We start from the raw sequence: 55,000 nt of genomic DNA, 5'->3' as shown, positions 1-55,000 counted from the left end.
TTGTGGCGGTGGCCTCCCATGTTTCTAATCTTTTCTTTTTACAGGATGCAGGAACGGGCGTGCGATTTTTGGTAGACACGGGTGCTTGTCGTTCTCTTTTGCCAAGGAAACTCTTCAAGGCACAACGTAGTCTGTCTACATCTGCCGACGTCCGATTGGTAGCTGCCAACGGATCTGCGATACCCACCTACGGTTACGAGAACCTCACATTATCGTTCGGAAACGGTAAATTCAATTGGAAGTTTCTCGTTTCTGACGTCACAATGCCAATCCTCGGTGCGGATTTCCTGTCTCATTTCCACCTTCTGGTCGATGTCGCCCACCGACAATTGGTCAACGCAGACTCGTACTTGTCGACACCTCTTCAACCCGCCCCCTCTAACCTCGCTCTCCACATCAGCGCACCCACGGATGCCTACGCCCACCTCCTCACGTCGTACCCGGAAGTTTTCCGTCCAGAACTTCGCCAAACGCCCATGGTTCCTGCCAAGCACGGTATTTATCACCATATCAAGATGACGGGACCCCCAGTCTTCGCAAAATTCAGACGTCTGGCACCGGAACGATTAGCAGCCGCCAAACAGATGTTCGCCGAAATGGAGAAAATGGGCCTTTGCCAAAAGGCCTCCAGCCCATGGTCGTCACCCTTACACATCGTTCTGAAGAAAGACGGCTCCCTCCGTCCGTGCGGGGATTACAGGCGCCTGAACATGCAAACAGAACCGGATCACTACCCCCTCCCAAACATTGCCGATGTAACCTCCTACCTTCACAAAGCAAAGGTTTTCTCTACGCTCGACCTCCTGAAGGGGTATTATCGGGTGCCTATGAACCCAGAAGACATCCCCAAGACCGCCATCACCACTCCGTTTGGCACATACACCTTCAATTACTCCTGTTTTGGCCTTCGTAATGCTGGGGCAACGTTTCAACGTCTCATGGATGGCATCTTAGGGGACCTCCCTTTCTGTGTATGTTATGTGGACGACATACTTGTGTTCTCCTCCTCAAAAGAGGAACACCTTCGTCACCTGCGCATCGTGCTCGATCGCCTGCAACAAAACAGCCTTGTAGTCCGGTACGACAAGTGTACCTTTGGCGCCAACGAAGTGTCGTTCTTAGGGCACCGTATCACTCCTGAAGGAGTCCATCCCCTCCCTGAGAAGGTAGCAGCCGTTCAGAATTTCCCCACGCCCTCGACCGTCAAAGCTCTGGAGGAATTCTTGGGCATGATCAACTATTATCACCGCTTTCTGCCAGCCATTGCCGCCACTCTTGCTCCCCTCTACGCCTCCCTCAAGGGCAAGCCAAAGGACTTGAAGTGGGGTCCCCTTCAAGAAGCGGCCTTCTTCAATGCAAAGAAGGCCCTATCAACTGCTGCGGCTCTCACTTTTCCTATCCCACACGCCCCTCTCCTTCTCTCCACCGATGCCAGCGACGTCGCTATTGGTGCAGTACTCGAGCAGGTGGTCAAAGGCTCGCCCCGCCCATTGGCCTTCTTCAGCAGAAAACTGTCCAAGGCAGAATCGGCTTATTCTACCTTTGATCGAGAATTGCTGGCGGTGCACTTGGCTGTCCGTCACTTTCGCCATTTCTTAGAAGGTACGCCCTTTGTCATTCGCACAGACCACATGCCTCTGGTGCACGCCTTCACTCGACAGTCTGACGCCTGGTCCACCCGTCAACGCCGACATCTCTCCGCCGTGGCTGAATACAATTGCACCCTCCAATACGTCCCTGGGAAAATGAATCCCGTTGCCGATGCCCTGTCAAGAAACACGTTGGCTGCCGTTCAACTGGGATTGGATTACAACGCCCTGGCTGAAGCCCAACGACAGGATCCAGAGTATCAAGCTTGTAGGACATCCTGCACGTCCCTCCGTTGGGAGGATTTTCCCCTCGAAAACTCCAACACCACCCTCCTCTGTGACGTCAGTACTGGTAGACCGCGACCTTAGATTCCTGCTCCCATGCGCCGACAGGTGTTTGATTTTATCCACGGCCTTTCACATCCCTCGTGCCGTTCTACTGCACAGCTGCTGAAGGCAAAGTTCATTTGGCACGGCATTTCTAAGGATGCTAAGGATTGGGTCCGTGCCTGTACTTCTTGCCAAACTTCCAAAGTACATCGACACACGGATTCAGGAGGGGGCACCTTTCCTCAACCTCAGCGTCGTTTCGCACACATTCACGTCGACGTTGTAGGCCCCCTACTCACATCACAAGGACATCGTTACCTGTTTACCGTCATCGACCGCTCCACTCGTTGGCCTGAAGCCATTCCCATGGAAACTGCAACATCTGCCTCATGTACATCTGCCTTACTCTCTGGATGGATTTCAAGATTCGGTATCCCTGAGCATATTACTTCTGACAGGGGAACCACTTTCACCTCTCAATTATGGACGTCATTAGCGAATCTCCTGGGCATCACCCTACATCAGACAACGGCCTACAACCCCGCTGCCAATGGAATGGTTGAACGTTTTCATTGCACCCTCAAAGCAGCTTTGATGTCCCGCTGCAAGGATTGCAACTGGTTTACTCAGCTTCCCTGGGTCCTCCTGGGACTAAGGACCACTCCTAAAGACGCCCTCGACGTCTCGGCAGCCGAAATGGTGTATGGCGACCCGTTGGTCGTCCCTGCCGAGTTTTTTCCTCCTACAACCTCCTCCGACGATCTCCAGCGCATACGTCACGTCGTGGGAAAATTTACTCCGTGCCGCCAGACTTACAAGCCCCCAGCGAAGCATCACATACCAACGGACTTGCACTCTGCAACGCACGTCTTCCTGCGCAACGACACCAGCAAGCCACCGTTAACGCCCCCTTACACGGGACCTTTCCTTGTGATCCGACGCAGTCCGAAAGCATTCCTCCTAAACATTCGGGGCAAAGAAGACTGGGTCTCCATTGATCGTCTAAAACCTGCTTATCTTCTGCCAGATGACCCGCCTACAGTTCGCCTCTCTAGATCAGGGCGCCCTATTTAACATGTACAGTATGTCATTTTTAGGGGGGGAACCATGTACCAACCGTGTTTCACACAATTGTACATAATTCCTTTTGTATATATTATGCTTGTATCCTCGCTCCTCCCTCGCACTAAAACGAACATGAAAATTCCTGTCTGGTTTTTCCTCGGTGATATTGTCTGTCTTGTGAACTTGTCATGTCCTGTTGCCTTGAGGTTTTGTATATAAGGAGAGTGTTCCACAACAATATAACTCAGTCGTTTCCAATCTGCCTTTGATTTCACAACTCCTCTCTCGGCCCGTCACACCCAGCTAGATTCTCGGAACTACTGCCCCCTGGAGAATTGTTTAGTCTGGTATGACAATGAAACAATCTCCAATAGATTTAGTAGCTTTGAGAATAAAGCCCTCAGAAGGATATTGGGAGTTGAATGGCAGGACAGGATTAGAAATTAAATTATAAGAGAGATTACTTGAGTACCATATGTGGATGAGATCATGATGAGGGGTAGATGGAGATGGTTTGGGCATGCTCTTAGCACTTCCCAAGAGAGAGTAGTTCACCAAACGGTTAACTGGGCTCCACAAGGCACTAGAAGAATTGGAAGACCCAGACTTATATGGCTTATGACTATAAAATGCGAAGTAGGAGATGATTGGTGAAGTATGGAATTAAAAGCTCATGACAGAGACGCCTGGCGAAATCTAACTGAGGCCCTTTGCGTCAATAGGCGTGGGAGGAGATGATGATGATGATGTTGAGATATATATATATATATATATATATATATATATATATATATATATATATATATATATATATATATATATATATATTCAAATAAGCCATATATATGGCTTATTTGAATATGAAAAACAGGTCTAAATGTGCAAAACTTTATCATTAATCGAATGCCAAGTAATAAACTACCAGTTAACTACGATGGTGAAGATGGGTTGATTTCAATTCTTAGTACAAAACACCTGAATTCGACAGGTATAATACAGAAGAATTGTCATTGACTTTTATCTTTCTTCGTGGCCAGGTGGTAGTCACTGTCTATACAAGCTTGCCAGACCAGGGTTCGATTCCCGACCGGTCACAAGCTCTTGTCTTTGTGTGATTTTGCCTGGGGCTCTGATCCCAAGGTCGTTAAGAGAATCCAGACATTAATGTATCAAAAATATATGGCTTATTTGAATATGAAAAACACGTCTAAATATGCAAAACTTTATCTTATATATATATATATATATATATATATATATATATATATATATATATATATATATATATATATATATATATATATATATATATATATATATATATATATATATGTGTGTGTGTGTGTGTGTGTGTGTGTGTGTGTGTAGATTATTATTATTATTATTTTTATTATTATTATTGTTGTTGTTGTTATTATTATTGTTAGTATTATTATTATTTCTATCATTATTATTATTATTATAATTATTATCTTTATATTAATACGATAGCGTGTGTGTTATTTGTTTTGTGTCATGCTTTAAAGAAAACGGAAATAATTTCAAGGTATACTCGTGTGTCACGCTTTTAAGAAAACGGAAATATTTTCATGGTATACTCTTACAAATTCACATTAGACCTTGATTATTGAACCAAAGTACATTTTATATAGTTTTCCCAATTTTGTCTTCAGCACCTGGCTTTTTTTTTTTTTTTTCAATACTAGACAAAATATTGAGTTCTATCAATTTCCATAACCTAGATTATAAAATTAATTTTGGGCCTTTTCGTTTAACGACTAACTCGTTCTTATTGTAAAGGATTTCTCATAATTCGGATCACCCTTTTCTTCAAATCATTCTAGGCATGACTCAATTCCCCGTCCGCCTATCATATTCAATGACCATCAATAAAGACTTTTGATAAGGTTGGGATCTACCTACCACAACCTTGCTTTACTCATGGACAACTTTATGTAGCCTTTTCAAGAGCAAGGTCTATGAACAGTGTAAGAGTGAAAATGTGTCCTCAGAATAATTCTACTCATGGCCAGAGTAGAAGTATTGTATATAAAGAAGTTTTGTAGTGTTTCATGTATTGCTCATTTTTTTAAAGTAAATATACAAGTCAAATCTTATCACATTTTTTTCAAACATGTATAGGTTAGGAACAAGATAATTAGTATTGAAAATATCATTTCGTGTAATTTACACGAGTTCCGCTAGTTATTATTATTATTATTATTATTATTATTATTATTATTATCATTATCATTATTATTATTATTATTATTAAGAAATTGAAGAAGTCTAAGGCGCCAGCCTGCCCAATTTTATAGAAGTATTTCAATTTTGATTAGGGTCTTCTGTCCCCATTTGGCCCTTTCTATTGACCTGAACTAAATGGATATGGCGTCATTTGCCTCACAGGAAAAGTTATTTAAGATCCATATGTTTGTTTTTATCGAAATTTCTACAGCTTTTATTTCTATAGTAACAGAGGGGCAGACACAGACAAAGTTTGACTTTTATATTATATATATATATATATATATATATATATATATATATATATATATATATATATATATATGTATATATATATATATATATATATATATATATATATATATATATATATATATATATATATATATATATATATATATATATCATATTCATTATGAGGAGTGCGAAGTATTTAGGAGTAAAGATATTTTCTTTTTCTTTCAGATGTGTTTACTTACCTGCACATTTGAAATCCAGAAGCCGAAGCTAATAAACAGCATATTTTCTGGTGGTCAACCAAAAGAAGGTGGACGTTGAATAAATGTTGATGGCACAATATAACTAATCATAACTATATCAGAGGAAGGTGCAAGATTACACTGACATCAATTTCAAGATAAGATATATTACTATTTTCTAATTTTTTTTCTCATAAATATACACCTTAGTCAGGTTATGGAGTGCGTAATGAATAAATATGTAAGGTAGCTGATTAACCGTGTACAATATAGTACTGAACATATACTCTATGAAAAAAAGGGAAGTACTTCAGATATTCCATTAATAGTGATATTGTTCTCAGATATTTTTTGTCAATACTTTTCACAATTAGTTTTATGCTTGTCTATTATCGAGTCATTCTAGATATACTTCTTTCTGTCTTCTTTCTTTGTCTGCATCTTTTCCCACTTTTATGTGGGGTCGATGTTTCTAGCCAGTGTTCTCCATCTACCTCTGTCCCGCACTTCATCACCGGTTAATCTTACAATCTCCACTGGCCATATTGGTTTGGCTAGTTTTTCATGGCCGGATGCCTGTCCTGCAGCTAACACTCCCCATTTACCCTGGCTTGGGACCGGCACCAAGTTGAGGCTGGCTTGCACCCCTTAGTGGCTGGGTTGGGTCATTCTAGATATACAAATATTTCTTAAAACGAAATTTCTGAGAAAATAAAAATCATACGAGAGACAGTCGCTAATGTAAGATTACAGTAAATAATATACTTCATAGGTCATGGGTTTTAAACACTGCCTAGGGACCACAGAATGCCATATTTCTTTAACCTGCAGTATGGTTGTTGCTGAATAATAATTTTTAAGCCTTGTATATATTTCAATTCACCAATGCCAAAACCTAAATTTGTACAAAAACCTATTTGACCTTAGGTCCATTCTTTCATGTGTGGAGTGAACACAACTTTTTATTTGATACTACTATTTTCTTTCCAGCACTGTAGTAGAATTACTTCGGTCCAAAACCTTACTTCAGGTTCAGTAGAAAATAGCAAAAGCCAATCAATTTATCATATTAGTTTTATAGCCTTTTTTTTTTTTACCTAAACGTTATTATCTTACTCAACACTGAATGTTAGCATTAGGTTTGAAAAGAATTAATTTGATTCCCTATTAATGTGTAAAACATATAGGCCTACAGTATAAGGGATATTTGCCATCTCCATGGCTCTGTTTACATTGATTTTATTATTGGCGAAGAAAAATCATTTATATTTTCAGTATAGATTGGAGTTCTACTTAACGTGGTATTCATACAACTAATACCTTATGAACGATTGACATTGAAGAGACCATACAAAATATTAGAAATATTGTTATAGGATAACTTCTGGCAGAAATATGCCTTACAAAAAATATATATAAAAAAAAATCTTTCAACTTAGTCATTTTATTACATTCAATTATCGAAACTGGAAAATTGAGTAAGTGATGTTTATAGGCCTACAAAAGCATTGTCTTCATAATACTGTGGAAGAGGGATTTATGAAATGAAAAAATGGTAATTGACTTAGGCTGCTATATTTTCTCAAATAGTGTCAAAGTTCGGAGTTTAAAATAAGTACAGTACTTTATAAGACTGGTCCCTGTAGCTTATATTGAGGGGATGATTGTAAAATGAGTCTCATTGCTACAACTTTTTATTTGGTTTGTATGGGGAGTTTTCATGTATGTTGCATTAAATTGTGAAAGTAAACATAAATGAACAGCTGATAAAATTTTCCACAGGTTCTTCATATCAAGTCACTTAATAACATTTTATATATATATATAACACTAATGATCAGAAAATTAATTTCCTGGGCTCCATAACAGATAGTTAATCATAACACCTATTTTTAAGTATAAATTAGAGTTCAAGTGTACTAATAACAACCTACCAGGCTTATAATTATCTAGGTAATTAAAACATATCCTCCAGTAAGAGATTGAACTCAAAAGTGTTTTAGGATAGAATCGTTCTCATTAATCAAAATTCTATGCTTTTATAGAATCTGTGTTTTATAGGCATGTTTTGGATTTCCTTGCATAATGGTTTGAAGGTTCGTTCAATAGCTTAACTAGAATATCTGAGAAGATCTCCTTAAATGACGAGTTGTAAACTGTGTTTTGAGAAATAGTTAAAAATCTGCAGTGAAAGTCACTAGAGCAATTTTTTGAGAAACTGTGAAACACCTTATATATATATATATATATATATATATATATATATATATATATATATATATATATATATATATATATATATGTATATATATATATATATATATATATATATATATATATATATATATATATATATATATATATATATATACGTATATATATATATATATATATATATATATATATATATATATATATATATATATGTACATATATATATATATATATATATATATATATATATATATATATATATATATATATATATATGTACATATATATATATATATATATATATATATATACATATATATATATATGTACATATATCATATATATATATATATATATATATATATATATATATATATATATATATATATATATATATATATATATATATATATTATATATATATACTTATATATATATATATATATATATATATATATATTATATATATATATATATATATATATATATATATATATATATATATATATATATATATATATATATATATTATATATATATACTTATATATATATATATATATATATATATATATATATTATATATATATATATACTTATATATATATATATATATATATATATATATATATATATATATATATATATGTGTGTGTGTGTGTGTGTGTGTGTGTGTGTGTGTGTGTGTGTGTGTGTTTGTTTTAGTAGCCCACGTATGTAGGTTATCATATTTCGAGTTTTAGTGAATCATCTATCAATTATTGTAAAATGCAAAATAAGAAAAATGTATGTAGGTTATAGACAGAGTTTCTTTTTTAATTTTGGGGGGTAGAAAAAAGTAACAACCATTTTTAATAAGACTGCTTCTTTACTTGAAAATTGAAAAGGACGTGGATGAAATCTGTCAAGAGGAAAATTATTAAAGTGATTATGAATTTTGAAGTTTTATCGTTCTTAGAATATACATAAAGGTTACATAAACAAATCAATTGAATATTAAAATTAAATATTTATATAACATGGATCCTCAGAAAATGGAAAATTTAACTAATTCACTGTAGTTAGTTTAAAACGAATAGTAATAGCGGATATTCTAATCCTTTAATTGATATTAATGAATTACTACTTCCACATTGAGAAGTATTTTTTTAACATTCTAAAGGTTATTTTTCCAATTACTTAAAAAGTTCCTTATATGTTCTAGACAATTTTGGGCCTACCATTAGATACCATAATTTGAATTTATTAAAGCTAGTTTCCTATCAAAAACGCTGTTCTTAGCCAACTCTAGTATTATAACTGCTTTGTTTATATGAAATCTAAATCAGTTATTTGAAACACAAAGAATTTATGTAAACTTAATCTGTTGAGTGGGTGTGCGCTTATTTACATTGATATTCATGAATAAAGTAGCAATGAAAATCAAATAAATTTCTTGCTATTATCTCATTACAGTTTACCTTTGAAATTGAGTTAAATGCTTAAGTTCGCTTATCGAACCATTTTATTTTTCTCATATAATGAATATGTAATTCATAAAATATGATTTTTTTCAGGAGAATGTCGCCTGCTTGGAATTATCAATGGACTGACAGCAGAAATTGTGGTGATATCCATTTATCACACGAAAACTTATGTTCTACTGCTTAAGTATAACTAGGAATCTGCGACTTCAAGAAAAAAAAAATTGTATACGTGATGTGGTTTTAAGTTTAGGGAATATTAACAATTCTGAAAATTTCGCATAGATTTGTTTACAGTGATGCTCCAAGTACCTTTATAATGCTGAACTAATATGTTAATGCTAGCTCCTTGAATTTCACTAAAGAATTCTAATTTCATTTAGATAGTACTAAAATCTGTTGTTTGTGCCATGTAGTTTTCTCTTCAAGTTATAATGATTGCTATCTCTTAACTGCCGTATATACTAGTCAGTTTTTATATAAGAAAATTTCAACCAAACCAAGCCTAGGTGTATGCAAAAATTTATTCACAACTTGAAGTACTACTATATCATCACTTTAACAACTTGGTCATCATCTCAATCGTATCCTACTTTGGGTCAAACAAAATTCACTAGAAGCCTCGTAATTAGATTTCACTCACTAATGTATTGTTATCAGTTGAAAATTTTATATTTAATATTTATTATGTATTTATATGAGGTATAAGAATGATGACAATGCCTTTTTTTATCAGGACCATAGAAAAAAGTTATATAATTCTCTGTGTTATGCTACGTAATTTTAATTTGATTTGATCAACCTAACGGTATGTCTTCAATTTAGTGGAGCTGCTAAATGTGACAATCTTTTCTCTCCAGAAAAACGCTGAAGCTAGGATAAATACTTCTTGTGGATTGTTCTTTAGATAAAACCCATTAGCCACCTAAAACTTCAAATTTGCAGCCTTTATTCAAGATGGAGTCAGTAAATATACAGTAATACTCCAGCGGGTTACTGCCCAATTTCCATAACTCCCATATCATGTAAAGTTTTTTAACTTCTTTGGGAAGAACTTCTAAATAGGTTTGCTGAAGGTAATCATCTGTTCCTTAGATGGCAATTTGGCTTCTGTAAAGGCCTTGTAGCTTGTGGTGCCTTTCTTACAATCTCCTATGTTGTACAGAAATCACTTGATAGTGGTCATGAATTTCATATGATTTCATATGCCTTTGACCGTGTCAATCATGAGGATAGTGAGGCCCTAGTTTTCAAACTCACAGTTCGGAGTGGGTGGGTCTTTTCATGGCCCATTACTTTTCATACTATATACAAATGACATGTGGTATGACCTAGAAAACAAACTTGTTGCATATGCAGGTGATGCTACTCTCTTTGTGTCAATTCCAACTCCTGAATATAGATCTGGTGTTGCTGAATTCCTTAATACAGATCTAGCTAAAATTAGTGCAAATTGTAGGGCATGATTGTAACATAAAATTTTAGGATTGGTTCTTGATAGCAAATTTACTTTTGAGAAACACATTCGGCCTGTGTCTTTTCAATTACATAAAAAAAATGGCTTGTTAGGAAAGTCTTTCAAGATTTTATCAATCTACTGTACAGTATTCTGAAGTGTTTTAATTCTTTCATTCTGTCTTGTTTTGAGTATTGTTCACCAGTTTGGTCTTCAGCTGCTGAGTCTCATCTTAATTTGTTGGACAGGAACTTACAGGCTATTGAATTTCTTATCCTGGATCTAGATATTAATTTCTGGCACCGTCATTCAGTTAGTTTGTTAAGCATGTTGCATGAAATTTTTCAAAATTCTAACCATCTTTTGCATTCATACCATACCAGACAGTACCATCATGTGTATAATATTAGGTATGCAGTTGATTTTAGTAGCCATATCTTCTCCATCATAAGGCTCAATACTACACAATATTCTAGAAGATTTTTTCTCCAGCTATGACCAAGTTTTGGAATGATCATCCTAGTCAGGTAGTTGAGTTGGTGGAACTTCAAAAGTTCAAACTAGCAGCGAATATTTTTATTTATGAAATATCTATTTTAATGGTGTTACTGTTCTTAAATTGTTATTTTAATTGTTCATTACTTCCCATGTAGTTTATTTAGGGTATTTCATCATTTCCTTTCCTCATGGTTATTTTTCCATTTTGGGGGACCTGGGCTTATAGCATCCTGCTTTTCCAACCCTGGGTTGTAGCTTAGCTAATAATAATAATAATAATGAAAATAATAATAATAATAATAATAATAATAATAATAATAATAATAATAATAATAATAATAATAATAGCAAAACAAATGCAATGACTTTTCCTATTTGAAGCTCCTTGGTGTCAAATCAAAAATTTTTCACTATGTAAAATCCAAATTTGAAACTGTGCCTACTCACTAGCTTCCTTGTACCATAATATAAGTCCCAGAACTATGAATAGGGTGGAAAGTGTCCATGCTATAGGTACCATCCTTCCAACATATTATTTAGGTAGTAGACCTACACTTCTTTCCCACATATCGTCTTGCTGCCTGAATGAGAATACTACATTTCTCCTAAGCCTTGTGTGGTGCAGATGCACAGTGTAGTGCTGGTCAGACCAAAGCAGAAGTATTTACATCATTCTCAAAATTCTGACTTTCATCCACACTTGGTTATCTGCTAGCAACTCTCTGTAATGGGTGGGAGCTCTGTTCAAACGATCTACCGTAAAACTCTTTTCTTGGTCCCACCCCGTTTGGCAGGCTTCTGCATTTCTGGTTGATGTACTGTTGACTGACAACAGATGCAGGTTTCATTCTTTATGAATCACTAGACGGCTATAAAAAAGTGAACGAATGGGAGCTCCTGGAAGATAAGAGACTATTTTCACATGATACGCAATTAATGATGACGTAAAGGCTGAATCTTAAGTACTTCCTTGAAGAAGGATGAATTGGGATCTGGAAGTACGCGTCCTTCAGGTCCAGTGTGCACATCAAGTCCCGTGGTCTTACCCCTCGTGTGACTGTGTCTGCCGTCTACTGCTGAACTAACTATCAGAAACTAAAATTATTATTGCCATATGGCATAGCTGCTTTCTATATCTTTATAAATACAAATTCCACCGCCAATCTCCCGTAGGAAATGCAACGAGCTTGACACTCAAAACTTTGTTCTGAATCCCAAGTGCGATAAATTTTCGAAACTAAATATACAGAAGACTAGAATTACTGCCAGATCTTTATTCAGAAAGTATCTGTAACTGTTAAAACGCCTCCAAAACACTAAAATTAATACCAGATTTTTGCTCTGACTGCAAAGTAGGCAGCACATTTCACACAGCTCCAGCTCTGCTCAAGTCAGAGAAAGGGCTTCATGTAGCCACTGCTTCTGACCAAACATGTCCAACCTAATATCTACAGTACCTTCAGTTGTTCTGGACCACAAACTTCTCTAAGGTCTCCAGGCCTGACTGAGTTAGCTGATGACAATGGAAGTCTCATCACGAACACCACCACTGGTTGATCAAGAAGACTTCTTTCCCTTCCCAGATAATGCTAAAACAACATTGCAGTAAGTGAAAGCATGAAAGGAAAACATTTTGTTGCTCTTTTGTTCAAGAATGCAACACAGGTCACTTATAAGAACCCATTTCAGGTTCTGTTCTTGGCCAAAGGCAACCCAAAACTTCTGTAGACCTAGCTTGTAGAACACTGATTGTAATAACAATATCTGTGTCTATGGCTCTGAACATGATAACCTGGCTGCCTTTTGTGTTGCATGTCTGGCATGCGCAGGAATTTTAGCTGCTTGACTATGTTATCCTTTTCTCTTGTGAAGTGTGACCAGTTTTAGGGAATTTGCCTCCCTTGTTACCCCATGTCCTCGGTCCTTATCCGTAATTTGATATCATTCAAGCTTTCAGATTAGATGTGTGGTTGACATCAAATGCAATGTCGGTTGTCTTGCATTAGGTATAGTATGCCTACACTAGGAAGGACATAAAACATTTTGCACTCTTTGAATGACTTTGAACTCATTGAGGGCTGACTGTTCACCAACACTGCACTATCAATGATGTTGGTGCCGATGTCTGGCTGTGCCTTAGGGCTTGTAACTTGGCTCCCAAGAATGATAGTAATGTTGGATTTCCAGCTTGTAACTTAGCGCTCAAGAATGATAGTAATGTTGGATTTCCACCTCTCGGACCCTGTTGTATGGAATCTGTTTTCTCATTCATTAAGCTTTTCCACTAACAATGTTTTTCAGATAATTGTGTGAACAGACATTCCCATATCACTCTGTCTTTGGAGTATCTGCAAGTTGCTGCTCCTTCTTTGTACCTTACAGAGCAGTTGTATTGGAGCAGCAGAGGAATTGCTAGATCTGTTTCTTTGCTCCAAACCTCAGTTAAGATTTGATGTTCACTCATGTTCAACCATGTCAACAAACTAATGAAAATTGGGTGTATTGGCCTGTTCAGTATACCCCTCATAGAAGATTCTATTAATAGTGGAGTTATGGTCTAGCATATGTATTTGCAAGATGCTAGCTGCTTTGCCAAGGATAATAACTTTATTATAATAGTCAGATGCTTCTGACAAAGCAAAGCCCTCATTCATCTGGATAGGATGCCAGAAAACTTCAAATCGATCAATCATTCATCTGGAAATGTAGGAATTCCCTTACCTTTCTTGTTAGGTTCCAACTCGGGTATTTCTAATAGCAGTTTTTCCTCAAGTATGTAGAATTCATAGCAGGTGCCTCAAAGCACAGATGTCGTAAGCACTGGGCATGTATGTGAACTATGTCTGATGTTAAAAGACTGCAGGGCTCTCATCAGGTATGGTGGTCTCCACCAGATATGTGAATAGCTCTGAGAATGCCTGTGGGCATCCTCCACGGGTACATGCATCTGTTCTAGTATCTTATTAACTTTGAGGTATGGCCTCTCTCTATTACATAGTCCTATCAAGAATCCAAAATGATCTTTTAAGTTCCTATGCAATATCATATCCACCACTGAGTTTTTCAAGAAGTTTTCCATAATCTAAAGTTTGAGCACATTCAAGAAGTCTGTTATTGAAGTTCATCATCATAACTTGTATGAGATCAGAAGATGGGGAATCTAAAGTTTGAGCACATTCAAGAAGTCTGTTATTGAAGTTCATCATCATAACTTGTATGAGATCAAAAGATGGAGCTTCTTTGTCACATATGAAAAATTATTTTGCCATCAGACAGAATTTTAAGCACCATTGTCTTGTATTATATTGGTTGAGCGCACACTGCTCTTCTGTATTGGCTGTCTCCAGTTTTATGTTGTAGAACATAAGTTGACAACTTTGGTGATACTGCTCCTTGTTCCTCCTCAGGGTCTCTTCAATACCACCACCATCATCAAATCTGCTGGATCCAGAACAATAGACATTTCATTAATTGCATGAAAGATTGAAAGTTTAGTCACGATCATAGTGCAGTCATTGTGCTCTTGTGGAACTTGGTACGCATGAGGTGACGAGCTTTTCACTTCTTCTTCTTTTATCAAAAAGCAATTTCTCCAGTCAATCTGGAACTTTTATGATCTAGGATCTGTATTTGCTGTTTTGGAGAAGGTTAATCAAGGTATCACAGTATAATAATCATCTATATTCGGTTAATCAAGACTGAGGTATGAGATATGACTAGGTTCGGGAATAAAAATGTGACCAACATCTTTCTTAATTGTATATCCAGTATCATTTAAATCCTGTGTGATCTCTACCAGGAAATTACATGAAAAGCAGTGTGAGCTGGCACACCCTTTCCATTCAGATGTGGTTGTCTTAGCTAAATGCCTATATTAAACTACATTTAATCTATTGTAGCAAAATGATGGCGAGCTTATTAGACAGCATTTTGCACAGAAAAATACTTATTTAGCTGATGCTGCACCCATGCTAAGTTTCACAGCTGTGGTGCCCTCCAGCATGCCATGGTTGAGTGGCGAAATCTGCTCTGTATGTATAAGGAAGCCGGTGAATAAATCCATGGTTCCAAATTCGAGTTCTACATAGTGAAAAATGTAGGATTTGACATTAACATCCTTCAGACAAGATAAGTATTTGCGATTTTATTGCAAAAGGTGATATTCGGTATATTCAATCGGGTCCTTCATGCAAAATGGCTGCCATCTTGAATTTGTAGGTGGCTAACAGGTATTTAAAAAAAAAAAAAAAAAAGAACAGTTATCAAGGAGTATGTGAGTCTGTCTTGGAATTTTATTTTTCTGGAAATGAAAGATTCTTCTGAAAATTTTTTAGTTATCTGCTCCACTATTTCTTATACTAATATTGATAGGCTATTTTTTCCACAAACAAACGTGGTATTTTTAGGTCAATGATTTTTTAGATAATGGATATGGTTTCATGCATGCTTTTAAAATTGTATTTCTGCAAGTCAGGATATTTTATCGTAACTTTCCTTAATATCTTTTTTTTTTTTTTACTTAAAGGTGAGGTTCCTCTGGGTAATGACATTTGGTATACAGTGATTTCTATTCTTCATTGAATATTTATGATATTGTGCTTTTGGTGGCACCTGTAAATACAGTAATGGACTAAGGCTGATGGACTGGAAAGCTATTCACCAATTCTGGGATTTTAACTCTGTGTTTTAGCTTCTATGAGGTTTTGTTTATATCCTCATATTCCATTGGGCCTTCCAGTGACATAACCCTGTAATGATATACAGAGTTCACTTTAGAGACGGTAATTTTGTTCCACTTCTGCTGCTCTGTTACGATGTTGGAAAAGCTAGAGGACTGCATATTATATGCATTACTTTGATTCATAATTCTAACCTTACATTAATTAACGGCTTTGAACTTAGGATAATATTGTCATTTTTAGGATTATTTACGAAGGTTCTGTCCAGAAAGTTGTTTTTGAAGAAAATTCATTGTGGCATACAATATCTACTACAGTCTCTTTTCATGGATCTATCTGAAGGTTATTTTGTTATTGGTTAATTTTGTATTGTTTGTTGAAGTAGAAAAGCCAACGTTTTAAGGAGTTTATTTATACTTAATTTCAAGGTTATTTCAGATCAAGTCCTGAAACATGATATTTCCTACTAGCTTGAAATTGGTTTCTCCTTTTTTGACATGTTTATTGTGTTTTTTTTCTGGAAAATATGGATCTCATTCGGACAAGTAATGAGGATTTCACAGCATTATTTTCTTTAGATCTCAGTTTTTCTGAAGGCTTCTTCTCTGTCTCTTCGCTAAAGAATAGTTAAAATAATTTTCCTGCAAAAGAGGATACTGGAGGAAAGTTTGAAATTCGGTTTGGATATAGAGTAGTTCTATATATCTAGAAAATTAAATAGTTTGATACAATTAATGGGAACTATTAATCAGTTCTTAGTACACAATGGTAGTGAATCCTCAAAGGAGCTTTAATCCCTTGGGCATCAATACTACATATCAATCATGTTCTTCTCTGTGACTTAATATTAGGTTCAATATCAATTAAATCTATTTTTCTTCATGTTTACGCTTGCAAAGTTTTATATGGCTTCTCTAGGTTTCAGATTATACCTGAATTAAGGAAATTTTTAGGCCAGTCTAGCTCACAGTTTTGAAAGGGACTTTTTGGTTTCAAGAGATTTCAAAGTTTTCATTTATTTGTCTTTGTAAGGTGGGGTAGGTGATATGTAGTGGTTTAAGTCTCTCTTAGAATAAAATTTTATACCCTGTGTTACTAGGGGCATTCCTTGCTCTAAGGAGTTTTTGAGAGGTACCCTTTACTGATTTTATTCTTCAGATTATTCGGTTTTAAAGATGTTTCTTTTTGTCAGTTCGTGGACTGGTATAAAGGCTCTCCATAATATGCAATTTTTGGGGGGGAGGGGTGTTAAGTCTCGGCAGAGTATCCCTTGCTTTTTAGATTTCCTCTTAAAAAAAAAAATTAGATATCAAAATAATCATTAATTTCCCTGTTTTTTATTATAATACTTAGTTCCAATTTACTTAGTCCTTTATTTCTTGAGATATTCTCGATACTCCTGGGTTTATGTTTTTAATTTAAGGAATTTCTTAGTCTATGGATTTGTTTTATCAGTCATTGGATCGTGGAAATATTCAAGCTTTAAATGGCTTTAGTTAGGTCATAAAGGATATTCATTAGTCTTCGTAGTAATTTTGGACTTTCCTCAGCCTCATCTAGATACGGAGTTTTACGAGGTTTTCCTTAATTGAATAAGCTTTATGGGGGTACTTAATTCACCAGTTTTTAGTATTCACTTCTTTACTAAAGTATTTACAGCACAATTGTGTTGATTTAGGACAACCCTTAGTCTATTGAGAGTTATTAAGAGGCTATTCTATTTTTCTCTCAGTTATTCATGACCCTTTTTGGTCGTGAGAGTTATTATGGATGCTTTCATCTTTAGTGTTATTTAAATACACTCCTTGGTCAATGGAGCTATTTGTAGTTCCCTTTGGACCATTTTTTTTCTCAAGATAATTCCTTGCTGGTGTTTTCTACTCAAGTGATTACAGATTTCATTGTGCTTCTTCAAACAATTCTTAATTTTCTTGTTTTTCTTTTAGACCCATTTTGTTTTTAAGAGTGTTTCAAGGGTAGTTTTTTATAGCTTTCTTGCTAACCTTTAGGTTCCCGAGTTTTCTTGTCAGTCTTTAGGTTCCAGAATTTCTATCTTTAAGTTTTCGAGTATTCTTGTCAACGCTTAGTTTCCAATTTTTTTTTTTTTCGTTAATCTTCATGTTCCAGAGTTTTCTTGTTAATCTTAATGCTTCATAGTTTTTTTTAATTGCAATTCTTTAAAATCTTTAGTTTAGTTATTAATATTTAGGTACCAGAGTTTTCTTGCATTGTTCTGTGAATTAAAGGGCAATTTAGAAAATCTCTGTAATTTATGAATTTTCAATTCACATGTTTTTAATATTTTTTATTCTAATGTTTAGGGGAAATATTTAAAAAAGAACATCTGTCGATATAATTCAAGGTATGTTGTTCACATGTAGTGCATTAAACTTTTCTTAATATATTCTCTGACATACGGTAAAACAATCTGTGTAAGGTTAGCTTTTTCCGCTTTTGCTGCTTATTAAATAACAAAAACCTATTATCAATATATTCTGAGCTTTATTTTTACTCTGCCAAGGGATATTTTCATGGAATAATTAACCTCTGTTTTCCTTAAATTAGAAATAGTGTGCTTCCCTTTTAAATTCTTAAGTTTTATAGGGATAAAAATAAGCTAGAATCCATATTCTAATTTATATGTGAAGGGCAATTAGTAATATACTATTTAGTATTTCATAATCTTTAATGTACGAAAAATTCTTATACATTAGTAAAATTTTGCCACTATCTAATCTCCTCTTGATATCTTTTATTGTTTTGCTACAGCTCTCTCTCTCTCTCTCTCTCTCTCTCTCTCTCTCTCTCTCTCTCTCTCTCTCTCTCTCTCTCTCTCTCTCTCTCTCCATTTAGTTTCTTTTGAGAGAAATTGAGGAATATGAAGTGAGTGAGAAGTAATATAAGGCTAGCTATTGAAACTTGGTAGATTATATGTTAAAAGTATAAACGTCATAAGAAGTAGGTCATTAAATGGATAGATAGGAAATGAAATATATTGTCCCCATTTGGCTTTACTGCCGTCAGTGTAGGCATTGCTTAATTGGCATTTGTAGCATTCCTTCTGACTTACCTGCCATTATTTTATATCATTTTATTATAACTCCGTCCTTGCTTCCTTTCTTCCAATATTCTCTTTAACCTTTTATCGCAATGTAAATACGGTGATTTCTCCCAGTTGCATTTGGGCACAGAATGACATTATAGACCCCTACTCTGGCCTTAATAGACAAAATTCATTAATCTAACCCAGTCGTAAGTGTATTATTGACTAAGTGTGATTGACAGGGCAAATGGATGTTGGTGAATGAAAATATAGTCTAAGGTTTATCAATTGATATCAGTATATAATGTAAAGTATTTATAAAAGTAAGCACAGGAGAAATAAAGAATATTGAAGTGGAAACCACCTTAATACAACTTTTAAATTGAGTATTAGTTAATAAATCCAAAACAAAATAGCGGTTGAGTGAAATAAAAGAATCTAAAAGGCATGGTATTTTGCTAATTAAGAGTCACTGAAAAATATTTGCAGAGATTTACGGTTAGATTAAAAAAAAAAAAAAATACTTCCGTAGCTCAATAAACCCAAAGTCTAAAGTTTGATTTTTTTAAGTTAAAGTTAGGTTTAGGAGTGTGAAATTATGTATTTGTTTTAATGAGTTATAATTTTTTCATGCATAAATTAGGATTGGATATAAACTTTACACATCCTAATTGTTACTCTATTTTAGGAAAACTACATTCGTCTAAGGTAAATTCACTTTCTTAGTAAATCTCTCTCTCTCTCTCTCTCTCTCTCTCTCTCTCTCTCTCTCTCTCTCTCTCTCTCTCTCTCTCTCTCGGGCTACATGAACATACCTTGAAGAATAACTAGTTAATTGTTAGAAGTAATTCAAGATTTTGTACACATTTCAAAAGCTAGATTCTGCAGAAGTTCTCTTTTAATTCAACCTGATGCTTTTCTCCAATTTCAGATCTCCCATTCCCCATCCTTGATCCTTCCATATCCCAATTTGGAAATGTTATAAAAAAAATAACTCTCGCCTCATATGGCAGATGAGTCTCCCTCTGCCCCCTTCCTCTTTGAGCTTATGCATTTGCCCTCTTAATTCCTCACCATAAAATGGGTCCAAGGGTCCATGAGGTAGATCCTGATCTTAACTAGAGTAACCACTTGTTCATTCGGACTGTTATTTTGTTCCCCGTGTACTGAATTTGTTCATTCTTTACTGGTGTCATGAGAGTTGTAGCTCAATGTGTTGATTTGAATATGTTGTACTTTTCAAGGGCCGATAGCCGGTCTTGGTAAACATGTTGGATTTTAGTCTGCTTATTTATCCAGCTGTCTTGTCAGTGCAGGTTTTACCTTGACAGCTACAGTCATGGAAAATATTTGCTGGGTTATTCCATTATGATATTGCTCAAAAGCCTCAAAATCTTGAAGAATATGTTAAGTTATCATGCTTTAAAACTTTGTTTAAATGATCTTATCAAAATCAAGTACAGTATTTCAAAATATTAATGATATTTTTATTGTAGGAGGTTATAATGTCAAATGTGCAGGTTTTGGTGTTATCATTTTCATTTCTAGTAAGGTTGTATGCACTTGTGTCAATGACAAAAACATCAAATTTATTAAGAGCTGTGTAATGTAAGTAGTGGAAAGTCTATTATAATGTAAAAGGATTGTGATTGTACATACTGCAGACTTGTTTATGTTCTTTTTTAAGTTAATTTGTAATCAGTGGTAACTGTTATTTACAAGTTAAAAAAAAAATCCAAAGTCCAAGTTTAGTTAAACATTAATTATAAGAGTACCTAACGTAAGTGTTTCAAGGAATCTGGTAAGAGGGTCATTTTGAAGTCTTGCATTTCTGAGCTTTTTATTATAGCGAGATACCTAGGCTCTCTGAAAAGGTGCACAGCTTGGTTCATAAATTCCATTTTGTTTCTTGTCTCGTGTCATTTGTGCCCATGACATAAAGGAGGGATAAATAACACTAGAATCACTTTTACATGCAATGTGTAATAAGTTTTTGAATATTTTATCGTTGATGTGAATGTTGTGTTTAAAGGGTGGGAAAATTAATTTGGTAGGAAAAATGGGTTTATGAATCATTGACAAAGACTCCTCAAGTTTGCGTTTTAAGCGTGAATTATCCTGGATTTTTAGTATAGATATTTTTCTTACTTTGGTCTAGGTATGAAAGTTTCCTTTCCATAAAGTCGCTTTGTTTACATATCCTCGTGAGTGTTTTAAAGATGCATTGATTTCTGGTTGGGCTTTTATTTTTTTTTTTTTTTAAATTCAATACTGTTGTGCAAAAATATTCTCTATATAGTATCCTGCCTTAGGGAAAATCCATTACATTGTAAGTGGCTTATTAAGTATTCTACACCTGCAAAGTTCAAAATAATTAGAATATCGTATTGAATGGTTCGTTAATGCCATAAATATAGATAATTCATAATTCACTTTACTTATTTTTTAATCCCTTAACTATTCTTAGTACCTGACATTCTGTGTGTAGCCGTTATAGCTTTTGTTTGTTTGATTTATTGCCTGGCATTTTGGCCTGCATTCTTAATCATTCTTTAAATAACTTTTATTAGAAAAAAAATTTATTGATTGATTTTGAAAGTTGCATATACTTTGGCAAGAATTGTTATGATTAAAATGTCTCACACACTAAACACAGAGAATTATCAAAGTAACAACAAATCTTGCTCGTTATTTCTAATTGATATTTAATGAATTAATGATAATACTTATGGATACCTAACGAAACTAATGAAATTATGAATTTAAAACTATTCAAATTAAAAAAATGCTATAATTAAAATTTTTATTGTAGAATATTAAAATGCTTCTCAATGACAATTAAGGTTTTAATCTTGCCAAAAACAAAGTACCATCTATTGACCTTGTAGATATTTATTTCTGATCCCACACCCTTCGAGGATACCATTGTTTTAATTGTGTTCCCTTAATTTATCACCAAGGATCACTTGTGGTAGAGTAATTTGAGTATAAGATGAAAAATTATATTAGCTTAAAAATTATTGATGAGAATAAGAAAGTCTAAGTATGAAATATGGGTAATTGCATATTTAGTAACAAAGCTACCTTAGTGTTATTATTTTGTTACATGTTGCAGTGAGATAGATTAACTCATCCGTCACCTCTCTCTCTCTCTCTCTCTCTCTCTCTCTCTCTCTCTCTCTCTCTCTCTCTCTCTCTCTCTCTCCAGGTAGGGTTTGTGTCATCAATGCACCTCACTGGATCCTTTATAGGCATTACTCAACGGTTTAGGCAGCATCCCTTCGGGTCCAAGCTGCATTAGTCTTATAACCTTCAACTTTTACCTCCATTCCTGTGTTCAGTCTTCTTTTTTGTCGTTGGAACTCTTCCAACTTTTACTTCATAGAGTAACTACATAGATTCCCCCATTTGCATTCGGGTGTAGAATTACCTCACTGGTCGCTGCATTGCCTATATTCATAAATAGATTCCAATCTCTCGATACAAAACGATAATCGCAGGAACACCCGTCAAATAAAGTTTTTATATCTTATTAGTAACAAGCTTAATTGTTTTTGAGCCACTTTTATACTAAACAATGAATATTTCTTGCACATCAGTATATTAAAAAGGATTAATTTCCGGTATATTTCAATCCTTGATTTAATTAAAATTTGATTTCATTGTAATGGAAATTTTCCACTATTGGATGCTAGGACTTTGAGCTTTGGAAGTGTATTGAATTCCACTGCAGGGAACGAGGTATTATTTTGGTAGTATTGAGTGACTGTTGTAGGATTCTTAAGTAGAATTAAGATATTTTTTTTCGGGGGTGAGGTCCTATTTCCTCACAATTAGGTCCCAAGGCGGATGAGGGAAGTTAGTTTTTCTGTTATTGTTTCCTTATAGTCAGACTAAGTGAGTGTTACATACAGATTTTTTTTTATGTAGATGCCTTCACATTAGAATTGCAGGTTTTAATTTAGAATTAGAACTTAAATTAAATAGCGTAGGTACTAAAGATATTTTTACGTGCAAAGGAGATAAATATGCTCTACACATTTGAAAAGTACAAAAGACAACTAGTCAGTTCATTGGTAAGATTCAAACTCAAGTTTCCTTAAAAAAAAAAAAAAAAAAAAAAAAAAGTATTTTTTCCACAAGTGTAAAATCTTCAGCTTCAGTTTTTTTTAAATAGCTAAAGAGTAAGAATCTTGGAAAATTTGTAAGTAAAAAAAAATAGCTTAAAGCTTTAGTATAATCCTAAATTATATAGCTCTTCTGTATCTAAGTTTTGAGCGTTAAAGTTTAAATTTGTATATAAATTTATATGAAAAAAAAGTTATGTAGCCAATTCTTTTCTCGATTTTAGAGTTTCAAAGTATAAATTCCATGACTTTATTCGCAGAAAATTCAATCTACTTAAAATCACTAAGAAATGATACAGATATACAATTTCTCGTATTTTTTATTGAGATTTGAGTTTGATGCTTTGGTCTATATTAATAAACTTTTTTTTTTTTTTTTTTTTTTTTACCAAAATATAACTTGTATAGAAGATGTAATAGCTGGTTCTGTTTCTATATTACAAAAACCTTTCTAATTTTATCTTATCTTGAATTAAAATGCGTATTGAATTTAACTTTAATAAATGTCATTATATCGGTAAACTTATATGAATTAAAGATGATTAAGTAGTTAATAATCCAAAGACATATTTCCCTTCGTTTGTTATTTTTTATTTTTTTTTTTTTTTTTTTTTTTTTTTTGCTGCCGTCACTGAAAGGCATAATATATATGAGCTCAGAGACGTTTGTGTTAAATTTCGTGTTCCGAACAATACAAAAATCATATCTACCATTCAATATCTGTTCATCTTAATCAAGTTTTCAGAGAATAACATAATCGTCGAACACAATATCCGTCTGTCTGTCACTGTGTTGATCTTAATCTCGTAACTTTATAAAAAAAAGGATCTTTACATTCTATTTCAAGTTATGTTAAATCTGGTGTTTTTAGGGGTAAAAATCCGAAAAGAATCAAATAATTTCAATGACTAATAATAGCTTGATCTTGATTATTTTGGCAGTTACTTGTAGTTATTCATTAAGTTACACAGAACCTGCATAAATTACATAACAAAGATTCATCTCCTTTGATTCTAGAGTGAGGAAAAAATAGTATAGTAAGGGATCGCGAGTATAGGATAGTACTGCATAGTTACTGAATGTAAGATGGGGATAGTATTATAAATAGTTTTAAGCTAATAATAGTATATTAAGGGCTAATGTGCTGAGGACAGTACTCCATTAAGGGAATATAAGCTGAAGAAAGTGTAATAAAGGGTTATAAGCTAGAGATCTTATACTTTGATATTACAAGCTGAGGATGATAATCTATAGGTTTATTAGACAATTGTAGTTCAATGAGGCTCGTATATTTTGGGGGTATTGGTTGTTGGCCTATGTTATTATAACTCATGTTAGCTTCGAATTAAAACTCAACGTACCCCAAACTATTCGGTAAATATTAGATTATAGTCTAATGTTTCATAACATTGTCTCTCTCCATGTAAAAATAAAGGCTATTTTCATAAAGTTACTATGTTTGGTTATGTAAAATCTATATCGTTTAGTTTAGATGGGTGTCGTTAGCTTCGTCAAGTAACTCAGGTTAAATTCGCTTTCTAATGTTGCCTTCCCCGGGGTTTGCATTTAAGAACTTTATTACACAGCTAAAGTGATTTAGGTGTCCACGTGTAAGATGAATGCGTACTTCGGTCCGATCTGACTGTCTGCTGGGAGAAGTAGCAAGGATGGTCAGGGCAGTAGTCTTGCACGGCTCTTCTCTTTTACCTGACTCAATCGTGTACATTAAATGGGGGCGAGACAGGGAGGCATCTTGGCATTTGTGAATCTTGTCTGCTTTTGAGAAAGCTTCAGGTGTCTGTAGTAATGGATCGGTCAGAAATTGCACAAAAGGCTTCAAAATTGCTTTTTTACTGCTTTTAGATTTTTTGCTTGTTTTCCAATTTAGAAATATTAATAATTTTTCTTGTCTTGGTGTAATTTTTTTGTTTTATTAAAGAATTCACGTAATGTAAATTATGATATAAATGTTTTACCATTTAACTTCTGAAGAGCTCCAAACAATTCCTGAAGTCTATACATCACAATTCCGATATCAATGTATGTAAAATTATTAATAAAATGTAAAAAAAAAAAAAAAAGAAAAAAGGAAAAGGAAAGCATTCAAGGGCCTAGTAACATTGCTTTCTCAGAAGAAAATTTTGCATTAAGTGCCTGGTTACTAGGTGGGATAGGGGATGGCCTTGGTGGGCTTTCCTTTTCCTCCTTTTTTTTTTTTTATTAATAATTTTATATTTCTAATAGAAAACGCACTACTTACTTTACGCATGCATAAAATATGCAATCTCAAATGCTGAGCTTCAAACTCAGCTACATTGTTCAAAAGAGAAAATGGACAATGTCTCGAGAAACAAAGAAAACGGAAAATTATCATTCAGAGCACCATATTCGATGAAGGGTGACTCGCCTAACAGCCTTTCTTGGTCGAATCTTGTGCTTGATGCATGATAAACGTAAAGTTTTCTTTGAATCTCTGCCGTTTAAAGGTTTCAGAAAATGTGGTTTCATGAACTTGATGCCTATTTGTCATTGATAATATTGTGCTTATATTTCAATTATATAACAAGACTGATTTCACTTAAACCTTCCTGTTTGACATTCAATCTACTACAATAAAAGATATCAATGAATTTCTAAGTTTTTCTTCAGCCATATTGTGTTCATTAAAAGCTTTAAGTTTATATTTAGGTATGTGTTTGTACCTAGATTTTAATGCAATAGCTTCAATATTAAATAAGAGGCTTTTGAGCAATAATTAATAATGGAAATAACGGCCGTATATTACATGACTTTAGTAGTCAGGTAAAAACCTTTCTTGGCAAGAGGCTGCATTAATTAGTGAACTTTGATCCAAAATGAATTACCGAGACACAGTTCGGCCATCTTGACTTTGTACTGTATATTCATTGAACACTGGTACTGCTGCTCTCATACCCAGTTTGTGTGAACGAACTCTGTACGTGGGGAATCTATAAGAGCCCAAATGAACAAGTGGCTAGTTAGGAGAAAGGACTATTTCATGAGCCTTTGGACCAATTTTTTCGTGGGGAATAAGGTATTTGTGGGTGCTTGAAGTGGTTGGGGGCCGTTTAAGGAGAACACTCTGTCATATGAGGTTTGATATAAGGAGAATACTCAGTGACGTTAATTTTTTTTTTTTTTTTTTTCAGGTTTTCTTTCATATGCTGGGGAGACTAATAAAAATTTGTGATACCTTTCATATGCATTTTATTTCTGTATTCGTGAGATGTTACAATGGTTACAATATATGAATAAAAATATTTGGCTAACATTCATTTGAAGTTTCATTTAATGCTATATATTTCAGTGATAGAAGCCTACTAGAAATACAGTAATTACTTGAGTCTGTCACAGAAAATTTCTATAGAAAAAGTATGTTTTAAATTGTCAAATTTAACAGTAAAAGAAATCCTACTAAACTATATAAAGAATAATGACTATTCTTTATCATTTCAAATGATTTGTTGTAAATAATAGGAGCTACTAAAACAGGTTATATTACATAATAACAATAGGTAGGGACAAACAGGGTATAAATACCAGAGCAAGGGTCTTGAATGATGATTTAAGACAGCGATGTACCACTTTTAACGGCATAACTATATTAAATAAGTACAGGTATATAGCCCAGCATTTGGACTGAAAGCGTTAGTAATATAGGCATTAAGACTACTTCACTCATTCTGCCGTAGGGTCATTATAATCATGAGAACTGGAAGGGTTGTTCATTCGTGATATTGAGTACATGATATATGAATAGCTTATTTGAAGCAACATCTACAGCCCTAACAAAACTGATACTTTTTAAGTTGCGCTATCCTGAGGTTTAGCTGGGGATGCCATTTCTTAATATCCCCCATAAGAAATGTTAAATCCTAAGATTTGGACCATTTTAAAAATTGAAATGATACATAGAATCAGTCTTATATCTTAAGAGTTGGACTGAAAACCTCTGCTCATTAACTATTCCAAGATATTCCTAATTTGATCTGTACATGCAGTGTCATAATAGATAATAACGAAGGAAAAGCGGTAGAGAGAATAAATGACAGGATTTTAAAGATTCCAATTATCATAGATCATATAGCATGCATGATTTCACCATATGCCACTCTGCTGGGTTGCCAAGAACAAGAAAAATAATTATTTAGACAAGAGTTTGAGGGAGATATTAGAACAGTGAAAGAAGAGGAAAACCTATCATAAAAGCAGACATGAATGACACCGTAGGGAAAAGGAGGGATGGATATGAGGCATATAGAGGCCATGGCTTTGGAATTAGAAATTTGGATGAGTGTAAGAGATGGCTCAGGGTTTTGAATTGGCATGAATGAACACCTGGTTCAAGGGAGTGAATAAGCACCTGATATCCTATGAAAGTGGAGGAGTGGAAAGCCAAATAGATCACATGCTGGTTAGAGGAGTTGACAAAAACAATGTGATGGACTGTAAAGTGGTTTTTGGAGAAGCGTGTGTTAAGCAACATTAGTGACTGGTAGTGATGGATTTTAAATAAGAGGTAGAAAACCCAAGGAGATAAAGGAGAGATTTGGAATGAAGGTTTGGGCCCTTAAAGAGTAAATGGTTGAGCAATTTCAGAGGTTTGAAAGAGCAACTAGAAAGATTGAACTTAGAGAGTGGACAGGGTAACAGAGGGGAAAATATCTTGGTGTGTATAAAGGAAATATGTGCAGGGGAAACGGGGATTAGTGGGAAGAACAAACGGACATGGTTATGTCGAAAGGAGAAAACTGGTGTTGGGTCAGATGTGCAAGTCACTTAAAAGAAAATCTAAGGCATTCAAGGACTGGTAAGTAATGCATACACAGGATGCAGAAGAACGGCGTAGAGACGGGAAATTTTTCGTGGAGGAAAGTAGGTATAGCTATTGGAAGAGCTGTAGAGCAATTAATTGACATGAGAAAACCAAAAGTAGTAAATAAATATCCAAGATTTCAAACTTGAGGAGAAGGCAAATGCAGGATTTGGGGCAACTGGGGGTAATCAAGGATAGAGATGGAAATAGATTGCATAGGGATGAAGCCATTAAGAGGAGATGCAGAGAATATTTTGAACAATTATTGAACAGCGAAAATGAGAGAGAAGGGCTGGGAGAAGCACAAAGGGTGGAGGGGCCAGTGGAGGAGATAGAGAATGCACAAGTGAAGTGGGCATTGAGTAAAATAGGAAATGGTAAAGTACCAGGTCCATCAATATCAAATTTAAATGGTAAAGATACTAGCTACAGAGGGGAAGAATAGATGTAAGATTTATTAAAAGCAATATGGAAAGAGAAAGTAGTGCCTAAAAACTGGGAGGAGAGTCTAAGGGTATCTATAAGCAGAAATGTGATGTCATGGATTGTAGTAACTACAGGGGAATTAAACTAACCGCTTTGTATGAAATTTTTTGAGAGGGTACTAGATGAGAGATTGAGAAGAGTTTGTAAAGATTAGGAAACAGCAGTATGGATTCATGAGGAGAAGAGGGATTGTGGATGCCCTCTTTATAATTAGGGAACTACGGGAAAAGAGGTTAAAGAGAAACCAGGTGGTCTGCCGAGGTTTTATAGATCTAAAGAAGGCTTGTGACAAATGCCAGAAGTGACGTTTTGGTGCTTAAGGAAGAGGAAAGTCACAAAGAAGTTGGTTAGAAAGGTAGAGATGAAGTACAAAATAAGAAGAACGGGGATAAAAGTAATAACAACTGTTTGGGGGAAAAAAAAAACTTTAAAGTTAGTGTTTGATTACACCAGGGGTCAGTCTTGATCCCGTTTTTATTTGCAGTGGTCATGGATGTGGTAAGTGAAGACCTCAGAAACGATAAGTTGTGGTAGTTGCTATATACAGATGATTTGGAGATTACTGCTGAATTGGGAAGACATATAGAGACGGGTTGTAGAGTAGCAAGAGACTTTGGAGTGTGAATGGAGAGTAAATGTGGATAAGACTAGAGCTATGGTGAGCAGTAATAAAGGTACAGACAGGATAACTATGCATGAAATGAGAGGCTCAGTTATAACACATGGGGAACACTTCTATACTTAGGATTGACTAATTCAGGAGGGTAGATGTGAGGCTGTAGTTGATAATAGAATAAAACCAGCTTGGGGCAAGTGGAGAGAGACAGCAGGAACAGTAAACAATAAGAAAATGCCAATTAAGCTATAAGTCAAGATGTATCACACAGTAATAACAACAGAAATCTGAGGTGGATTATGGGAATATCACTGCTTGATAGGTTTAAGAAAAATGAAATAAGAAGAATGGTAGGGATGGTAAAGATTACAGAAGGTGATAGTCAACTGAAATGATGTGGCCATGTATAGAGGATGGATGGTGAGGAGAGAATGAGGAGTGGTGGGGAGGAACCTGTGAAGAGCTGAAGATAGAGAGGGAGGCAGGGAATTAGATGGCGAGATAAGGTGAAGGATGATATGGATAGAAGAGGGTTGGTGGAAGAAGATGCCTCAGACAGAAGGCATTGGAGAGGGCACATCAGGCAACCGACTCTTTAATGAAGGGATAACAGTGGAAACACCAACAAACAAAGTGAGCCTGAGCACATCAAATTAGCCTTATTAGGAAATAAGTTTACTAAAGAAAAAATTGTTGTTCAGAATCAAGCTCATGCATATAAGACTAGACTTAGCTTTATTTTTTGGGGGAAAAAAAAAATCTCAGTCTAACATATTTTCTTATTGGGGTATGAAATGACGTCCACTGGCTATACCACAGGACTGGGCAACTTAAGATTTCTTATTTCTTAAAGTTATGAAGAAATATATTTTTATTAGATATTTAATCATTCTTGTACTCAATATCATGAATAAACACTTTCCATCTCTCTTGACTATAATGAACTTAAGCTATAACACAAGTTAACACTGCCCACATTAGTAACGACTAACGTCCAAATGCTAGTCCATATACTTTTACTTATGTATGTAGTTTACCATAAACAGTGGTATGTTACTTTATTTGGGGGGTCAAATTATCATTCAGGATCTTTATCTGGTATCTTGATAAATTTTTGTCTATACCATTCTCGCTCATGCAACAAACCTTATTACGTAACAGCTATTATTTACAACAAATATTTTAACCAAAGTACAGTTTTAAGTTATACAAGCATTTCAAATTTCAAGTTTCAATGATCAATATCTGTCTAATAAAATCGTTAAGTAACAAAACATAGTTTTTTATTATTTCTAAAAATATACTGGTTTTAACCATTTGATATCTGCTTTGCTACCATTTCCTTCATTTATAAGCTATTCATATAACTTTTTCATTTACAAGGACAATTTTACCTACAAAACCATTTTCAATGGGTTTAAAAGATACAATCTACATTTGCATCACAACCAAAAATTCTAACCAAATCTCTAAATGTCATTTTACTAATACCGACCTTTAAAAGAATCCTTAAATATGCTATGTTGAAAGTAATCTAGCAAATAGTCACCAAATTAAGAAATCCATATTTTTCATTATTTGAGCTTTCCTACATGTAATCATTCCCGGCCCCCTGATAAATTTTTCCCCTTGTTTAGACCAATTTAATTTTACATATCAAGAACTCGTGTGTCTGAAGGACTGTCTTTACAAAATATTAATTTCAACCCACTTACTAGGTATAACAATTCCGTTTAGCCTTCGAAGATTATTATTGAAGTTTTACATTAAAAACTCTTCCACCTTTAAAATATTCCCTAAATATAAATTTAAAATAACTTCAAAATAACTTCACCGACAGTTTCCTTTCCTAGGAGTATCATTGAAAACTATTTCTTCCCTGGAACTCTAATTTAATTACTATTCCTTACATATGGCATTTTGATGTAGGCTAAACTTCATTCAAAATGTCCCTGACTAAATTATGATCAACTATACAGTTATATACAGGAGCACAAAAGTTAAATGTATCTTTTGAATGCAGAATATGCAAAGCTTAAAACCAGTAGACATAAAACTAACAATATGCTACTGAAAACAAGCACTTGAGATAATATATGTGACCAGAATAAATATCAAAATTTATTTTGAAGAAAAAAAAAAAGCTAACATTTGAAAGTTTAAAAAAAATTAATTTTATAAAGAATTTGGGAAAATATTAACAATTAACTTATTTTAACGGCTATATTTATTTGTTGTGGATATAACCTCAACTTAGAGAGAGAGAGAGAGAGAGAGAGAGAGAGAGAGAGAGAGAGAGAGAGAGAGAGAGAGAGAGAGAGAGAGAGAGAGAGAGAGAGAGAGAGAGAAAATTATTAGCTTTCTGATGCTTGGCAGTATTATGTAATTCTTTAAATACGGCGATTCCATTGTTAAATATTCAAAAATTAATCATGATGCTTTCATTGACTTTGCTTGCTTCCCCTTGCACTGGATATGTGGATTAGTTACACAGTATGTAAACCTATTTTAAGAACATGCTTGTTTTTCCCCCTTTGACTAACTGAATTCTTTGAAAAATAATTCCAAAAGAGCTTCACATGAAATTTTCAATTAAGTTAAAATACCAGTCATTATTGAGAGGAGGAGGGATATATGGCGGTTATTTTGAAACATGAACATAAATCAATTATAACTTTTTGATCTCTGGTATACTCATAACGCACCAAGACTCATACTTGTATTGATTGCTAGAACATAAGAAGCTATTCTCACCAGACCCCGCCAGTGAACACACACCCCCCCCCCCCCCAACCACACACACACACACACACACACACACACACACACACACACACACACACACACGGCGAAGAAAAAGTGTCCGGACAACACTGGCGAAGTTTGGCTAATTAGATAGCCAAACTTTTATTGTCTAACAGCTACTATCTTAAGGAAATTGCTTATAACCCCCTTTTCAGAAAATATGGGCCTAGCTTCAAAGCTATATAAAAGGGAATTTAATAGTAGTTTCTGATAATCATAAGACAGTTTTGAAAGACATGAAAAGGTCTTCAGAGAGTTTTAAATATTAGTTATAGGTTATATTCACAAATTCAGATTGTTTAATGGATGAAATTTCTAAAAATAAAAAATATGTTAATTTCTCTTGTCACAAACTTAGATAACTTGTTTACAGTATTTTACACAATGTTAAAAACTATATACGATCTATGGGTATGTTAACAGGTCCAGAGGGAATTGACAGACTAAACAGCTGGTCAAAAACTGAAGATCTGAGCAAAGTTCTAGGAAGAAATGCTTTCTTATTTATTTTGCATATTTTAATTGGCTGTAAATGGTCAATTTCCTCAGTCAAAAATAATTGCAATAGTACATATGAAATCAATCCATTTAATATTACCTATAAAGTTCTAGGAAGAAATGCTTTCTTATTTATTTTGCATATTTTAATTGGCTGTAAATGGTAAATTTCCTCAGTCAAAAATAATTGCAATAGTACATATGAAATCAATCCATTAAATATTACCTATAATGATTCTGGACTAGTATTTTGAGTGGTTAGAAGATTCCATTATCATCCAGTATATTCAGATTCACCAACTAGTTTTCATGCAATTGAACGAATTATTGTGACTGTTTCATATCAAATACTAACAATGAAATTACACTCTGAATTTTGATAATAGTTGAACAATATTACAAATATTAATCTGACCCTAATATCTAAGTAAAATTCTGGAATTTTAATCTGTCCCTTATATTCAAGTAAAATTATGGGTATTTGGAGTTTACAAGAAATTTTGATTTGTATGTTTTTTACTGTGATGATGCATGAAGTTAAAAATTAAATAAAATTAGCTTTATATGCACCAAATCTAAAGATTAACTGCTAGGAAAATACTTGCTACTAAACTGACTAAAAGTTGATAGCTTTTAACGGTTAACTTTACGGCTTAATATGGACACTGATGAAATTTAAATAATCTAATATTCTTGCTATGAGAACTTCCATTCATTAATTAATGAACCTTGCTAGTTTTCTTATCTTCAGTTAGTGATTGCTGAAGAAAATTTTGGATGTAAATGAACTCTCCCAAAATCTCAATAAATCAGATCATTTCAAAATTTCAATATAAATGTATGAGTTATGTTTCTCAAAATTGTATTTCAAGACTCAAGAAAAGTTTGATAATGGAATGGACACTCCAGTTGAGACACTTCGGTGGTGGATTAAAATTCAGAATTGCATAATTAATCCATTATTTTATACCCCTAGGAAATATTCTGGATTTTTCTCTGATAGATAGCCGTTCATTGCCGGCTCATCTTCACATTAGGAACGTCCTATGATGCTTCATGTTGCGAGCAGGGACTATACATTATTTCTCTCTCCTCTTTGCACGATTCTGGTCTGAAAAATAAACAAAAGCCGTTAATTGTATAAACATGCCGCTCTTATTGAAATATTGTAATGTGGTAATCATTATCAAGTTTACACTATTAGCATAATTTGCATGATAAACTATAAATGTAAATTATTTGGATACATAAAACATGAAATGATGGAAATAATGACCAACTAGACCTTTCCATGACATTTATAAAAGCAACTAATACAATCCATGACATTTATAAGAGAAAATATTAAAAAAAAAAAATATATGTATCTAATCAAATGAACAGTATTGTCAAGTTAATCTTTAAAAGTAAACACTTCACTGAACTAAACTAATCTATTGGCGGACCTCTTAAGCTACTGACTAACACAAGCTCCCATAGTCCTTTAATTAGACCCCAGAACTCTCTTCAAATCCCAGAATTCTCTTCAAATGATAGACTACTCAAACCATGATTAACTGGATAGAATATTCATACCTCACACCTAAGAGGTTACTTGGATAAGCACAGACAATACTTTATTACATATTTAGAAATAAACGATGTTTAAATTATGAGGAAAAAATATGTTACAGTAATATATTCAGTAACAGTTATTGCTTTGTACATAAGACTAGTGTATAGTGCAAATGTGTACTTAAGGTTATCTATTTACTCACAAAAACTGAAAATAAAAACAGGTATCTTCCTAATCTTATCAAGTAGATGCATCATTTCCAATTAAAATGATAGACCAAATCTTCTTAATTATAATATTGAATGAATCTTCCACAAACTCCAGTTATCCTATTATGTTGATGAATTTATTCGAGTGGATTCTGTGGTTATTCTTCAATCAATACACTAGGTTACTCAATGATACTTAAAGTTGCCATCTTGGAAAAAGTTATATTGTACTCTGACTCGCTAACATAGTCGTGGTTGTTTTATTGACAAGCTTATTCAATGTTATGTTGTTAACTGACTACGTCTACTTTATCATTGGACTAACCTATCTCACAATATTAAACTGACAATTTGGTCTTAAATGAATAAAGTCTTTTAAGATAACGAAACAGATTAATGATATATTTCAAATTTCCAGTATTAACCATTCTACCTTGAATCAATCCAAAAATTTATCCATTTATATACATTAATTACATAATCCACCTTGATCCATCATTAAATAACCTATCCTGCCTTTGTCCCTCGACTAAACTCATTTCATAATCGAAATTCTAATCTCATTTCACATCAACTAACAAAATTATTGTTTATCATAACATATTTACATCAACAAATATTTATCAAGAGTTGGAATGACGTTCTCATAATTGCAAACTTCCTTTTAGTTATCCTCTGTATAAATCGAAGCCCTCGGTTATACAGTATACTACTGTATACCTAATGATTTAATGACAAACATTGGCTTAGGTCAAGCTTTCTGTGTTGTCCATGGAAGCCTGCACGAAAAAAACAAAAAAACAAAATCCATGATTTTATAGTGTTGAGGGCATGCAAGTTGGGACAAAAAAAAAAGGGGAGGGGGGAGGGAGGGAAAAAGTGTTTTCATGTGTGTGCTCAAAAATTAGGTTTCAGTAGAGAAGTTTAACTGAAGAGTTTGAAAAAAAAGGTTTGAGGATTTCAAACCTTTTGAGCTTAAATTCAACTTAATATTTTACTCAATACCATTAGTAGTTCTGAGCGGAAAGTTTTTCCTGCATGTAGATAAATAACCTCACAAAAAATGTCCATGGTGTCAAACACAAACTTAAATGCAGTAATAAGTTTCTACCATCAACCTTGTGCCAGATATCAAAAGAATTGTAAAGCAGATTTGCAACCAGAAATTATATATATATATATATATATATATATATATATATATATATATATATATATATATATATATATATATATATATATATATATATATATATATATATATACATATATATATATATATATATATATATATATATATATACATATATATATATATATGTATATATATATGTATATATATATATATATATATATATATATATATATATATATATACATACATTATATACATATATATATATATATATATATATATATATATATATATATATATATATACATTATATACATATATATATATATACATATATATATATATACATTATATACATATATATATATATATATATATATATATATATATATATACATTATATACATATATATATATATATATATATATATATATATATATATATATATATATATATATATATATATATATATAATTGGTTTTGTTTTACTCTAGATTTATTTTTCTTTATTAGTCATGCTGTATTTATGTTGCACATCTTACACCGCAAATCCTAGTATTGAAGGGTGAGGCTTTGGCATTTCAGGGCCCACTGATGCGGTCCTTGCTCTGAAGAGTATTCTCACCAATAGCTTAGATTAAACCATCTATCTTAAAACTCTTTGAAGTAATAAGAATGTCATCATAGGATAAGGACCAAGTCTTTTACTGTATTCTTTTAGACAATTGGCACAAAGTTTTAAATTTCTGTATCAATACGATGAATAATTTTACACAAGAGATTTTTTTTATATAAAACCATCAGTCACACAACGTATCTAATGAAGTATGTGATGTTTCCTGGTTATGCAACCAAACTAAGTAAATTATACAAATTTTCCAGTGCAGCTATATAAACAGCTATTGCAGTTAAGTTTTCTGAACTAAACCATAACCATTTTATGTAATAAACTACAGATTTATCTTTTGTTAAAAGTGTACATAACCGTTAATAGGGCGATTGTTCAATCTTGGGTTAAATGTAATTATACTCTAATCGAATAAAAAAAAGCATCTTAAACTACACTTAGCTACAAAAAAAAAAAATAAAAAATAAAAAAAAGGAGCATTTCATTGGGTGAATGAAAAGTATCACACAGATTAACCAAGTGCAACGTTAATTTAGAGAATAGCCAGTTCTATGTTTATCTAATTTAAATGTATGGAATATACATTCCTGATATAGTTTACCGAGTCATCAATGTGACCATAAGTCGGGAAAACTAAACCCACTCAAAGGAAAATTATACTGTAATTCATAGATTTATATCAATTTACTGGTATGTGAATTATTTCTCCATTCATAATTCACTTTCATTGACTAACAAACTCTTACTTGATTTAAATAGCATTCTGCCTAAATCTATTGATAACACAATGTTATCTTCCCATGAACAGGCAAACCACAGAGTTTTATTTTAATCAATTTCTTGAAATATAACTAAGTCCAGTGATTATAATCTTAGCTAAATTTGTTAACTAAATATGTAGCCAAATCAACGACTTATATTGAGTCAAACCGATGATAATCACTCAAATTAAGCCAATGAGTTAAATGTCAAGTCAAACCCATTGATTAGAATCTCAGTTAAAGTCCGTGACTAGTATTAATTCAAACCCCCAGACTTAAATCTCAAATTAATTTGACTAAAATCTCAAGTAAATTCGCCATCTCAAAAAAATCACAATTCAATCCACTAATTAAAAAAATTCAGTCAGTCCACTCACTAAAATCCCAAGTTTCTAATATACTACACACACAATCCCAAATTCTTTTATAGGAAACCTATGCTTAGGATTGAGGAAGTCTCTATAACCAACTGCCTGGTTTACTTTCCCAGAAAATGTCAAGGCACTTTAGTCCCATACAGGAGTGCAAAATACACACACTTTATCAATCTACTAACGCCCAATACATGAAGATGAGGCAGGTGTTATGATAGGTTACTACCAGGAACTGGTATATAGAAAGTAAGGGTCTATGTAAGGTAACCTAACAAGTTAAAATAGTTTATGAAAGGTAGAGGAAATCTTGTCGGATGTTAACGTTAAAGGAAGGAAACTTAGGCGATAAGAAGTCATTAAAAATTGATTACCATAGGTTTAAGAGTTCATGTCCAGATTTTATGACAAAGATTAATTGAGAGCCTGACAAAAGGTTGGGTGATAATGCAATTGAGAGCCCAACGGAAGTTAAAGTGATGACTTAGGCCATACCAATGTCATGTTCGATTATCTCATGATGCCAAAAAGAAACAATTCTATGACCTTTTCCCTTACTCCTTCTGGTGCTGTAGGAGAAAAAAAAGTGTCCTTTCGGAACCAGAACGCAGGTCCATCGTGGTCCCCAAAAGTCACTACTTGCTGACAAGAAGTAATAAACGACTTGGCATTGTGAATAGCTTGGTTCTAGGTCCTGATCATGACTTCCTGAACTTTAGGAATGATTTGTGACAGACTAAATCATGTCCGATTATCTCATGATGCCAAACCGAAACAGAATTCTACGATCTTTTCCCTTACTCCTTCTGCTGCTGTCGGAGGAAACAAAGTATCTTTCCAGAACCAGAACGCAGGTCCATACTGGTCCTCACTAGTTACTCATTGTTGGCAAGAAGTAATAAACGACTTGGCATTATGAATAGTTTGGTTCTGGGTCCTGATCACAGTCTCCTGAACTTTAAGAATGACTTGTGACTTAAGCAAAGTCATGTCCTATTATCTCATAATGGCAAAAATTTAATTAAATTCTACAATCTTTTCTCTTATTCCTTCAGCTGTTGAAGGATGAAACAGTATATTCCTAGAACTAGAAGGCAAGTCATCCTGGTCCCAACTAGGTGCTTCTTGTAGGTAAGTTAGGATAAATGACTTTATGTCGTCAATAGCTGGGTTTTAGGTCTTGATCACGACCTCCTGAACTTTAAGAATGACCTGAGACTTGGGCAATGCCAGAACCGATTATCTCATGATACCAAATAGAATTGGAATTCTACAATCTTTTCCCTTACTCCTACTTCTGTTAGAGGAAACAAAGAGTACTTCCAGAACCAGAACTATACAGCAAATCATCTTGGTCCCAATTAGTCACTTTTTGTATGCCAAAAAATTATGAACGATTTGACGTCACGAGCAGCTGGGTTCTAGGTCCTGATTACGACATCCTGAACTTCAAAAATGACTTGTAACTCGACAAAGCCACGTCTGATTATCTCATGATACCAAAAAGAAACAGAATTCTATTATCTTTTCCCTTATTCCTTCTGCCGCTGCTGCTGTAGGAGGAAACAAAGTGTCCTTCCAGAAGCAGAAAGCAAGTCATCCTGATCCCCACTAGTCACTTCCTGTAGGCAAGAAGTAATAAACGTCTTTACACCATGAATAGCTAGGTTCTAGATCCCGATCACAAACTCCTGAAGTTTGAGAATGACTTGTGACTTAGGCAAAGTCATGTCCAATGATCTTATAATGGCAAAAAGAAATGGAATACTACAATATTTTTTCTTATCCCTTCTGCTTCTGAAGGGTGAAACAGTGTATTCCTAGAACTAGAAGGCAAGTGATCCTAGTCCCCCACTAGTTGCTTCTCGTAGGCAAGTTATAATAAACGTCTTGACGTTGTAAATAGCTGGGTTCTAGGTCCTGATCACGACCTCCTGAACTTTAAGAATGACTTGTGACTTTGGCAGTCACATCTGATTATCTCATGATGCCAAAAAGAAACGGAATTTTAAGAACTTTTCCCTTATTCCTTCAGCTGCTGTAGGAGGAAGCAAAGTGTCCTTCCAGAAGCAGAAAGCCAGTCATCCTGGTCCCCACTAGTCACTTCCTGTGGGCCGAAATAATAAACGACTTGACATCCTGAATAGCTGGGTTCTAGGTCTTGATCACAACCTCCTGAACTTAAAAACTGCCTTGTGACTCGGGCAAAGCCAGAAAGAAACGCAATTCTACAATCTTTTCCTTTATTCCTTCTGCTGCTGTAGGAGGAAACAAATCATCCTTTTAGAACCAGAAGGCAAGTGATCTTCATCCCCATTAGTCACTTCTTGTAAGCAAGAAATGATAAACGACTTGACATCGTAAATACCCAGGTTATAGGCCCTGATCACAAACTCCTGAACGTTAAGTATGACTTGTGATTTAGGCAAAGTTTCATTGAGGGGTAGGCTAGTTAACGTCAGCTGTCCAAACTTTATCTGCCATTCATCTTGGGTTTGAGTGAGACTACTGAGAGGACTTAACTCTCTAAGGGCTTCTGCTGGGTAGTATCCTTTAAAGTGAAGATAGGATAACTTTCCTGACGAAGGAAGATATAAAAAAGGCTGATCCAGATCCCATTCTGCATTTGGCCACTTAGGAGATCTCAGTCATACCAGTCGTGCTGTCATTGATTTATTGTTGAGTGATTGGCGGAAATCAAGAAGTGAACAGAATCCATAGGGAAGCTGGAAGGTGACCTCAAATGTTGCTGGTGGGATGGGACTGGGGGCAGAAACAATGTTTCTTGTCCAACTAATGCAGAGCCTTTTGGTAAAAACTTGGAGTAGGAAGCCTTTGCACCACAAAATGAAGTAATCCAACACAGTTCCTGTAGGCTGATTGTGTTTGCTTTCACAGTACAATGCTCCCACCCAGGTAATCTTGCACACAGTTCTACTAAGCCGAATTCCCAAGAGTGCACCTGCTTGTGAAAGCTGTGGGAAATGAACCCCCTTCCATTGATGTCAGCTATGAATGGAAGGATGTTATTCCTCAACATTATCAAGTATTTTACCCAAATCAGTAACCATGCTACATGCATTACTGGCTGAAAAAGGTGCCTTTGTTCTATGGATCATCATCTGAGACAGATAGCAATAAAGACAAATTTTAAAAAGAAACATCTACCTGGTGTTATCCCCTCAAGTGCTCCATCCTATCATATAGGATGGTGGCTTCCATTGATGGAAGAATACTGAAACCCAAAGGTAGACCTTCTTCAAAATTTGTCGTCGTCGCCATCGTAAAGCCATGTAGCGAAAAAGGGACAGCAAACAGTAATGTTGTCCAACAGGAACAAAAAAGAACCAGCAGGTTGCACTGACAACTGTCCCTCAGCTATAGTTGGTGGAAATAACTATATAACTATAGTCTTCCTTAAAAGACCATGACAACGATGTCAAAAAATTTTCTAAAAGAAAAAGAAAATAATTCAACCAGCGACATGAGGACTCCGGAAATATGTCTGCATTATTTTTTGACTGAAAATAGTGTGTGAGGTCGGTGGCCTGTTGGGTGGGCGGCCCATCACCACCACAAGGCTGTAATTACCACAACCTAAAATTTTAACAGCCATATCCAGTTTCACTAAAAGAAGTCTCCTATTAATAGATGATAAAATGTAACTTCTACATCCACATGACTTAGCAGTTCCTGATGGGCAATCAACATTACCAGAGCATGATGGAAATATCAGAAGTGAAAACATCAGAGGCAAAGAACTTTTCTTTTTTTGTGTTCGTGTTCATAATTTAGACAAATAACAGCAGCACTGGATTCTAGAAGTAACAAGATTTCCATTTAACGTCAGGCTGTTATACAGTACATCATAAATCTGCCTGAGTGACCTGAAACATGCAGTAATAATAATGCTCAGAAATACATGATAAACACAAGATAATCAGTTGGTGAACTAAATGGTCCGCGTATGTGACGTTACAGTATCATAATTACCTATATTTGATATAAAGTCCACCAATTAGCTTTTGCTATGTTGTGGCTCACTTCACTAGTAAATAAACAATCTCATTGCTCCTTTATTCTAGCAAACGGTACATGGATATAATTTATATAATTTATGTCACCGTTCCTCTGATCTGGAAAACAGTACATGAATGTGCTGCTCACACCATTCACAATAAAATATCATAAGTAAGCAATAATACAGTAATCCCTACCTTAAGATTGTTAGGTCAAAGGGTGCTGGTACTATTTACTCTGTAGATGGCGGGAGCACTGGGACTACCCTCTCGGATGAGCGAGGGTACAATTTGGCAACTTGAACCAGGAAATGATGCAACTGTTCAGCCCATCCTGTGTTGGTGAAATAAATACATATCAGTATGATATTTCATTAAAAAACAACAACACCCAAGCATTAATACACATTTTAATGAATTTTACCTGGTGGATAAAGGAAACCAGATAAAGTTTAATATATGGTACATTGATTTCTAGTGAAACACTAATTTGCAATAAAAATAGGTGGATGCTGCCTACTTGTTCATTTTTCTATTTATGATTAATCATGGCTGGGACATAACCTACACATCCGATCAATTAATATAGGAACACTATTTAGGAGTCCAAGTCCATTTTTTACCAAGGGGAGCCTCATGGTGAATTATTGCACATGGGCTGTTTTCAATCAATTTAGAGAGCTTGGAGTGCATTTGCAATATCGTATCCATCAGCTGCTTTACATAACGAATTAAGTGTTTCCAAATATTTAGATGCACAAGTTCACAGATAGTTTTTTCCTAACCATTCCTTCAGTTGCAGCATGGCTACCATCACAAGAGGATATCTCTAAATCCATTTTGAATTTCAGCATAATTTCATCTATGTTCTTAATTCATAAAGTTGAAAAAGCTCGGTTCTCTATACAGCTATTTTTGCTCTTCTGAAATTCAAAAATATCCCAGAAATAATGACACACGTGATTAGCGTTTGTAGTACATCCATGTAGCCTACCTCTTGCTAGGAGAGAGAAGCGATGTGAATCATAGATGGTTATGATACTAATTTCCAGCCACTTGTATGAACCATATATTTTTCCCACAGATTATCTTGCATTTATTATGAAGTTCTGACCATTATTATTGCAGAAAATCACACTTTTATAGGTTTTACCTACCCAAAATCCTAATTTCACACTGTGATTGCCTATAATAGTTTACATAAGGGGGGGGGAGAGTCTTGAAAAACTCATGAACATATGATTTACCCCAATATTCATGGTCAGAAATAAATAAAACACAAGATGACAAGAAAGTTAACACATGGTTTGTGTATTTAGTTAAATATTAAAGTATTGAATATTTACCAAGATGAATATTCATAAAAATTAAGAACGTGAATGTTGACATGTCGCAAGAAGCCTCTTAATATTTTGGGTATGTGCACCTGGGTCTAAATCCAGATATTGTTGTGAATGATTAACAATGGTATACAGACCCCTCAGTGATAAGATTTTTAGCCTTTCCACAAGTAACTGTGGATTACACTCCCACCAATGATACTACAAAAACTTGTTGCGCTCTTGCTCTATGTCACCAAACACTCACACAACAGACAATGGTCTACCTTTGTTGCATTTGGACCTTCCAAACTTGGATTCATCAGGTCCACCAATCTCCTAAACTTTGATCTACTTTGACGTAAATGTCAGGTCCACCAAAAGCTGATAAGTTATGGCAATAATTTTCCATTGCATGAAAATAATAAGACTCCAGTCAATCGAAGTATGTAATGTCTAGTCAAGGTTATGGGTAGCTTAATAGGGCCGTGCAGAAAGAACCTTCGAGGGAAAAGATTCACATACAAGAGTATTTGCCATGCCAAAACGTGAGCCTTTTCCAACAAAGTGCATTTAAACATGTTTAGGGAAAAGCACCACACACACACACAACACTTTCTCTTCTTTGCAACTGATCTATTACAAGCCCATCGGTTCACTTGCAGTCTAAAGACACATAGCGGTCAGCAAGTAGGGCATTGTACAGATAAAGCGATGTTTAAGAAAAAAAGTCGTATGCCAGGTAATTTTTCCTAAAAGAAGGGAAGTAACCTCCCACTCTCTTACAGAACACCCAGAGCAAGGCGGTAGGCAATGGGAGGTGGGGATGGGTGTTGAAAAAGTACATCCGGGAACTTATGCATAAGTATTTGCAAGCTCTTAATTGGTTAAAAAAATAAACAGCTAATGCATATAAAATTGCAAAACCAGAAAATTCCCCAAAGAGATGGAAACCAACGGATGAGCAATAACTCGCAATTAGTCTCCCAAAGGCAAACAATGAACTTGAACTTCAAAATAGGGTACAAATTTCAATCGATCGATATATTACGTCCCAGCTCCATTACCATGAATAGAAAATGTTACATTTGGTAGACTCCCACCCACCCCTCTTGTTGAAATTGATATTTTTCTCGTGGAAAAAAAAAGCGAAAACAAAACACTTTATGCATTATCTGCAAAATGCAGGAAGAAAATGACAAATTCGGAGATAATTTGTATTTTTCCTAACCATACAAACCTTAGCTATTTACATAGTGGTATTACTTTCGGCGTAGCTGAAATGACAAGCCATCAGATTTTTAACGAGGGTTAACTACCCTCTCGCTAGCTAGCGAGGGGGTAGGAGAGGGGTAGCTAGCTACCCCTCCCCCCCGCACACACCGGTGAACTGCTTCACTTCGCTTAGAGGTAGGACTTGCCTTTGGGGACAGGGCTGGCGGGCAAATACGTATAAATATCTAAGGTTTGTATGGTTAGGAAAAATACAAATTATCTCCGAATTTGTCATTTGTTCCGTAACCGAAATACAAACCACGCTATTTACATAGGGTGACTTACCCCTTAGGAAGGGAGGAAATTCCCCAGCCTACTGGCTTTGGCTTTACCCGGGCACTCAGAATCCGAGTGAGCAGCACTTCGAGAAAAAGAGTCCCTGCACCTCGCAAATTCCTTGCTCCGCAAGGAACGTGCTGCCTACATAAGCTTTTGTGTGGAGGGAAGAAGTGTGACTTGTCCTAGGAAGTCGACCTGAAGTCCTTTAGCTGGAATTCTAGGCTAGGACATTCCCAATACCACCTCATCAGGGTATGGGGGATGCGACAGTATTAACTTAATACTAGGAACACAAGGAAGCATGGTTTACCTGCAGAGGTTTGAGGTCAGCTATGCAGAGAACCCAGGATGCTGCTTTCCCCAAGAGAGGGGAGGATGAAGATAGTAGTAAGGGCCAGACATCATGCAGTCTAAAACCGGGTAACAATGCCCTCAACCTTCTGCTACCTGTCCATAAAGGAGCCTGAGGTTAGACCAGCTGTTGTGTAGCCACCACAGGGCCGATAGAAAACGTATCAAGGCTCCTGTGGGTCACGTCCTGCAGGTAGTGGGCTGTGAAGGTCGTTTGACGCTTCCAGACTGCAGCTTGTAGCACCTGCGTCACAGAGTAGTTCCTCTTGAAGGCCAGGGACGTTGCGATGCCTCTAACATCGTGTGCTCTAAGGGGACGTGATGGAGGAGGGTCTGGATTCAGGGCGTGATGGATGACCCTTTGAATCCAGGCTGGAAAGGCATTCTTGATGACCCTCCTCTCCGTCCTCCCTGTGCTCCCAAACAAGTCTTGCACGTGAGGACAAACTGCAGCTGTTCTTTAAGATAACCCCTCCGACTCCTTACTGGACATAGTAGAAGGTCTGGTTTATCTGTTACAGAACGGAGACTCAAAATCCTGAAGGAATCGAACCAAAGGTCCGGGACTCCAAGATTGTGAGTCTAGTAACCAACTCAGGGACGAACCTGAATGTTACCTCCACCTATCTTCTTGAATGGGCGACGTCGTACGAGAGACCATGAAGTTTGCTGACATGCTTGGCCGAGGCCAGAGCGAGCAGGAGCACCGTCTTCCAAGACAGGTGACGATCAGAAGCCTGGAGTAATGGTTCGCAAGGAGATCTCTTAAGAGCCCGAACCATGTTCCATGGAGGAGGTCTCACTTCCGACTGGGGGCAGGTAAGTTCGTAGTTTCATATGAGCGAAGAAAGATCCAGCGAGGAGGAAATGTCTATTCCTTTCAGCCTGAAGGCCAGGCTTAAGTCTGAGCGATAGGCTTCCACCGACCAGAGCGAAAAGGCGCATTTCCTCCCGCCGATATACAACAACTCCGCTATGCTGGAATAGTGGCATCGAGGGGAGAGATACCTCTCCCACGACACCAACCACAAAAGACTCTTCACTTCCCCTGGTAGACCCCTGCGGATGACTTCCGCAGGTGTCGAGACATCCGCTCCGCAACTTGTTGCGGAATGCCCCTCTCTGTGAGGAGATGCTGGATGGTCTCCAGGCGTGAAGCCGAAGCAATGCTATGGCTTGTGGTAGATGTTGCTGTGTGCTTGTTTGAGTAGCTCGTGCCGTGGGGGAAGCCCTCTCAGGAGTTCCATCAGGAGATGCAGAAGGTCCGGGAACCACTCTGCATGATTCCGCAGCGGAGCTATCAGAGTCATTGACAGGTTGACCGATAGTCTGGTCTTGTTGAGCCCCCTTCTCAACAGACAGAACGGTGGGAAGACGTAGACGTCGATGTTGTCCCACCGTTGTAGGAAGGCATCTTGCCAGAGTGCCTTGGGGTCTGGGACTGGAGAGTAGTACAGCGGCAGCTTGAAATTCAAGGCTGTCGCAAACAGGTCCACAAGGTCAGGACTTGTTGGCTACCAGGGGGGCCGAAGACCACTCGGTACTCTCTATCTGTGAGGCTCTGCTCAGACTGTCGGAGAGCACATTCCTTTGCCAGGAATGAAGCGAGCCGATAGGGTATTGAGTGGACTTCGGTTCATCTCAGTATCTCTACTGCAAGATGAGGAAGCTGTTATGAAAAGGTACCTCCCTGCTTGCTGAAAAAAAGCCACTACCGTGGAGTTGTCGTTCACGGAGTGACTCGCCAGGGTCTGTTGTAAGTCTTGAAGGGCCAGAATACAGCCTTCATTCCTAGCAGATTGATGAAGAGGTACCTTTCTGGTTCTGACCATAAGCCGGATTCAGAACGTGCCCCCCCCCCCTTCTTTTGACGAGTCCGAGAACAGCATAAAATGCGGGGGAAGGACGAGAAGATCCATTCTCTTGCAAAGGTTTCCGTAGGTCAACTACCACTGCAGGTCCATTCGTTCCGCAGGTCCCCAAGGGACCAGAATGTCCGGGGAATCGTTGTCTTGATTCCACCGGGACTTGGGCCGCCAATGCAGGGATCTCATCCTGAGGCGGCCGTTTGGAACTAGCCTGGTCAAGGAGGAAAGGTGACCTAGGAGGCGTAACCAAGATTGGGCTGGAAGGTCTCCTCGTCTGAGGAAAGGTTCTGCCACTCTCCTCAGCCTTGCTATCCTGTCATCTGATGGGAAGGCTTGGAGATTGGAGTCTAATATCATGCCTAGATATCCCAGTTGTTGAGATGGAAGCAGAGAAGCCTTCTCGAGAATTACCATGATCCTTAGATCTTGGCAAAGTCCCAGAAGCTTGTCTCAGTGTCGAAGAAGGGTCAATTCCGAGACTGCCTGGGTTAGCCAGTCATCCAGAAAGCGAAGGAGATGGATGCCACTCCTGTGTGGCCATGAAGATATCAGGGTGAACATTCTGGTGAACACCTGCAGTGCTGTGGAGAGATTGAAACAGCACCTTGAACTGGTATATCTTGTTGTCTAGGCTGAATTTCAAGTACTTCCTGGAAGACGGATGGATTGGGATCTGGAAATACCCGTCCTTCAGATCCAGTGTACACATGAAGTCTTGTGGTCTCACTACAAGCCTGATTGACACTGCTGTTCCACACTGAACGAAGTTTGTTCGACAAACTTGTTCAGGGCTGAGAGGTCGATGACAGGTCTCCAGCCTTCGGACGCTTTCCTACAAGAAAGAGTCTATTGAAGAAGCCGGGGTGGGGGAGCCGTCGATGACCTTTTGGAGAGCATCCTTTTAGAGCATGGTCTCGACTTCTGCCCGAAGGGCTAGCCCCTTTGCCGATCCCATGGCATAGGAGCTCAGCGACACTGGATTCGCTGTCAGTGGAGGTAGAGATGTTAAGAACGGGACGCGATATCCTTGGCTGATCACGGAGATCGTACAGGAATCGCCCCCGAGTTGCTGCCACCTGAACGCGCAACCGTAGGCATCCCCCCAAAGGGGACCATGCAGGGGAGTTGCCAATCCTAGCGTTTGCGGCCTCGGCCGCTCCCTCTAGGCTTGTTGCCTCCCCAGGACGACTTCCCGCCCTTCTTGTCTCTGACAGTAGGGGGCTGCTGTTTAGACACCTTGTCTTAGCTGCCAGGGCCGGTTCCGATCTCCTAGGCTGACGAGGCTGCTGTTGTTGAGGCGCTGGAGGCTTGTAGGGTCTGGATGTAAGCGCCTTTGGAGGAGTGAATCGTGATTCGACTTTCTCCACCTCTCAGCTGTCCGTTCCCCGTCCTTGGGCTCAAAACAAGGTCTTTCCAAGGATGGAAGTGTGTCTGAGCTTGCCGACATCCATGGTTGGGACTTCCGCGAGGAACCTCTCTGTCACTGCATCTCAATGCCTCAACATCGAGTTTGCCCACAAGTTCGAAACTTGGTGAGCCGGGAAACGATGGTGCTCGTGCCCAAGAGGAGGAAAGATTCCATGACCTTCTTGGAGCTCTTCTTGGACAAATTCTTGGATCGCAACAGGATGCCCAGAGATCCAAGCCAGATGCCCAGCCACGAAGTGGCCTGCATGGCACACCTTGCGGTTTTCTCCTGGCTTAAGATCTCCGAAGTCGAGAATGTCACCTGCCGGACGGAGAATTTCTCGAGAAAAATTCCCTGGTAAGCCCCTTCCACAGAATGGTGAAGAGGAAGGGCTAAACCAGGTTCCCCCATGATCTCAAAGTACCTCCTCTGCTGACGGCTGACAGACGCAGTGTCAGCGACTCCCGCTGGAGGGAAGGGGATCGGACGATCCTGAGGAGTAGAGATGATGGGGCCTGTCTGAAAAGAAGAAGAATGTTGCCCAGACCACTCTGAAGCTTCTTCCTGCTCCTGCACGTGCACTGCTTTGCGTCTACAGGTGAGAGATCGTGCCGACATGATCTGGAAGTACGCGCTCCAGAAGATTAGCCAGGTTGCCAGTGTTGCGAAATCCGACGGGAATCGCGGACGAAATCACGCGATGGAGGAACGGAGATAGAAGACAAGAAGGTCTGCCAGGTGTCGGAGATCGCGAACGATCTGCCGAAAGGTCTAGCGAAGCAGCTGTAACGGTCTGTTCTCGTCGAGGAGGATCCTCTGCGGCTAAAGATGAAGACGACCACGAACAGGAGCACCATCATCAGTCCTCCAAAGAGGAGTCTCTGTTAGTGAACTCCCCCGAGGGGGAGGGACACTCGAAGGAGAGACCGTTGGACTCAGCTGCCCCCTCGAAGGATGTTCAGAGGGGTGAACTGAGCTTTCAGCAACAACAGCAGGGGTGTCCTCCGAAGAGGAGTCTCTATGAGTGTCCTCCTCGCGAACGAGAGAGGAGAACACTTCATAGAAGAGACCAAAAGAACTGATGAAGGCGCCCCTTAGGGCCGTTGGATCAGCAAGCTGACCATAAGAGAAACCCTCCGAAGAGGAGCTCCTGCAGCTGCCCAGCCCCTTGAGCGTAGCTGCAAGTGCGACCGCTCAGCACCAAGAGCATGATCGCACGAATTCCATGGTCCGGCCTTGCAACCGCTCAGCCCCTTGAGCATGGTTACAAAAGTGGTCGCTCAGCACCAAGAGCATAACTGCCCGAGGACCAGGAAAAAACCAACCAGGAATTATCAAGGTAAGAGAAGTTGCCCCCCCCCCCCCCCTGAAGGGGAAAAAACTCATACCTGGGAAGGGAACCTCCCTCGGAAGGGAAGTTACCCACCCATGGAGGCAAACCTGCTGAGCGTTCTAAATGAACTAAGGAGCTGACAGTTGTCACGGGAGAACTTCTAGGAGAAGGGAACACCCCCATGACGAAGTCGTAGAGGAGGCGGCAACAGCAGACTCCCCAGGCCCAAACAGGACAGCTCTGCTTCGTTGGCACATTTAGACAAACGAAAAAACTAGATGGTTAACTGTGAAAATAAAATGATTAGTTAACATTTATTCCCCCGGGGGAACTCCGAAGAGGAACCCCGAGGGAAAAGAACATAAGAATATACGCACCAGGAATGCACCCTCCTCCCCCACTGACACTCACAGGAAGGGGGGGAAGACGGAGAACTGTAATTATGATTATGTAATTCATCTAAGAATGTTCACTAATAGTAAGAACGAATGAACCCCGAAGGGAAGCGTTCTACACAGAAGCTGAAAAGTTAACAAATACAATTAGATTTGATTAAAAATAATTGAGACAAAATAAACGGAGTAGTAACTCAACCCGCAACGGGAAGGAAGCTACCATAATACGTAGTAGTAATAAAAGGGTGAACGACCTCAAGAGAGAGAGAGAGAGAGACCGTAGTCAAACTAAACTCTTATGTTCCCTACGCTGAAAGACCAAGTTCCCCGTAGGGAAGGAGGAACAGATTAATAAATAAAGTCCAGCGATGACGATTCCCCACGGCGCCCGCCGAAGGGAAGACCGAAGGCCCAAGAGAGAGATCGCGACCCATGAAATGTCACCGTGGGGGCATGGAACCACACGGAGATGTTGTCGTACAATTGAGTGGACTTCCTACACACACAGCACAAACACTGAAAAGGAAAACTTACTGTATTTCTATACTCAAATATATACAAACATAAGAATGTTTACATATATATTAAGTATAAGAAAAGTAAGTAATTAAGTAAAGACAAAACATTAATGGCTGCCATGCGAGGACGGGACAGAGACGTCTGCCCACTGTCCGAGCCAAAAGCGAAGTGAAGCAGTTCACCAGTGTGCGTGGGGGGAGGGGTTGCTAGCTACCCCTCCCCTACCCCCTCGCTAGCTAGCGAGAGGGTAGTTAACCCTTGTTAAAAATCTAATGGCTCGTCATTTCATCTACGCCGAAAGTAATACTCCTATGTAAATAGCGTGGTTTGTATTTCGGTTACGGAACAAAAACAAATTACAAGAGGGAGGGAATCTCACTAAGTTAATTTTTGTTGTTCACAGTGTCACAGAGTAGCCATTGTTACTTTCGGATGTTTGTTCGCAGCCTACTTAACTCCTCCCAGAGCACAATGTAACAATTTTCGACTAAATGCACAGTAGCTCCACCCACTGGTCTCAGTACCCCAATGGAAATACAGCATTTCTCTACATGCATTACTCTTGGCTATTTGATTTTGGGAAGCTATTCAGTTTACTTATGCACGAGAATTTAAAGTGCTTTTCTCTATTATTAGGATCTTTACTTTGAATTGACCAATCAGAATCCAAATATATTTTAATCACTCCTTCCAATTGTTTTTACTTGATTTCCAAATAATAAACCCTTGGTTCAGTCATGGGTACCACTGGAAAAGATGTAAAATTACCCTACATGAAGCCATTAGACTATTTTCATCTGATAACATAAAATGTTTGAAATTTCTATATAATTCGGGAGTGTTTCCATCAGAATAAAGTTCTAAGTGTTCCAAACTATACAATATACATACAGATCAACATTACTGGCAGTGTCATGGTAAAGTTAGAAAGACCAAACTAGAAGCACGTGGAGTGAATTTTCAGAATTAATACAGTTTCGACCAAATTTAGGTATTTTATTTTGTTTCTTTATTTTTGAGATGATTCATATGAAAAAAGTTACTTAAATATTCCACAAATTAAGGGTTATGGAAATATTTGCCAATGAATATTGTTCCTAATTGTTATAACTAAAATGTATTTATGCTGCCATGTTAGTTTTCCTCCAGATAGTATTTTGTTTTTTGTCAATGCTTTGTGGGTAAAAATGCTTGATCGTCCTTTATTTCTAGTTACGAATTATGGTTATGGTAAAAATGCCGTAACATGATTGGTTGCTTGGTTTCAAAATTATCCAATTAACTGCGATTTTGTAATGCATAGTGCTTCTAAAAGTGTGCGCGTCAGTTGAGTGCCATAGGTTCCATTGTTCAGACGTGCAGTAGTTGTTGCTTCTCATATTTTGTGGTTATTGGACAGTTTCATGGACATCACAATGGAACTCCAGTAGTAGTGAATAGGCTTCAGTATGAACATCCAGTGTTAAGAAAAAAAAGTGTTGTGTCCTAAGGTAAGTGTCATGAGGGTATTATTACGTCAGAATACTAGACCATGGGGCTAACACGCATAGCGAAACATGGTTCGCTTGCTAGAACATAGGAGCAATGAGATAATGTTTAATCGTGACAAAGCGAGCATACCGCAAAGCGAAAACCAATAAATCTTTAGCCCAATTGAGTAACAAGGTATTTGTAACCTAATTTAGACAGCTATGAATAACTCGACTCCATAGAAAATCGCATTGAAAACAACCTCTTTTATTCGTCCGGAAGTCTGGCAAACTAAAGCTCAAGTGTTTTGACCATGTTTCATTACTATTACACAATTTTGACAACAGGAACTTTTATTTTTATTACGATGACTGGTGCGTTAAAGTTGGTCAGCATCTCTTTTTTTTTACCTGTTTTCTATATTCTCCCACCCAAACTCACTGATTTCCTACTGTGAAAACCAATTATTGTAGTTATTAAGGGGGACCCTATATTTAAATCTGATTATTTTTAGCAGAAATAGGTCAAATTCGTTAAAAACTGCTATTTAAAATAGCAAAAATACATTTCTATATTGGATGTCTGAATTTAGCTTTAACTGTAATTTTTCTGAATTTTCTCAGAGCGATTACAAGGGTAGTTTAGCATAAGTGCTATTTTGAACACAAACTGTCGGATTACTCTGACTCCGACTATTAAGGCAAGATATTACAGACAAGCCTTAACCTAAGCCAAGGATATGGTTATTTAATGTGGGCATCGTATCCCACCCCTGGATATGCTAGGATACGGCTTCTAGGTTAGGTTAGGTGGGGAAGGTTAGGTGAGGTGGGGATGGACAGGTTAGGTGGGGAAGTTTAAGTTATTGTTATTATTATTATCATTATTACTACTGCCACCACTAGCTAATATACAATCCTAATTGGAAAAGGAGAATGCTATAAGCACAATTGCTCCAACAGGGAAAAATAGATAAGGTTAGATGGGGAAATTTATTTCAGGTGGCGTTCTTGTATTTCCATTCCTTTTAAAATCAGTCCATGATGACGACCGAGAAGTCTGTGTTTGAAAGGAAATGGAACGTGAGAGAGAACTGCAGCATGTAGACTAGTCCGTAGCCGTCGTTTCACATTCTCTTTTATGTGAGAAAAAATTCAGTTAATTTTCTTGTTTTGTTTGTTACTACTGTCATTATGTCCCGTAATTCGTTAGTTTTCACTTCATCCCACCTAAAATCCCGATTCCCACATGGGGTTGGCCATTAGGCTACTGTCGGATGTTATGTTGGCTGGTAATAATCGGAAAACGATACTTTTGAGGAAGATAAAACTAGAACAAAATAACATAAGAACACATATGGAAAAATTATTTCTCATGAAAAAAGGGCTGGCTGGGAGACTACCGAAATTTTACCTTCCACTGTGTATTGGAATGCGGAAAACAGCCACTTAAGTAAAGTAACACAGTAACTAAGAATCTATGTAATTGACATGATTAAAAAAAGTCGACACCACACAATATAAAGAGGCCTACAATAAATACAGTATGAATACTTTGAAGTCGTATTTCAATCAAATGTTTTTTCACAGCTCCGTTTTTTTTTTTTAACTATCCACCAGTGTTGTCACACCATATCTTTAAAATTATAACATTAGAAAAAATTAATTTCAGGACTAAAATTCCAATTAAGTGGATAGTAATAATAACGAGACAGAAATTCTTTCTTCTGAAAACTTAGTAATGAAATTTTCACCTGGTAACCTACCTTTCTTCAAAGACATTCAATGGCGTGGACACTAGAAAGAGTTAACTGGAAATGAGGATCAGCGGTTTGGCCGATTCCCAAACTGTTCCAGTAACGCATTCAGAATTTTGTAGTCTAGCGTTTTATGTAGTCTCGTTTGTTAAAAGCCATCTTCCTATATAATGCTCAGTTTATTCAATGTAACAGATATTAAAGATTCAAATAAAGGCAGTTTACATCTTATTTCCCTAGTGTTTTTTAAAGACTTTGATATATGCTTTGCGAAGGAGACTACAGCTGGGGGAGGCGTAGATCTTATAGTCTAACGTTTTATGTAGTCTTTTTTGTTAAAAGCTATCTTCCAGTAAAACGCTAAGTTTATTTAATCTAACAAAACTCAAAGATTTAAATAAAAATGGTGCACATCTTATTTTCCTAAGTTTTTAAAGACTTTGTTATATGCTTTGCGAGGGAGTGTGTATGGGGGGGGGGGGGGGGGGGGGAGAGTAGTACTTGAGTATCATGTCTTGTCCACCAGGGGGACGGGAGGTACTTTAATTTTTATAAGTTATAGCAACATATCCCCTATATATTGTTTTAAAACTATAGCTGAAGGTTTGAATGAGAAAAACGTAAAATGTCTACCCGGTAATTCGATGATACTAAGTGAATGTAATCTAGACTTACGCACAAATCTGTAGAATCAATTCCTTTTGAATATTCCCGTTTTTTATTAATGGGAGACAATTTTTCCTCTATTCTTTAGGGATTCGTCAATTTATTTATTCACTGTACAAAACATTAGTAAAACAAACCATTTATCATAGAAATCACGAAGATCTTATACGAGAATAAAACTGAAAAATTAAACAGGGAATTTTTTTTATAAAATGAATAAATTTTGAAAATAAACTAAAATTGGAACAAAAACTTGACCAATTTTTTTGGTACATATCCAGAGTGAAAACACAATTTATACTGGTGCTATATACGTTGAAATTCTCATCAAATTCTTGTTATCTCTTGAGCCTCCATGGAATTTTTTTTTCGTCATCAAAATAATTCATCAAATAATTTTGAAAATTTCTAAATATCTAAATTCTAAACATATGTTTTGTTTTTTAAATAAAATTTCTATCGGGGTGCCTTTTATATTGACTTGCATTCCTATTTTTCAATGTAGCTCTGCTGGAAGCCGTGAATCAAGGGCCGAAACTGTACTCGGCAAAATAAATGTAAAATAACAACATAGAAGAGATTTTCCTTTCCACCATACGAAGATTAAGAGTTGCTGGGAGATGACAGAAGCCATATGTTCATCCATATGTATTGATAATTAAATACAACAAAGACCGTACCTAAGAAAACACACACACACACACACACATATATATATATATATATATATATATATATACATATATATATATATATATATATATATATATATATATATATATATATATATATATATATATATATATATATATATATATATATATATCCCATTCTGAGCGGGGATACCATAACATGGTGAAAGGATTTGCTTACTGCCATTATCAGCAAAGCTGTACTAATCAGGCCCACCCATACTGGGTTGGTTTGCTATGAGGGACCAAACGAAAATTTCTCACCATCACCAATCTGTACTGGCCAGATTGGTGTGTGTGTGTGTGTGTGTGTGTGTGTGAAGATCACGAAAGCTGAAACGTGATGAGCATAAAATATGTATTATAGCCACGAAATGGTAAATGAAAACACTTGATTGAAGTTAGTACTTTCATCCTATTAGTGTCATTGGAGGCCGTCGCTGTTTTCAGCAGTAAAGGTTGTATGGTCGAGAGTCGAATCGGCTAAATATGGCATTACAGTATACAGTTCATACATTTTGGAAGCTTATGGAAAAGTACAATAATGTACTGCATCCTA

General features: G+C 36.4%; 1 long non-coding RNA gene across 2 annotated transcripts; it reads right to left on the bottom strand.

The window, feature by feature from the left end:
- Positions 1-30,196: 30,196 nt before the first annotated feature.
- LOC137657231 (uncharacterized) lies at positions 30,197-53,391 on the bottom strand. Of its 2 annotated transcripts, XR_011047140.1 has the most exons (4): positions 53,093-53,391; positions 41,309-41,444; positions 32,658-33,542; positions 30,197-32,531 (listed from the first exon to the last, which is right to left on the bottom strand). It is a non-coding gene; the product is annotated as an uncharacterized lncRNA (long non-coding RNA). The 2 variants fall into 2 exon arrangements; XR_011047139.1 differs by having other exon boundaries at positions 30,197-33,542; positions 53,093-53,350.
- Between the last annotated feature and the right edge of the window lie 1,609 nt (positions 53,392-55,000).

The sequence above is a fragment of the Palaemon carinicauda genome, chromosome 1 (genome assembly GCF_036898095.1).
Source record: "Palaemon carinicauda isolate YSFRI2023 chromosome 1, ASM3689809v2, whole genome shotgun sequence".
In the NCBI taxonomy this organism is placed as follows: domain Eukaryota; kingdom Metazoa; phylum Arthropoda; class Malacostraca; order Decapoda; family Palaemonidae; genus Palaemon; species Palaemon carinicauda.
Note: the sequence above shows the minus strand (reverse complement) of the source record. Positions and strands in the feature narration are given on the sequence as shown.